The 64,247-nt window shown below is 44.3% G+C and overlaps 2 protein-coding genes and 1 long non-coding RNA gene across 24 annotated transcripts; 2 read left to right on the top strand and 1 right to left on the bottom strand.

Annotated features, from left to right (window-relative positions):
• The first annotated feature begins 3,703 nt into the window (after window positions 1–3,703).
• Window positions 3,704–37,014, top strand: LOC103719277. 22 transcript variants are annotated; one of them, XR_005507341.1, is made up of 15 exons: window positions 3,707–3,889; window positions 3,985–4,430; window positions 4,875–5,052; window positions 5,146–5,228; window positions 5,316–5,385; window positions 5,474–5,688; window positions 12,635–12,765; window positions 12,883–13,025; window positions 13,110–13,335; window positions 17,695–17,763; window positions 35,180–35,372; window positions 35,473–35,547; window positions 35,627–35,775; window positions 35,898–36,006; window positions 36,240–37,014. XR_005507341.1 is itself a non-coding variant. In XM_026809317.2 (6 exons), exons 1-6 carry the CDS (start codon window positions 3,838–3,840, stop codon window positions 5,544–5,546), a joined length of 906 nt encoding a protein of 301 aa, XP_026665118.2. In that variant the 5' UTR covers window positions 3,704–3,837; the 3' UTR covers window positions 5,547–5,870. The 22 variants fall into 22 exon arrangements, 2 of the variants coding, with proteins under 2 accessions (XP_026665118.2, XP_008806676.2); XR_005507340.1 differs by having other exon boundaries at window positions 35,895–36,006; XR_005507344.1 differs by adding an exon at window positions 6,932–12,319 and having other exon boundaries at window positions 3,704–3,889; window positions 5,146–5,232; window positions 35,180–35,547; window positions 35,627–36,006.
• Window positions 37,015–53,795: 16,781 nt separating this feature from the next.
• On the top strand, window positions 53,796–55,773 carry LOC113463538. Its single transcript, XR_003387930.2, has 2 exons — window positions 53,796–54,678; window positions 54,758–55,773. It is a non-coding gene; the product is annotated as an uncharacterized LOC113463538 (long non-coding RNA).
• Window positions 55,679–61,877, bottom strand: LOC103719279 (ABC transporter G family member 11-like). Its single transcript, XM_017845750.3, has 10 exons — window positions 60,531–61,877; window positions 59,831–60,120; window positions 59,135–59,306; window positions 58,923–59,045; window positions 58,691–58,819; window positions 58,399–58,593; window positions 57,943–58,029; window positions 57,581–57,853; window positions 56,171–56,278; window positions 55,679–56,089 (listed from the first exon to the last, which is right to left on the bottom strand). The coding sequence occupies exons 1-10, from the start codon at window positions 60,930–60,932 to the stop codon at window positions 55,736–55,738; spliced, it is 2,133 nt and encodes a 710-aa protein (XP_017701239.1). The 5' UTR covers window positions 60,933–61,877; the 3' UTR covers window positions 55,679–55,735.
• Window positions 61,878–64,247: the final 2,370 nt, after the last annotated feature.

Below are 64,247 nucleotides of genomic sequence, written 5' to 3'. Positions count from 1 at the left end.
GGCGCCGACCCGGACCACCCGGTCCCGGCGGCCTTCCTCGAGGGGAACTTCGACCACACCCTCGGCCGGCTCCCCCTGCCGCAAGGCCACCTCGTCTCTGGCATCAAGGGACTCGACGCTTAGGGCTTCTGCGGGCTTCTTCCCTTTGAGGGTCGCTAGGAAACATTGCCATGCGGTCGGTTGGTCGCCTCGGACCTCCCCGATCCCGACCGCCGTGGGGAACCGCATGAGCAAGTGGTACGTAGAGACCACCGCGCGAAGGGCGTTCAGTCCGGGTCGTTCGAGGATAGCGTTGTAGGCCGAGGGAACACGGACGACCAAGAACCCGAGTCGCACCGTGGCTTCTGCAGGTGCGACGTCCGCAGTCACAGGCAGCTCAACGACACCTTCCGCCGGGACAGCGTCATCGGTGAATCCTATGAGGGGGGTGGATATTTTGTGCAACAATTGTCTGGACAAGCCCATCTTTTGGAAGGCCTCGTAAAACAAGATATCAGCTGAGCTTCCACTATCCACAAGAACACGCCTTACATCATAGTTTGCCATAGTGAGGGAGATCACCATGGCGTCATCGTGTACATCCTCATCACAAAAGGTGATTACATTGCCGACCCTCTGCCTCTTTGCGACGGCCGTCCCTAACGCTTCCGTCGAGCCCCCTGCTTTCCTCACGGGCCGGGGGCAGCCCCCAGTGATAGTGTGGATTACGCCCGCAACGGGTCGATTCTGCTCCCGAGGCTCCGGAGGGGCCAGGTCGGCTGGACGCGGGTCTGCGGGGGGACGTCGGTCGCTCACATATCGACCGAGACGCCCCCGGCGGATGAGAGCCTCGATCTCGTCCCGAAGCTGGAAGCAGTCCTCCGTGTCGTGGCCGTGGTCTCGGTGGTACTCACAGTACGCCCGGGAGGGCCTCTTCCCAGGGATCCTCCGCATCTGTCTCGGGGCCGGGAGGTCCTCCCGCCCCTTGATCTCCATAAGGATCTGGGCCCGGGGAGTCAGGAGAGGGGTGTACCGGTGAAAACGTCGGGGCGGAGAACGAGGGCGTGGGGCGCCGTGGTTCTTCGCCGGCGACGGGCTTCTGCGCCGACGCTGAGGCGTCGGGCTCCTCCTCTGGCGTGCCTTTTTCCGCCTTTTCTTCCCAAGCTTTTGAGGGATCTCGGCGGCCTCCTTGCTCCGGTGGGCGGCCGCCTCCTCGGCGTCCGCATACTGGTTCGCCCGGGACAACAGCTCTGGGAAGCTCCGCGGCAGGCGTTTGTCCAGGGAGAAGGTGAGTCTGCCCTTTCGGAAGCCACGCTTCAGGGCTGAAAGAGCTACCTCCTGACTCAGGTTCCGGACCTCCAGCGTAGCCCTGTTGAAGCGGGTAAGATAATCCCGCAGGCTTTCTCCCTCGTTTTGCCGGACATCAAAGAGGGAGTCGGAGACCAGTCGCCGCCGGCTACTGACGGCGAAATGAGTGATGAAGAGGCGAGTGAACTGGTCGAAGGACCGGATTGAGTCAGCCTCCAGCCCGGCGAACTATGTCCTCGCCGGGCCACGGAGGATTGCCGGGAAAGCCTTGCAGAGAAGGGGATCTGATGCTCCGTGGAGGAGCATAAGGGTCCTGAAACTCTCGACGTGATCCCGCGGATCCGCCGCCCCGTCATAGGGCTCGATCGCCGGCATTTTGAACCCCGGCGGATTCGGGGTCCGCAGGATCCTCGAGGCGAGCGCCGGCTGGGAGGAGATCTCTAAGTCGGCGAAGGGATCTTTGGAATGGCCCTTCAGGACCTGGAGTTGTCGGTGGAGATCGTCCACCCGCCGGTCCAGGGAGCGCGACCGGTGGGTGGGAGACAAGGAGCGGCGAGAGGGGGACCGACTGGAGCGCGGGTTCCTCGAGGACTGGGGGGGTCTGGGAACGCGCCCGGGCCCGCCTCTCGTACCCCGCGCAGCTCCGGTGGGAAGGTCCCGGCAGAATGGAGCGTGCTCGAGAATCCTCCTCGCGCCGGCGCTCCTCCCCATGGGAGAGGAAGGAGCGCGGGTTGAGGAGGACAGGCGAACGCTCTGGCAGCGGCGGCTCCTGAGCCCGCTGCGGCGCCCGGGACATCGCACCCTGCAGATTCTGCACCGCCTCCGCGAGGGTGTGAACCTGCTGGGTTAGCTGGTCGAACTGGGCGGCTTCGACCATCTGAATGGGCGGTGGGGCGGTGGAGTGTTGCTGAGAGCGTGTTGGAGATGCAGCGGCCTCCCGGCCAGTGGCGCGAGAGGCCCCGCGACCGGAAGCATTGGAAGCTCCACGACCACCTCGCCGTGCCATTACGATCGCTCTGAGATCCGGTGCCCTCCTTCTAGCGCCAACTGTTGCTGGGGGTCCAAACCAAGAACGATTGGCACAGCGGTGTGAACGGGGTTCCCTTTGAATTGCTTTGGTTGCGCTCCACCTTCCGCCGGAAAACCTGCAAGCAAGCCTCGCACCACCACTGGGGTAGTGGGGGCCCTCCGACGATCAAGTTAGAGGGAATCGAAGGAGAAGGAGAGGTAGCAGGTAAGATGATGCTATGGAGAATCTTGCTTACCCTCCCCCTTCCCCCCCAGCCCCATATATATCAGGCTGGGGGTTTTTTTTGGGGATTGGTCATCGTGTGGCACGATGGGGTTGCCACTGACGTGGCCGTTACAGGGCGTCGTGGGGCAGCGTCGGGTACGGCCATGGCAGGGCGTAGTGGAGCTCCGCTTTGTACGGTTGTTACAGGGGATCGTGGGGCAGCGCCGGATTCGGCCGTTGCAGGGAGTAGTGGAGCAGGGGGTCGCGGCGTGCCTCAGGAGAACAGTCTGTTGTTGTCAAGAGATTGCCGACCCGAGGTCGGATTGCTGGATCAAGGGGCAACCGACTCGGGGTCGGACTGCTGGATCAAGGGGCAGCCGACTCGGGGTCGGGCTGCGGAGCCGAAGATATCCGACCCGAGGTCGGATTGCTGGATCAAGGGGCAGCCGACTCGGGGTCGGGCTGCGGAGCCGAAGATATCCGACCCGAGGTCGGATTGCTGGATCAAGGGGCAGCCGACTCGGGGTCGGGCTGCGGAGCCGAAGATATCCGACCCGAGGTCGGATTGCTGGATCAAGGGGCAACCGACTCGGGGTCGGACTGCTGGATCAAGGGGCAGCCGACTCGGGGTCGGGCTGCGGACCTAATCCATTCTCGACCAAAACTCAACCCCAAACAGCCGATGAATAGATTGGATTTGGCCCCAAGTTAGATCTATTGAAAATTTCAGGTTGAGTCTTGTTTGAGATTTTTAAACTCAGCCAAACTCGCTCCATACTAATTACTCACTTTATTTATATACATATATAGTATTAATCTTATTTATATAACCTCTAATTTTTGAACAGTTAATATATGAAAATTTTATAACTTAATGGGATAGAATAAAAACAATCACATATTAAAACATATTTGGATGCTTGCAGACGTGATGAGTCTTTGTTACCCCGAACCTAGACCCAACCCGACTTCAACATGCCGGATATGGAACAAAATGTTGACCCGAAACCCGATATCCTCCTCCACTTGTTTATTAATTGGGTTACATTAGTAAGGTTTGGATTGTATCCAATCAACTATTAGGTAAGATTTGGATTGTATTCATTAACCTATTTATTAAAGATCAGGTCCATAATTTTCCTATGTTTCTCCACCTGAGTGGGACCCGTTGCCACCCCTCCCTTCCGGAATTTAGGGAAGGTTCTTGGCCGTTTGAAATCGGGATGAAACTACAAAGGCGGGAGGTACGCCGAAGGCAAAAATCCTCTTCCCTTCCAAACAACAAACCACCACTGAAAAGTTGAAACCAAGGAGAGATGAAGTTCAAAGCTTTCCTCACCCAGGATGGCGTCAACCTCCTCGACAAGCGTATGCTTCCCGCTATCCCTTCCCGTTTCAACGCTCCTCCTGTTACTCATTTCCTCAAACACCTAACCTCCACTCTCTCCCTCTCTCGTTTCCAGGCTTCCTCCCGGCCCTTGATAAGCTCGGCCGCATCTGCCATGTCTACCTGACGCCCGATCACGCCATGTTCCTCCACAATCTCCTCGGCGGCGATGGCGTCCAGTCCGTCGCCCAGTTCAAGAAGGACGTCCTCTTCCGGGACTACCGCATCTCCAGCCAGAACGCTGACCGTATCGCCTTCGCCATCGACGCTGCCCTCCTCCACCGCGCCCTCCGCAGTGCTGTCACCATCCAGACCCAGGCCGGGGATGGCACGGCCTCTATCCAGATTAAGCTTGTCAAGAAGCTCCCTGCCGGGTCTCGCAATTCCGCGCCATACCTCACCTTTGAGACAAAAGGCCTGCGCTCTGCTGTTGTGCAGGACGTCCCCATCTCGAAGCCTCTCTCTCGGACCGATGTTCTCCAGCTTCAGTCTGCCCTTGATGCTGCCCAGGACCTCCCCCGGGTCTCCAACCTTACCTCAGTTTTTTTTCCCCTCTTAATTTGCATGTTCTTTTCAATTTGGTTTTTTGAAAAAAAATCTGTTTGTTTAATTGGCGATTTCCTGCATCTGGCTTAGCTTCTGTCTTTTATCTGGAATCAAAATCCTTTTTTGCCCTCTTTTCTCTGTGTATTGTAAGTCCCATCCAGTTGGTGTTGCTCTTCTCTTTTTTCCTTCTTTCCTGATAATCTGGGATGGATTACTAAATTCCTTTTCTCTTTATGGATTAAAATTCCATTCTTTTGGCTTGTCTGCTATCTTTTTTAGCTGTGATAGAATGCTGATAATCCTCTCCTTTTCCATCTTGGATTTTTGAACTTGAGGCAATTGGTGGAGCTCATGTCTATTTTGGCAAATAATCTGATATTCAAATCCGTTTTTCTGTAAAACGTCAACTTTTGTTGGCAGACTCTGGTTCAGGTACCGGATCTGGCCCAGATGCAGAACCTGGTTGACCGGCTCAAGAATGTTGGGGATCTGCTCGCCGTCGCCATTACACAGTACGGGGACCTCCATCTGCAAGTCTCGACCTCTCTCATCACTGTTGGTTCAGAGTTCAGGAGGCTCAGGGTCCTTGGGGTGCATGGTATGGCTTGAATCCTGTCTGTTGGTAATTGTATGCTCGAAAGAAAAAAGAACAGCTTTATGGAAGGATGACATGTTTGGTTATCAATTTCAGCCAATGCTCCAGTGGGGGACCAGAACTTGAGTGCTCCAACACGCACTGAAATGGCAATTCAAAGGGGGGAGGCACTTTCCATTGTTTGTAATCTATTTGGTTTCCTTTTCTTGCCATTTTTTCTGTATTGATAGACCTGCTTATGTGGATTGTTTTGTGTGCTTATGCAGCACGTGAGCATGAAGCACCTTGCAAGGAGTCTGCAATGCCATTTGGCCAAGCCAGATTGTGCCTTTTATGGTTGGGGTCTTTGAAGTAGTCAATTACATTATCTTTACGTGGACCGGATTGGTTGGCTTACTGCTAGTTTATTATGAGTTCTTTGCAGGTATAGCTCCACAAGGTGCTTGCTTGATGGTGATATTCCAGTTCTTCATCCCGGGAACAAGATTGACGGATAAATCCATCAGCTTCCACTGCAGACTTCCAGTCCTTGACCCAGGCTCTAGCTGAGAAAAGGCAGTGCAAGATTACATGATCTCGAGTAGATGGTTCCAAAAAGATTAGACAGCATCTCCCATATACTTCATTCCTGGAAGGAAGGTTCGTAATCTAATCTGTTAGTTGAGCCACTAGATGATTCCTATGTACTCTTATTACATTCTCTGTTAATAATTTTGTAGTGTTAGGATTTGTCTTCCTATAGTTAGATTTGACTGATGAGAGTTGCTGGTAGACAATGTACATTTGAAAAGAATACAAGAATCATCTTTTAGCGATTTCATGTTGTATAATGTGATTGTTCTCCTGGTCGTCACTGGGTTGCTGCTTCCCTTTATAGAATTATGGGAGTTAGCATCATAAGTTGTTATTGATGATGTCTTGTATTTAGAAAAGGGCAAGGGAAAGGGCCTCTCCTTGGGCCTTCAACCCACTCCTGAATTTGTTGAGTTGTTACATATGTTTTTTTGTAAGGATCTTTAGGATTTAGATGGTATCATCTTGTATTCAGGGGGTCTTGAGTGGCTGTGGGGCTAGATTTTTTATAACTTTGTGTTTGTATTCTCCACCATATTTGTACTCTCCACCATCTAGTGAAACTTTCTCCATTGTCTCCGCATATAGGCAGAGGCTGCGGTGCTGAACCATGTGTATGCTTTTTTTTTTTATTAACTCCTTGAGAACCCTAGATCAAGCTATTTGTTGCAACATGCATTCCATCAGTATAGGCCATGACTTCCAACATGGTGGTGCTTCTCCATTGCTCGAACAGAGCCATCTGGACAAATGCATAGAAGTTTTGATGAAAAATGTTGGATATCATAATTAACAATATATTTTCTGATATCGTATGTAATGTAGTTGATAAATATATTTCGTAATACTTTTTATATTGATCTAGAGGTTTATGTTAATTACTATACATGTTGAAAGGTATTCATCTGAAAGTTCTATCTATGGATCAATTTTACCATATATCTGGTACTCATGAGCTGCTGTATCTGTCTCTTTGTCGTACTGATTGCAAAGAGAAAAGATACCAGCTTGTAATTCAAGATTCCTACAACTGAATTCTGGAAGAGATAAGTATTGTTGATAATAGAAAACCATGAAAAGCTTAATTTCCTTAGAAGTTCAATATCAGCATTCACAAAAAGTTGAAACTGTTGTGAATGAGTCTTATATTTTTTGAAAGGGTCGATAGATCATTGTACATAAAGTTGGCAGTAACGATATGTATGTAGATGTCTTAGTCATACTGACTCTAATCAAGTAGTTGAACCTTAAAAGTGAGCAAATGTAGTTTCTGATACTTCACACAAGATTTCAAATACTGCTGGAACAGGACGGTACTTCTAGGCTCTAGTTGGTTTCCGGCACCAGTAAGTACTGTAACGGTACAAGATGCAGTCCCATACCATGCGTCTACCTGGTACCATACCATTCAGGCAAAAAAACTGGTACGAGTTCACAGTATTACAAAGATGGGAACTGCAGGAGGTGTATCCACATCCTCTGAATGGACAGTAGGAAACTAAATTTTTGTCTCTTCTCTTGTTTGCTGTTGCATGTCCCCTGATATCAAATACTTAATTTATAAAACAATAACCTCGGTGAGTCATTCAGTGAAATTCCCTAGAGAAATATTAGTTACATATTATTGTTGATACTTATATCATCTATAATAGTTTTTTATGCCGTTATTGCATGCCAGCTTAAAGTTATGGACTATTTCACTCGAGCCATGTGTTATATTTTTCCGTCTCTCAGCTCATCCATCTCAAATATGTCAACCAACATGATATAGGTTTGTTATTGAACATTTTTGTTTCTGCTTGTTATTGAGCTTTTGTTTTTGTTTTTTTTTGTTTTCTGCTCGTTTTGAGTCTTTTAACCTTAACCATCTTAACAATCACAGGAAATTGGACTTATATAGTTTTGAACTGTATTATTCCTTATCAGCTCGGTTTAGTCAGTATTTCATTCAGGTGTTGATAAGTTTCCAAAATAATTGACTTCAAACTTGTAAATGTGTTCCATGTAAATGTTAGACCAAGCTTGGATGCTAGCTGGTGGTTCATGTGGTATTAATAGCAGATTTTAATCAATGTTGATATTAACAACGGATTTTATCTTTTCAATCATCAATGAAGTTAGCTTCTTCATATGCAACAGAAATTTGGCTATTAAAAATTTTTATTCGATATAATTTATTATATTTCTATATTGTATTTCAAAAATAGTTAAAGAAAAAAATTGTATCGCATAAAAATTATATCACTATAATCCTTCCACCATCAACTGAAATGAACAAAAAAAAAAAAGGTGAAAAAGGAAGCAAGGGAGGAGAGGTTTGAAAGATTATTTAGAGGACAGGTTATGGTGGGTTCCCTTGATGGAGATGCACCAACTCATGTGCGGACCCAACTCAGACATACCACCACCTTTCTTTATCTCGTACTCTAGTTGTGTTAGCCCATTATTTATTGCACCACGACATGATGTATGCTTGGACGATGGCCATCAACGTCACACACGCTACAGAGATTTTTTTTTTTTAAATAAAATAAATGGTTAGAGTTTTTTCTGGTAATCAAGTTACGGTAAACTATAGCTTTGAAGGGATACGAGGTGTGTTAGTTTGGTGGTTCGGCTGAGCGATATTAGAGATAGATTTGCTCAGGCCTCATGCATAGTTGTGGTGTTGTATGGTTGTATCATTGTGGCTTGCAGATCGGTGGCACAATGGTTATGTCATGGCACAAAAGTATCCTGATAATTGAGACATCTTAGGTGAGCAGTATTTTGGCTTGAGCGGCAAAGCTTTAGAGTTGGCATAGAGGTGCTGATCTATAAAGCACTCTTAAGAAAAGTCTATATTATGGCATGGAGGTATGCATGAGCATTGCGGTAGATCTGAGGGGTCGGATTGCTTGCGGGCACTCAAGAGTGTTGCTTGTGTCCACTGTTCAGTTCGATATAATTGCATGGCAGAGGCATAGAGGTGCATGCTTGGTTATGGTGCTGGACTACTACGTCTTGGCCTGTGGCATGTCAGGGTGCTACATGGGTGTTTGAGTTAGGAAAACACTCACCCCGTGATGGTTGTGTCCGCATCACCACTGGCGTGCTGGGGATAATAAGCAGCCAAACATACCAGCAGCATCAATCCATCCTTGAGCATATGCTGTTTGACACTTTTTGTTTCTTCTTGTTGTATTCAAGTAAGAGTAATTCATATAAAGACTGCTTTCAACTTGTCGGTGACTATTTTCAATAGAATAAAAAGGTAATAGAAAGTAGATGTTTGCGTGACATATCCACATGGTTCAGAGTATGGTTATTTACAGTTCAGGCACCTAGGGCATTGCTTGCAATGAAGATTTAGACTGGAATTATTTGTGATGCAAGCTGCCATGTACACAACAAATTGCATTACGACCATCTAGAACCTATAAAGCAGGCTTGAGCGATGACAAATCAACATACACCCTCATAACGAATTTTCAGAGAACTAGAATTGGTGTTTCAAAACTTTGAAAAATGCTGTACTAATATGAATGTAGATCGAAAATCCTGAAAAATTTGGATTAAGGGTCCTCTGCAAGTAAATGGTTTCCATTCTAAATTTGATTTTTGAGTGTAATTTGTCTTGATTGATCTTTGCTTGTCATTGCTTCCATCACCTATACAAATGCCCCTAGGTTGCTAAAGAAATTAATCTTGATTTCAATATTGCCTTTAATGTCATTTTTTTATTTGCTTATTTTTGTCGCTCCCATAGAGAGTTCCGAGGAGAATTCCAATTGGTTTATTTGTTAAAGTCATTGAGAATTATTTGTTAAATTAATCGATTTGAGTTCTATTTTGACTGTAATTCATGATCTTAATGAATATTGATGTGTTTTTATCTTATTTTATAAAAATATTAAAAAGAGAGAGTTTTGAGATGCTTATGTAAAAAAACAATTTGGTGCATCCGTTATATGAATTTTTGGGCTCATTAATAATCATTAAGAACTCAATATTGAAGTATCTCATGCTTACGGATAAATTCTTGGAATATTGATTCTCTTATGCAATATAGTACAAAAAAACTCTGCTCATAGTATTAGTATTTAACAAATAATTTGCTCCCGCAAGTTGAAGGAGCATCCCCAAAGCACGAATCGGCGTCTCTTCCAGTCTTTATAGCAATTTGCAGTAGATTTAACCAATTTCGCCATAATGTTAGTGTGAGGAAATATGCGAATATGTGTTTAGTCTCCACATCGATGGATAGATCTTAAATATTTATATAGAGCAAAAAAATCTATATAATATTTTCCACCTAGTTTTTTTGGATGAGGTTATGGATTATTATAATTGACCTCTGAATACTTATTCTTTGCACTGCTATCATGGTATAGGGACAGCCAAGACTCTGTAAGCCTTAACAACACCAATCTAGCGTTAGTGTGCTTAGTGCCCCCTCCCTGTGTTTGCATGGCATGGGGCTAGATTCATCATAAGAGACTAATTTGGTTAGGCCTAAAGGCACTCCTTAATCCATCCTCATCAATGCATCATCTCCTAGTAGACCTCTTGCACGTCAGTCTTGTTTAACGTGAAACTAACTAGCCCACCAATTGGCTCACGTATCTCAATTTTTTTTTCTTTTGATAGAGTTGCTATATTATACATCCATTTGAATGTGAGTATAACATATCACAAAGCTGAGTGGGAATGGAGGAGATGGAGTTCCAGAGAATCGAACTCATATGATTTGTTACATATGACATTACCCAATCTGTAGCATCATTAGCCTCTCAATACGCAGGATGGCTTCAAAGGTTGCAAGAGATAAGGTAATCCTCAAATAGTCCAATAAAAGTGGATAAGTGTAATCACTCTAGGCTGCCGACTTGGATACCAAGTGATCATAATTTTTGAATCCCCCTCTAATACCATTGGTTGCCTCAAGAATAGTAGTGGCATAGATTAACTCTTCCATACTTCTCTTAATTTTACCAACAGAACAACAGTATCATAGAGATGACATCCCACACTGCCACGAAGAGCGGGCTAGGAATGCGAACAACAAAGCCTACTCGAACATTGGTTTAGTCATCTAGCACACTGCTATTGAAGTTGATCTTTACAAAGTAAGGATGTAGGAGCTCCTAGGTGATGTAATTCACATGAGAATGCACAAGGATTTCAAAGATGGAGTCCCAATTTTCTCTAGCTATCAAAGACCATAAGAAAGTATTTGAGTGGATGAACCCTAATGCTAGTTGTTGGACATGCGACTATTTTTAGCCAACCAAATCACAATCACATTATGAACCACCTAGCTCTTCATCTTTCATTCTTTTAAGTAGCCTAGGAATGTGAGGCGAAGAGATGGATTAAAGTTCTAAAACTCTTTTCCATTCACAGCTATTTTGTATTTAGCACTAATCCCACTTTAAATTAGGTTTTGCTGGAGTTTTATTTACTTCAAAAAATGAATTTTCTTTTCTTCCTGCACTTCAACGTTCACTTTGCTATATACTTGGACACATCTCAGCTGATTACTGGGTTATGAATTATGATGCCACCAAAGCCACTTAGTTCTTCGCATCACAGTTTTTCTTATATACTTTTATATATTTTTATTTTTTTATACGACTTTCCATCATACCTTAATTACAGGAGAAACCCTTCCACTTAAAACATGGACAGCCAAGCAAAACCCCGAGGCAAATACCCAGTACAATGGGGATGGAATTAGTTATATAAACAAAAATAATCATATAAAAAATTCGGTATTATTTAAAAATTTTTAATTTTATTTTAAATTTTAATTTAGTATAATAATATAATCGAATTTTTAAATTTGTCCAATGCAGGTTCTGATTATAAATTTCTTCTGGCTGCCGTAATGGAATTATCTCGTAATGTTATATGAGGCATCATCATCTTCTGTGATATAAGCCGATTACGTGATAATCTCGTCACGGCAGCGAGCAGATTCATAAAAGTCCAACTTAAATAAATTTAATAATTTAATATATTAATTATATTAAATTAAAATTTAGAAAAAAATAAAATTTTTAAATAATTTAATTTTTTTGCATTATTTTTTTTAAAAAACGGAGGACGGAATTATAATAGAAGAAAAAAAACCCCAGCTCCCGTCAAAGATATTGGAGGGAAAGGTGGGCAACCAAACCGAGAAGAAACGAAGAGAAGAGAGGGAAATGTCAGAAGACATGAATCTTCCTTGGAAAAAGCAAAGAAGTGGAGAAAGGTCCGGCCTTTTTAATCCAGACCCAAGAAACACTCGAAAAATAAGAACAACTCGACCTTTGGTTGCAATTTGGAACCCTTCACTTCCTTTCGGCTTCTTCTTCTCTTTGATATCTCGAGGGAAGAAGGGGAGAGAGAGAGCTCCGGAAGTGCCCACAAATCGCTGCTCTTCTACACGAAGATTCGATTTTTGTGCCTCTGGTTGGGAGTTTAGGCGGGCGGGAGCTGTGGACGGAGAGCAGCTGGTGGAGCGGTGCTGCAATGGAAGAGGGGAGGTGAGAGAGAAGGAGATATGCGGGGTTTGGCTTCTTGAGATCCGTCATGGGCTGAGGAAGCGGAATTTGAGATCGAATTTGGACCTTTTGGTTATATTTTGAGGAGAGAGGAGAAGAAGAGGAGGCTCTGTTTTGTTTGTTCCGTCCCAGCTTCATGATGACCACCAAGCGTGCCTATAAGCTACGTATCCTCTTCCCCCCCCCCCCCCCAATTTTTTTCTTAAACCTTTGCTAGGGTTTGTCCAAAATCAATCAAAAAGCCCCTTTTTTGTGTTTGAGTTTGAGATTTATGATTGCTTGATGGATCTATTTGTCCTAGCTCAGAAGTTTTTAAGAAAAGCAAGTTCTTAAATTATTTGTGGCTCATTAGATGATTTTTTGATTTTTATGAAAACTCTTTAATTTTATATGAATTGTCATTGACATTTAAGAGTATCTGTGGTTTGGTTCATTTGGGAATTCCGGGTTCTATTTGGGTATCTTAACTTGATTAAATCCAGGGGAGTTTGTAACACATGCTTCCAATGTGAATTGCCTCAAGATTGGGAGGAAGACTTCAAGGGTTCTTGTTACCGGTGGAGAAGATCACAAGGTCAATCTCTGGGCTATTGGCAAACCCAATGTCATACTGGTAGGATACTTTTTATTTGCTGCACCAGATTCCTTACATTCTTGGCAACTATATCTGGTTACTTAGATGGGTAATATGGTTTTGCCTATGTTAAATGAATCAGCTGACAATGTGCAGAGCCTGTCAGGCCATACAAGTGCAGTCGAGTTGTTAAATTTTGATTCATCAGAAGCTTTAGTGGCTGCTGGAGCTGCCAGTGGCATGATAAAGTTGTGGGAATTAGTGGAGGCAAATGCTAAGAACCAGAATTGATCCCCGTGGTATGCACAGGTTATTTTTATGATATACAAAAGTAAAACATGGGGAATTGCTTTGTGATGGTAGGTTGTTTTCTTGGCCTGCAGTTGTTTGCACTCTAACAGGGCACAGGTTCAACTGTGTATCTGTTGATTTTCATCCATTTGGGGAATTCATTGCATCTGGATCTACGGATACAAACCTAAAGATGTGGGATGCTGAAGGAAGGGATGCATCCACACATACAAAGGGCAGAGCGGAGGGGTCAATGCCATTAGATTCACCCCAGATGACCGATGGGTTGTTTCAGGTGGAGAAGATAACATTGTGAAGGTATTGCAGCAGATCTCACATTTTGGGCTGTCTCCTATCTATGAAGTTTCAAAACGAAGAGTGGGACTTTTTGGCATTTTTATATTATTGTATATTTTTCTTTCATTTTTATTTTCTCTCTCTTTTTTATAAGGTGAATGCTATAAAAACGATTTGGTAAGAATTGCTGGCCATGTTTAGTAATAGAAGGTGGCAAATAAACACATTATTTTTAATTTCTTTACCCTATATTTCACAAATTTGAGGGATCTATTGAACCCAAGACCATGTGAATTCACATTTTTCTAATTTTTTGTAAGTAAATAGAACTATTAAAAATCTCATTTCTGTAAGTCTTTTACAACACAATGTCTTCAAATTTGGAAATTCTATGAAACACAATGTGGTCATGCATATTCACATTTTGACTTGTTTCATGGAAAAATGCGAGATTGAAAATATGTAATTTCTATCATTTTATGCTAATTTGTGCCCCTTAAGTCTGGGGATTTTGTGAAAACTGATATATAATAATCTCATAACTTTTGAACAAAAATGTAGTACTTGGGCGCAAAAGTATACTACTAAGAAAAGTTGCATATTGGACTTTAGCTTTTTAAATTGAAGACCTAAGATAACAATTTTTTTTTAATTTATTTTGAGAATAGTTAAATGGGCATGGCCGAATTAAAATTTATTAAGGAAAGTTAGATAAAAAATGAGAGCAATATTATTCTTGTTATTGGTTAAATGTGACTTGAGTGAAGTACTACTGATGGCAAGTTGGTTGAAACAGGATAGCTATTGAATTAGATTCTAGGATGGAACATTATTATGTTTGGAGAAACTTCTGAGGAAGGGGTTGAGACTTGAGAAAGAACTGGGAGGGCAAGTAGTGAAAGAATGTATTTCAACTTCTTCTCATATGGTTCTTGGCAAAGGCCTTTAGTCATTAGGATACAGATATAGTATCTTATGTTCATGAGACACTATTGTAAGGAAAAACCTGAGACATTTAATCACATTTTCATGTTGGCTGTGGGTGTCATTTTGGTAGAGAACTAAGGATTGTGGAAATACTTGAAAATAGAGGTGGAAAAAAGCCGTAAGTGCTATTGTTTATTTCTAGTAAATAGAGATACATTCGTAATGATGAATTTAGAAGGTCGACATCTTTTCATGTTGTTTTCAGATTTCAATTGGTTAGAAAATTTGGAGATATTAAAAATTAGTGTGGAAAAGATTATGATCACTATCTTGCTCTAAATTAGTGGGTAAAAGATTATGATCACCATCTTGCTCTAATTGCTAATTCAGAGTATTACAAGAGAATGTAGATCTTGATGTCTACAGGTATCAAGATTCAAGCCTCTAGATGGTTATCATGATTAACCATTTATGAGGGTGGGCCTTGGTCCATTGTGACTTGGGAGTCATAGGTTTGAAACATAGAAACAACCTATCCGCATTGGGAGTAAGGCTGCATATGTTTGACCCTCCCTAGTTTCTGTAGTGGTAGGAGCCTTATGCACTGAGAGGCCTTTTTAGAGGATGAACATTGGCATAATAATAAGGTTTCTCCATTATGACCTGGAGGTCATGGGTTCAAAACAAGAAAATAGCCTCTCTGCATGTGGGGGTTAGGTTGCATACTTCTGACCCCTTACAAATCTTGCAATGCTAGGAGCCTCATGCACTGTGCTCCCCTTCTAATTGCTGCCAAAGGGATCAATGTTGACAAAAAATGGCTCTTGTCTTGTTGATGAAGTAACCTTTGGGCTTTTGCTGCCCCAAGATGACTTCATTTGGTTAGTTTTTTAGCACTGTTTTGCTAGAGCTAATTTTGTACCTAGCTAGCTGGTGATGTGGAAGCTTGGCTTTTAATGTATATTTGACATGAAAAGCATGGTGCCTTTTCCATGAAATGATTTGGTGGGAAGTGTGGAAGTAGATGCATAAATCTAGGCAAAGTTTTGTATTGATGTTTTTACAAAATGTATTTGAACCATCCAGTAATTGAAAGAACTTCTTCAAACTTGAAATTGATGCCTTAAGATGAACCTATTTGTTATATGATATTCACATTGTTCTTCTTTGGTATTCCATGTCCTTGACTAGGTTGGTCTTTTTCTTCTTTTGAATATCGTAATTGATAAGATGATTCTAGCCCTTGATACATGGATGCTTTGATAAGGATGGTTGCACCACTTAATATTTAGCCACTATAACAAATAGAGATATGTAAATAAATAATGTAAAAATAATTGGTGAATGTTTACATATGTAAATAAATAAGAGCTTATAGAAAATGTAAAAGAGAATGGGGATATGCAATGCAAATCCATTTGACCCCCCAAACACGGGATATCTGAGAGATCAAGAGCCCTATCTCCTTAAATGTGGAACTAGAAGTTCTAATGATTTAACATTCGTTCAAAATTATTGTTGCCACAATGATGTAATGGTCTTCCCCTTTTCCCTATAGCAAACTTTAATCTAGATAGTTCAGTCATTGTAAGGAGAAATAATTTAATGTTTATTTGTGGATATTAATAGCTCAATGTTTATTGTGCTATGGCTTTTTAGCAAAATGGTGGGAACCCACTTCACATTTCTTTGATAAATGAAATAAGACAAGAACTACGGACAAGACAAGAAACAAAAAAAAGCTAAAAATAAAAAAAAATATGGAGGAGAAGAAAGAAGGGATAAGGTAGGAGGACAGATCTAGTCCAATCATCAAAACCTGGCCCAACAAAAACTAGCCTCCTGAACAAAAAGACCCATTAACAATTTGGATATGCCTCAGCTAGTCATAAGATGTCTATTTGTTGTGCTAACGATCTTCAACTATCTTCTATTGTGAAACTCCATGATTGGAGTTGCCATCGTAGGGCGAACATTGCCACCTCTATATAGCCTATGCTTGTCTTCATCACCATTTCCTCTCAACTTTGGCTACCACCTGGCCATTCTCCTCAATCTCTTTCACCACAACATCACTAAGATCATGGAAGGTTGAATCTCCCATCACTTCAGCACCAGACCTCTTAGCCCATTTGGCTCAAGTTCTAACTGCCACCATCCACATTGCCTCTCATTAAGTGTTTCAATTGCACCCAAGTTTGAAATTTCCATCATACTAGATGGGTCGGTTCTAAAAGAGCTTAGAGGTGCTTCCATTCCTGAGGGTCCATCTTCACATGATGGGTTTGAGCCTACGTCCATTTCAAAAGGGCCCAAGCCTGGTCATACTGTAAATATCCAAACTCTCCTTGAATTCAAAATTCAAAAATCTCTTTGAGGATTGTGATCTAGTTGTCCCACTACCTTAACAGTTGGAGCCCACCATTCTCATCTACTGGTTGCTAGTTCTGTTAACTAATAAGCATTTCCTAACAACACTGAGCACAAGAGCCTAACAGGAACCTAGAGTTTAACAGAAACCAGGACTTATTATCTTCTCTGTTATTAGGGGGTTGTACCAATGCCGACAAGGCCAAATTTGAGGGATTGTCTCCCCATCCACTATTTAAGTAGGAGCATTGGTTGGATGGATTTCGACTTTCTTAGCCATCCCAACCAAGGGCACCTTCATTTTTTGGAGATGGAATTTCAATGCCTAGGGAAAGCAGAAGAACCTGACACCATGTATGGCCCCAAGCATCCATCTCTAGCTTCAAAACCTCAATTGAGAAGAGAGACAAGAGGGAGAGGGAGAGGAGGCGAGAGGAGAGAGAGGGGGAGAGGCAAAACAGGGTGAGGGAGAGAGGTATCCTAGGATGTGTATAGTAGAGGTGATTGGAAGGGGGTAGAAGGGAGGAGAGGAAGATGGAGAGAGGCAGAAGAGGGGTGGAGGGAGAAGAGGAGAGGAGAGGGAAAGGGAGAGAGGTGGTTGGGGTGGGTTCAGAAGAGAGGAGAGAGGGGGAAGGGGGGAGATAAGAGAGAAAGGAAGGCAAGAGGGAGAGAGGAGGGAGTTATGTGTTTTGCCTACTAATTTCCTAGCATAATAACATTAAGCTTTATTTGCTCAGTGGGATTTGTTTGGTAGTTTTGTATGTTTATTCATTATTGCCCAAATTTGACTTGTGAAATCACAGTTGCTTTATAGTTGATACTCTGCAGACAATGTTGCTGTCTTTCTATCAAACTCACATGCATATCCACTGATCTTTGAGTTGGTCTTTTGGAGTGTTTTTTTTCCGTAAAAGACTTGTAGTTTGTTCGCAAATCAAACTTCCAAGATACACAAACAAAAGCTAGGTTTTATTTTAATCAAGAATAAAAATTTTGTCTATAGATATTCGTTTCTAATTATATATGCTTTTACTTTTGCAACTAATAATTTTGTTTATTATCTTTTTGGAAAAAACTATACAGGTTTACTTGACAAAACTGTTAAATTTTGGGATCTTGAAATTTTTGAGAAGATTGTCACCAGGACCTGAGGTATCACGTATCTTTATAGCAGAATTTTGTGCATCAATTTTTGAAAATTTCTGTTGGGATTCTGGTGTGGAGATTATTGTTCTTTAGTGTTTTATTCTTGTTGTTATCGTGTCATCAATTTAAGCAACCACAGAGGTGCCTTATAAAATACAATGTTATCATATTACTATCATACTACACAAATATCATGATAGTGTGCTATTAATGTTATATAAGTCAATGTATTATATCTTTTTTTTATTATATGTCGCTATAGGTTATTAGTGAGAAAGGTCGTACCTAGTTATGGTCCAATAGCCTAGGGTCCTAAGAGGAATAGACTGAGGATAGGCCTAACCTTTGGCATTTGTTTTGCACAAAAAGGCTGCCCTAGGACTTGAACCTGCACCATTGCGCTTGTCAACCCAAGCCTTTTACTATTGGACCAAGGAATGGCCCCTTTTATAGGTTATTAATAATGTCAAATAATATCATAACATAATTAAAATGATATTAATGTAAGTATTATATTGATAACATCATAATTATATTACCATATTATTAAATTATTTAATTAGCTATAATAATATCAATGTACTGTACAAGTAACATATTTCATAATTGTATACTACAATATTATCGTGCTATTGTCCTATTTTAATTCAGAATATAATATTATTAAAGAAATAATATAAGAATTTAATAATAATATAGTTGTAAAGTTACATAGTCTGATTTTTATGTCATTTCATAATATCATATTACAATATTAAACTTACTCTTAATGCTTTGATGCACAGCCATATTGCAATAAGTCATTCTTGAAAGTTCTTCAACAATGAAAGTAAAATCTGGCAATACTTTAATTTGGACTTGGATAATTTGAATAACATGAAATGAAAGCTACAAGCTGGTACCATTTCCTTCATTGAAATAATTAATATCTATTATAACAACTATAGGAAATATTATGGAAAAATAAGTGAAATGTTTGATTCTATTATTTTTCCACCTTGATATGGATGGATTTCTCAAAAAGAAAATGATAATACAATCCTAAAAATTGGATATAAGTACCAACATTTTGCAGCTTTTTAATTCCTGAGATATCCCTAGCTAATCTCTTCCTAGACTCATGGCCCCAATGTTCTGAAACTCGGCCAGGACACTGACCCATTTTGTTGTCGAACTCATGGGTCAGTGGTCCAACCACACTCATGTGAATTTAGATTCTTTATTTTTTATTTTAATTTCAGGTGATCCAAGAAATTTAATTAAAACATGCTACAACATGATGCTTCTAAATGAGAAAACATCAATATGTTGGTTCTTGAAAGTAATTGCTAAAAATATAACCTTAAACAAGAGAACTTTGTGACAAAAATAACAATAGCTAGTTGGAGTTACCACTTCTAAATAAAATTTTCATATTCACATATCTTAAATGTAAGCTTGTACACTCTCAATCAACAAAGTCACAATTATAGAAATCCATCTTTTGTATTTGACTTGTCTTTAAATATATACTTTGAGATCTTAAATTTTGAATGCCTAGATTTCTTTATAGCTAGAAATTAATGGAAACTACTTATCAATTTATACAGCCATTTTTTTTATGTAATTGAATTTGTACAGCCATCATTCACATGCATCTTAGAAATTATATTGGATATTCATGGCATGCTGTTTATGAACTCATGCGTATAAGAACTAGCGGTATTCATATGGTGGTGTCACCAGCATGGAGTTACATGGTTCTCAGGATTGACAAAAATTCAGGTTCACCAACATGAACTCACCAAGTGACTAATCTTATGATAAATCTGTTGACTGGAATAAACTGGAATTATTTAATACCTTATATTTTACTTAGTCATTCTGTTAAACATCCCTTGCTGTTAGATTGGTGCAGTAGTCCAAGATTATCAAAACCAACAATTTATCCAACAGAAGATTTGCTCCCATTGCTATGTTACATTCAGCCTGAAAAATTTGTGAGGGCTGTTTGTTGATTTAAGACTACTTCACTAATATAATAGTAAGATGGAGAAATTTGATGGTCAGATGTCCATCGTTGGAGCAAACTCATGACCCAAAGAGGAGGTGAAGAAAGAGAGAGAGAGAGAGAGAGAGAGAGAGAGAGAGAGAGGCCAGACTGTTCTTTAATGGCACCTTAAATACTCTATCCTGAATTCACTAAACAGTTGCTGAAATCCTAATATAAGTTTCTTGGATTTGGAAGACTCCACCAAGGTTAGAAGCAAAAAACGCCCTCGCAAACATGAGAACCCATCTCTAAATCGAGGTTGTAAAGTGATAAGATTTCCAAAGTCGGTGTTGGGGGATAGTCACAACACTTGTTGATGGGGGCCATGCTATTGTTGTGCATTTGAGCACCAAGAGGTGGATGGACACTGCAAGAGGTCCCCAAAGATGGTGCTAGAAGATTGTTCCAACGCTGGTTCATAGGGCCATGCTATTATTGACCTTCAGCTGTTGGGAGGTGAAGGGCATAGCGAGTAATCATGATTGGTGGTGTTGACCCCGAGCATAGATCTTAAGGAGGCAATAAGGCACTTACTAATGAGACCAACAATGATTAGTATATGGAGTTAATGATCATGTTGTTTTGAGATTAGGATAGGATGTTTTGAGCTAAATTTAAGGGCTGTGATTGCCTCTGGACAGAAATTATCGGCACTTTATGTGTTGTGTACACATAGATATATGTGTCTATATATGCGTATGTGTACATATATTTAGTGGTACATCTATGAGTTTGCAAGTTATTTAACTGATTCACTAGGTTTATTTAGAGTTTTTTAATATATGTTTAGATACTTAATTGATAACTAACCTTGATACTTGTTACGGGGGAACTAAGCCGCCATGCCCCACGTGACCGGCACGCGCGCCCAGGAAGACTACGGCTGCCCTTTGATCCAGCGCTCCGACCCCGAGTCGGACGTCCTCGGCTCCGCAGCCCGACCCCGAGTCGGCTGCTCTTTGATCCAGCAATCCGACCCCGAGTCGGACGCCCTCGGCTCCGCAGCCCGACCCCGAGTCGGCTGTCCTTTGATCCAGCAATCCGACCCCGAGTCGGATATCCTCGGCTCCGCAGCCCGACCCCGAGTCGGCTGCCCTTTGATCCAGCGCTCCGACCCCGAGTCGGAGATCTCTTGATAACGACAGGCTATTCCCCAGAGGCACGCCGCGGCCTCCTGCTCCACTACTCCCTGCAACGGCTGTATCCGATGCTGCTCCACGATCTCCTGCATCAGCCGTACAAAGCGGAGCCCCACTATGCCCTGACGTGGCCGTACCCGGTGCTGCTCCACGACGCCCTGTAACGGCCATGTCAGTGGCCACACCATCGTGCCCCACGATAACGAACCCCCCTGAGAGACCCCCTAGCCAGGTATATATGCGGCTGGGGGGAGAAAGGGGGGAGGTGAGCAATATCTCCCAGAGCACTCTCTTACTTGCGATTATCACCTCTCCTCCTCCTCCAATCTCCTCTGACTTGACCGTCGGAGGGCCATCACCACCCTGGTGGTGGTGCAAGGCTTGTTTGCAGGTTTCTTGGCGGAAGGTGGAGCGCAACTAACACCAACCAAGACAACTCAGACGGAACCCCGTTCACACCGCAGTGCCAATCGTTCTCGGTTTGGACCACCAGCAACAGTTGGCGCTAGAGGAAGGGCACCGAATCTTAGAACGATCGTAATGGCACGGCGAGGTGGTCGTGGAGCTTCCAATGCTTCCGGTCGCGGAGCCTCTCGCGCCTCCGGCCGAGAGGCTGCTGCGTCCCCAACGCACTCTCAGCAGCACTCCACCGCCCCTTCTCCCATTCAGACGGTCGAAGCTGCTCAGTTCGACCAGCTAGCCCAGCAGGTTCGCACCCTCGCGGAGGCAGTGCAGAATCTGCAGGGTGTGATCTCTCGGGTGCCGCAACGGGCTCAGGAGCCGCTGCCCCCCGAGCACTCGCCTCTTTCTCACAACCCGCGCTCCTTCCTCTCCCATGGAGAGGAGCGCCGGCGCGAGGAGGATTCTCGAGTGCGGTCCATTCTGCCAGGACCTTCTCATCGGAGCTGTGCGGGGTACGAGAGGCGGACCCGGGCGCGTTCTCAGACACCCCAGTCCTCGAGGGGCCCGCACTCCAGTCGGTCCCCCTCGCGCCGCTCCTTGTCCCCCACCCACCGGTCGCGCTCCCTGGACCGGCGGGTGGACGATCTCCACAGACAACTCCAGGTCCTGAAGGGCCACTCCAAAGATCCCTTCGCTGACTTGGAGATCTCCTCCCAGCCGGCGCTTGCCTCGAGGATCCTGCGGACCCCGAACCCGCCGGGGTTCAAAATGCCGGCGATCGAACCCTACGACGGGGCGGCGGACCCGCGGGACCATGTGGAGAGTTTCAGGACTCTTATGCTCCTCCATGGAGCATCGGATCCGCTCCTCTGCAAGGCCTTCCCGGCGACCCTCCGTGGCCCGGCAAGGGCATGGTTCGCCGGCCTGGAGGCTAACTCCATCCAGTCCTTCGACCAGTTCACCCGCTTCTTTATCAGCCATTTCGCCGTCAGTAGCAGGCGGCGACTGGTCTCCGACTCCCTCTTTGATGTCCGGCAAAACGAGGGAGAAAGCCTGCGGGATTATCTCACCCGCTTCAACAAGGCTACACTGGAGGTCCGGAACCTGAGCCAGGAAGTGGCTCTCTCAGCCCTGAAGCGTGGCTTCCGGAAGGGCAGACTCACCTTCTCCCTGGACAAACGCCTGCCGCGGAGCTTCCCGGAGCTGTTATCTCGGGCAAACCAGTATGCAGACGCCGAGGAGGCAGCATCCCACCGGAACAAGGAGGCCGCCGAGGCCCCTCTAAAGCCCGGGAAGAAAAGGCGAAAAGAGGCACCCCAGAGGAGGAGCCCGACGCCTCAACGCCGGCGCAGAAGCCCGTCACCAGCAAGGAACCACGGCGCCACACGCCCTCGTTCTCCGCACCGACGCTTCAACCGGTACACCCCACTCCTGGCCCCCCGGGCCCAGATCCTCATGGAGGTCAAGGGGCGGGAGGACCTCCCGGTTCCGAGGCAGATGAAGAAGATCCCTGGAAGGAGGCCTTCTCGGGCGTACTGTGAGTACCACCGAGACCACGGCCACGATACCGAAGACTGCTTCCAGCTTCGGGACGAGATCGAGGCTCTCATTCGCCGAGGGCGTCTCGGTCGATATGTAAACGACCGACGTCCCCCGGCAGACCCGCGTCCGGCCGACCCGGCCCCTCAGGAGCCTCGGAAACAGAATCGACCCGTTGCGGGAGTGATCCACACCATCACTGGGGGCTGCTCTCGGCCCGTGAGGAACGCAGGGGGCTCGGCGGGAGCATCAGGAGTGGCCGTCGCGAAGAGGCAGCGGGTCGGAAATGTAATCACTTTTTGTGATGAAGATGTAAAGGGGGTTCAGACTCCCCACGATGACGCCATGGTGATCTCTCTCACTATGGCGAACTATGATGTAAGGCGTGTTCTTGTGGATAGTGGAAGCTCAGCTGATATTTTGTATTACGAGGCCTTCCGAAAGATGAGCTTGTCCCGACAATTGTTGCACAAAACATCCACCCCCCTCATAGGATTCACTGGAGACGCTATCTCGGCCGAAGGTGTCATTGAGCTGCCTGTGACTGCGGGCGTTGCACCTGCAGAAGCCACGGTGCGACTCGGGTTCTTGGTCGTCCGTGTCCCCTCGGCCTACAACGCTATCCTCGGACGACCCGGACTGAACGCCCTTCGCGCGGTGGTTTCTACCTACCATTTGCTCATGCGGTTCCCCACGGCGGCCGGGATTGGAGAGGTCCGAGGTGACCAACCAACCGCACGGCAGTGTTTCCTAGCAACTCTCAAAGGGAAGAAGCCCATGGAGGCCCTAAGCGTCGAGTCCCTTGACGCCAGAGACGAAGTGGCCTTGCGGCACGGGGAGCCGGCCGAGGGCGTAATCGAGGTTCCCCTCGAAGAAGGCCGCCCGGACCGCACGGTCCGGGTCGGTGCCAACCTCGACTCGGAAGCTCGGCTCCGGTTAGTGGAATTCCTCCGAGCCAATACTGATGTGTTTGCCTGGTCGGCGGCCGATGTACCTGGGATCGACCCGGAGGTCATTTCTCACGCCCTCAACGTCGACCCGACCCACCGACCAGTAAAGCAAAAGAAGAGACACTGTGCCCCGGATCGGATCCGGATGGTCGACCAGGAGGTAGACAAACTCTTGGAGGCAGGTTTCATAAGGGAAGTGAGCTACCCCGAGTGGCTGGCAAACGTCGTACTTGTCCGGAAGGCGAGCGGGAAGTGGAGGATGTGCGTCGACTACACCGACCTGAAAAAGGCGTGCCCCAAGGATAGCTTTCCGCTTCCGCGAATAGACCAACTGGTCGACGCGACTTCCGGATATCAGCTGCTGTCTTTCATGGACGCCTTCTCCGGCTACAACCAAATAATGATGGCTCCACAGGACGAGGAGAAAACGGCCTTCATAACAGACAGGGGGCTGTACTGTTACAAGGTAATGCCCTTCGGTCTGAAGAACGCTGGCGCTACTTACCAGCGCCTCGTCAATAAAATCTTCAAGGAGCAGATCGGGCGGAACATGGAGGTGTACGTGGACGATATGCTGGTAAAGAGCCGCCATGCGGATCAGCACATTGCGGATCTGGAGGAGACCTTCGCCACCTTGCGGAAGTTTCGTATGAAGCTAAACCCAGCGAAGTGCGCCTTTGGTGCTTCGGCCGGGAGGTTCCTCGGCTTCATTGTCAACCAGCGGGGGATCGAGGCCAACCCGGACAAAATCAAGGCCATCCAAGATATGTCCCCTCCGACCAAAGTGAAGGAGGTTCAGGAGCTCGCTGGAAGGGTCGCCGCGCTCGGACGATTTGTGGCAAAATCGGCCGAACGCTGCCAACCGTTCTTCAAGGTGTTGAAGCGCCCGAAAGACTTCCTCTGGACGGCTGAATGTCAAGTGGCGTTCGACCAGCTCAAGGAGTACATGGCGTCTCCTCCCCTGCTGTCCAAGCCGCAAAAGGGGGAGATGCTCTACCTTTACCTGGCGGTCTCCCCAACCGCAGTCAGCGCAGTACTGGTTCGGGAAGAGGCAAAACTTCAGAAGCCCGTGTACTACACCAGCCGAGTCCTCCGGGATGCCGAGACGCGGTACACGAAGGCTGAAAAGATCGCCTTCGCGCTGCTGACTGCGACCAGGAGGCTTCGCCCCTATTTCCAGGCTCATTCTGTCACCCTTTTGACCGATCAACCACTGCGGCAGATCCTCAGCAATCCTGAGAATGCGGGACGGCTGGTGAAGTGGGCAGTAGAACTTGGTGAGTTCGACATCCGCTACCAGCCCCGGCCCGCCATCAAGGCCCAGGTGCTCGCGGACTTTCTCGCTGAGTGCACTGTGCAGGAGGCGGAACCTAGGCCGCCGGAAACACCCAGCCTCGATCTCCCGATCTGGACGCTCCACATTGACGGGTCGTCGAACCCTGAAGGTGGAGGGGCTGGGCTGGTCCTTACCAATCCCGATGGAGTGATAGCCGAGTATGCCTTGAGGTTCGGATTTCCAGTGACCAACAATGAGGCGGAGTACGAGGCCCTAGTCACGGGACTCAAACTCGCCAAGGAGCTCGGCATCCGGCGTCTGAAGGTCTTCACCGACTCCCAGCTGGTGGTCGGGCAGGTTCGAGGGGAGTTCGAGGCACGGAGCCCGACCATGCAGAGCTATGTCCGGAAGGTGCAAGCACTCATTCCCGACCTCGGCAGTATTGACATTCAGCAGGTCCCAAGGAGCGAAAATGCTAGGGCCGACAGGTTGTCCCGCTTGGTGGGCGCTGAGGCACACAACTTGTCAAGGGCGATATACCTGGAGACCCTAGATGCCCCGAGCATCGGCGAGGCTGAAGCGGTAATGGCAATTGATCCGGAACCATCTTGGATGGACCCGCTTGTAGCTTACCTCGCCGAAGGGATCCTCCCCGAAGATGAAGATCAAGCTCGGCGACTTGTTATGAAGTCCGCCCACTACGTACTCTACGAAGGGAGGCTGTATCGGACCTCGTTCACCGCCCCCCTCTTAAGGTGCCTCCGCCCTTTGGAAGCGGCTTACGCCCTCAGCGAAGTCCACGAAGGCATCTGCGGATCGCACCTGGGGGCTAGGTCCCTGGCACATAAGATCATGAGGCAAGGCTACTATTGGCCGACCTTATTGGAAGACTCAAAGGATCACGTACGGAAATGCGACGCCTGCCAGCGCCACGCCAACATCCAGAGAGTCCCCTCTGTTCCCTTGGCGCCAATCACCGCCCCCTGGCCCTTTGCACAGTGGGGAATGGATATCCTCGGACCATTCCCCATCGCTTCGGCCCAGCGGAAATTTTTGATTGTCGCCATCGACTACTTCACCAAGTGGGTGAAGGCAGAGCCACTGGCCACCATCACGGAGGCGCAAGTCCGGAAGTTCGTAAAGAAGAACATCATTGTCCGATTTGGGGTACCTCGGGTCCTCATCTCGGATAACGGTCGACAGTTTGATAACAAGCATTTCCGAGACTTCTGCGAGGAGTTCGGGATCGAACATCGGTTCACGTCCGTGTCGCACCCCCAAACCAACGGCGAGGCCGAGGTCACAAATCGGACAATCCTCCAAGGTATCAAAGCGCGGATCGGACGGACGGGGCAAGCTTGGGTCGAGGAACTCGAGAATGTCCTTTGGGCGTATCGGACCACGCATCGGACTCCTACCGGGGAGATGCCTTTCAGCCTAACCTATGGCACGGAAGCCGTTGTCCCCGTAGAGCTCGGACTTCCCTCACCTCGGGTAGCCGCACACCGACCCGAGGCCAACTCGGAGCAACTCCGAGGGAACCTGGATCTCTTGGAAGAAGCAAGGGAAATGGCGCAGGTTCGGATGGCAATGTATCAGCGGAGGGTGGCCCGATATTACAACTCCAAAGTCCGACCGAAGCTTTTCAGAATTGGAGATCTGGTGCTGAGGCGAGCTAAGGCATCTCAACCTACGGAAGGTGGGAAGCTAGCGCCGAATTGGGAAGGCCCGTATAAAGTTCGTTGGGTAAACCGACCTGGCTCCTACCAGTTGGAAGCCCTAGATGGCCGAGAAATTCCAAGGGGCTGGAATTCCGCTAACCTGCGGATGTATTACCAGTAGAACAACAAGGCCAGAAAGACAATTTGGAAAGGTGCAACACTTTTCATTTCAATAATTTCTGGTTACAATGGCGTGCTCGTGTGATTACAAGGAATTCCCAGAGGGGAATTAGGGAGTAAAGAAAGCAAAGAAGAGGTGGAGAATCCGTGGAGCTGAGGACCGAGGATCCCAAACCCTCAATCCAAAGCAGCTGCAATCCCACCGGAAGTGGGTGCTTCTAACCGGAGGCGCCATCCAGCACCTCACCAAAAAGACGAGGAGCCGCCGCAGAAGAAGCTCCCGCTGCCCCCAGGGGAACGCCGCCTCCAAAGGATATTCCCATCCTCCCCAGTGATAGGAGAGAGAAGGAATTCGAGGGGGAAGAGCATATGGAGGCGCGGCCCCGGACTGAGCGTCTGGTGCAGAGCTCGATCGGGAGGCTGAACTTCAAGGAGGGGAGATGTGATCCCGGATGAAACGCCTAGAGCGGAGCTCCGCCGGGAAGACCCTCCTTGTTGATCCCAGATGAAACGGCTAGTTGGCTGAAGTCGCAAGGGGAGCGTCTCCCCTTTCCTTCAACAGGAGTCTCTCAGTCATATGCCAAGGAGGAGGTCCGCGATCCATGGCAACCTGAACAGCTCCGGCTTGGCAAACTCCATCGTACCTGCACCTGTATTTATAGCCAAACTGCGGCCCCCTGGTCGTTCCGATGCGGGTGGCTCCAATAAATGCAGGCGCATTGAAACCGGAGCCGTTCCGGCTCCCGAGGCGTATCTCCCCGCGATTTCCTAAGCGTCATTCTCCTTAAACCGCATTCTTTGTGCAGGACAATCCGGGTGTCATGTACCCCTAGGTCCACATATCTCCGCTCGCGCCCAGGCCGTATCCTCCACGAAGAACCCGCGTATCGCGGCCGCTCAACTAACACTCCTCGCAAGCAGCAGCTGGCGATCCGATTTTCCAGGTAACGCATTAATTAGCGTTTAATGCCCTTCTCGTGTTCCCCCAGGCAACGCTTAGAGAAAAGGAGAAACATGATCGCGGCTGGCCACGGAGAAACCCCGTCGGGCAGCGAGCGACAAGCGCACGACCAGCGAGCGGAATTTCCCGAGGCTCGGCCCTCGGATGCCTGGCTAGCCCGATGATCATCCCGGGAGCAGACTAGCCGGAAGCCCCGACCGGTCGCCTCGGCTTGCGCCAGCCTTGGCCGACCAACGAGTGGAATGTCCCGAGGCTCGGCCCTCGGATGCCAGGCTAACCCGATGATCATCCCGGGAGCAGACTAGCCTGAAGCCCCGACCGGTCGCTTCGGCTTGCGCCAGCCTTGGCCGACCAACGAGCGGAATTTCCCGAGGCTCGGCCCTCGGATGCCTGGCTAGCCCGATGATCATCCCGGGAGCAGACTAGCCGGAAGCCCCGACCGGTCGCCTCGGCTTGCGCCAGCCTCGGCCGACCAACGAGTGGAATGTCCCGAGGCTCGGCCCTCGGATGCCAGGCTAACCCGATGATCATCCCGGGAGCAGATTAGCCTAAAGCCCCGACCGGTCGCCTCGGCTTGCGCCAGCCTTGGCCGACCAACGAGCGGAATTTCCCGAGGCTCGGCCCTCGGATGCCTGGCTAGCCCGATGATCATCCCGGGAGCAGACTAGCCGGAAGCCCCGACCGGTCGCCTCGGCTTGCGCCAGCCTTGGCCGACCAACGAGTGGAATGTCCCGAGGCTCGGCCCTCGGATGCCAGGCTAACCCGACGATCATCCCGGGAGCAGACTAGCCTGAAGCCCCGACCGGTCGCCTCGGCTTGCGCCAGCCTTGGCCGACCAACGAGCGGAATTTCCTGAGGCTTGACAACCCTCGGATGCCAGGCTAACCCGACGATCATCCCGGGAGCAGACTAGCCTGAAGCCCCGACCGGTCGCCTCGGCTTGCGCCAGCCTTGGCCGACCAACGAGCGGAATTTCCTGAGGCTTGACAACCCTCGGATGCCAGGCTAACCCGACGATCATCCCGGGAGCAGACTAGCCTGAAGCCCCGACCGGTCGCCTCGGCTTGCGCCAGCCTTGGCCGACCAACGAGCGGAATTTCCCGAGGCTCGGCCCTCGGATGCCAGGCTAACCCGACGATCATCCCGGGAGCAGACTAGCCTGAAGCCCCGACCGGTCGCCTCGGCTTGCGCCAGCCTTGGCCGACCAACGAGCGGAATTCCCTGAGGCTTGACGGCCCTCGGACGCCTGGCTTAGCGCCGGAAGAATTTCCCGAGGCCTAACCCTCGGATGCCTGGCTTAACGCCGGAAGAATTTCCTGAGGCCTAACCCTCGGATGCCTGGCTCGGCGCCGGAAGAATTTCCTGGGGCCTAACCCTCGGATGCCTGGCTTAGCGCCGGAAGAATTTCCTGAGGCCTAACCCTCGGATGCCCGGCTTAGCGCCGGAAGAATTTCCTGAGGCCCAACCCTCGGATGCCCGGCTTAGCGCCGGAAGAATTTCCTGAGGCCCAACCCTCGGATGCCCGGCTTAGCGCCGGAAGAATTTCCTGAGGCCCAACCCTCGGATGCCTGGCTTAGCGCCGGAAGAGTTTCCTGAGGCCTAACCCTCGGATGCCTGGCTTAGCGCCGGAAGAATTTCCTGAGGCCTAACCCTCGGATGCCTGGCTTAGCGCCGGAAGAGTTTCCTGGGGCCTAACCCTCGGATGCCTGGCTTAGCGCCGGAAGAATTTCCTGGGGCCTAACCCTCGGATGCCCGGCTTAGCGCCGGAAGAATTTCCTGAGGCCTAACCCTCGGATGCCCGGCTTAGCGCCGGAAGAATTTCCTGAGGCCCAACCCTCGGATGCCTGGCTTAGCGCCGGAAGAGTTTCCTGAGGCCTAACCCTCGGATGCCTGGCTTAGCGCCGGAAGAATTTCCTGAGGCCTAACCCTCGGATGCCTGGCTTAGCGCCGGAAGAGTTTCCTGGGGCCTAACCCTCGGATGCCTGGCTTAGCGCCGGAAGAATTTCCTGAGGCCTAACCCTCGGATGCCTGGCTTAGCGCCGGAAGAATTTCCTGGGGCCTAACCCTCAGATGCCTGGCTTAGCGCCGGAAGAATTTTCCGAGGCCTAACCCTCGGATGCCTGGCTTAGCGCCGGAAGAATTTCGGAAGCCAGGAGTCAGCAAGACGCTACCGAGAGTTAAAAGAAAAAGAAGGACGAAGGCGAGATGAAGAAACATTCAACTTGCATCAATTTTCATTGTTTCAGGGCCGAGGCCCATACAATTTGGCAAAACCCCGGTATACAAAAAAAGAGAAGACAACAAAAGGTACAAGAGGTCAGCTTGGAGGAACTCCCGGGTCGGGAACGTCGGGCTCGTCCGCAGGAGGTAGGGAAGCAGCAGGAGAACCAGCAGGCAATGGCGCCGGAGAGGAGTCGAGAAGGGAAATCTCGCTCAGGTCAACTTCGGGGTACTTAGCCGACACCCTTGCCAGGCCCTCCTCGAAGCCTAAGATAAAGGCTTCGGCCCCCGCGTCCGACGCGTCACGGACAAACTCGTCGGACTGACGATAGGTCTGTACTGCCTCCGACATATCATGAGCGAACTCGGCGGACTGGCGATAAGCCTCTACCGCCTGACGCCCGATTTCCGCACTCCTCTCGGCCAGCGCCGCCTCTGCCCGCTCCATAATCTGGGCTTTCGCCTCCAAGACCTTCGCCACAATCCGGCCTTCCGCCTCGGTGGAGACCCTTAGCAGCTCAGCCCGAGCCTCCTTGTGCTTCGCTTCGGCAGCAATGCGAGCAGCCTCAGCCTCCGTCAGGCGCGAATGAAGCTCCTGATCGCTCGCACGGGACTTCTCCAAGGCCGACTCCAATTCGCCCAGCTTAGCTTTAAGAGACCGGATTCGGTTGCGGGCGTTGTCGGCTGACCGCTGGGCCTTCTCCCACCTCTCCCGGTAGTCGGCAGCCTTCCGGGACTGCTTCTCGGCCCGCTCATCCGCCTTCTTGACCTCGCCCTCGAGACCCGAGGCAAGCTCCTGAGCCTCCAACAGTTGCTTCTCGAGGGCAGCAAAGCCGAGTGCCCGCTCCTCGGCCTCCCGGAGCCTCGCCTCGAAGTCCCCGGTTGTTCTGCCTGCCACAGCCTGGCCTCCCTTTTCCACTGCTTTCAGCCGGTCCTCGGCCTTCGCCAGAAGCCCCGCCTGTTCCTTGTAGCACTCCTCCAGACGGATCATGTACTGGGCGAGCTAAGAAATAGGAAAAATAAGGGAGTCAGGCGGAGAACAACAGAGCCAATAAATGGTGAAAAGCGGCCAGAAGAATACTCACCGACATGAGACAGACACAGCTGGCAGCCCCAACGTCAGAGACCTCCAACTCCCGGACCCGCCGACGGTCCTTCTCCAGCAGCACTGTTTCGATGAGATTTCGGGCGCCATCGGTAGTGAAGGCAGACCCCGATTTCTCCCCAGAGCCGGACGGTGGTTCTGCAGCCTTACCCCTATCCATCGCCTGGGGAAGAGTCCGGCCGATCGCGCTCGGGGCGGGGGTCACCCCAGGAATTGATAGGGTCCCGCTCGGTCGGGGCCTCGGCGTGTCCCTCCTCGAGTCATCAGGAGCCGACCGAGTCGAAGGCCGGGTCGGGGACCGATCACGTCCGACCCGTCCGTCTCGGGCAGGCTCGGATGATACCTCCGGAGTAGCGGCAATCTTACCACCGGAGGGCTGATACAGCGTCAGCTGCCGGTCCGTGCCCACGACGTCTCCCTGATCGGTGGGCCCGGACTCGTCGGTCGGCGTCGGAGGCACCTCCTTACGGGACTTCTTCGCCGGTGGGGCCCCGCTCGGAAGAGCTCGTTTTCTCCTCTGGGCTGCTTCCAGCAGGGACGCCCTACCAACAGCCTTTGTCTTCACCGACCGCATGACGTCGTCGATCTCTGCAAAAAGGACGGGATAGTCAGAGACGGAGAAACCAAAGGAAAGAACGGGACGAAAGAAGGAAAAAAAGTCAAGAAAGAATCGGTGGCGGACTCACGGTCGGTGGGGACCGAGCTCAGACCGACATTCACCAAAGTATCCTCGGAAATAAGGCGGGCCACCGGGGGGAGCTGGCCCTCGGCAACCAACCCCTTCAAGGCGGCCAAGCCATCGGACTCCTCCCTTGACAGTCTCGATAGGCCGATCGGAGACTTCATCGGGGTCTCCCAGGTCGCCCTGATTTCCCAAGAGGGATCTGCATCAACAAAAAAGAAGCGCTCCTTCCATTTGTGAATGGAGGTAGGAACCTCCTTGACAAGGCCGCATCCTCGCCGCGCTGCGAAGCACCACCACCCTTTGTCCTGGGGGTGGCCGCTCAGGCTGTAGAACTCCCAAAAAATATTCAGGGTGGCGGAGATCTCGTGCATACGGCAGAGAACCTGGAAGACCGTCAGGGCCCGCCACGAGTTCGGCACCAGTTGCGTCGGTGCCACTCTTAAACCCCGTAGCACCTGCATGACCAAGTCCGAAGGGGGAAAGCGGAACCCGGCCTGGAGAATGCCCTCATTGATGGCGATCTTCCCTGGAGGAGGATGGGACATCCTCTCCTCAGGCCCCGGGAGCGTGGCGTTGCAGGCCTCGGGAAGGTGGTACCGAGCCACGAGTCTGTCTAAATCTGTGGCGACCAGCTCCGACTTAATTTGGTCTGCTCTCACTTCGCCCATTCCTAATGGCCAATAAACCTACGGTTAGGACGGGGACCGGAAGGGGGGAAAGACCGGAGCGACTGGAGTACACTAGTATAAGAGGGGAAAGTATGGAGAGCCCTAAGCAGAAGAATGGGGAAAACTCACCGGAAAAGAGGTAAGAACGGCTCCGAGAGCGCCAAAGGAGAAACGAGTGAACAGTCCGACGGCAGCAACAGCAGCGCAAAGGGGAAACTTGAAAATATCTGTAAAGAAGAAGACGGACGGGGAAAGGCCCCCGATTAAATAGGCGGAAAGGCAAGTGACGCCTCAATGACGCCAGAGGACGCCTGGCTGCCGAAGGGTCGCTCGCGCCCCAAAGGCGAATCGACACCATTAGGGAAGGATGTCCGCCGAAATTCTCAGACTGCCAGGTCAGCAATAACCGCCATACGCCATAAAAAGGGCGGGGAGCTCGAAGCGCGCGCGCCTCTCCGAGGAACGGCGGCAATCCCGAAACATCACTCCCTTCACCTGTTCCCCTTCTGGTTCCAGGCTCGGAAGTGGGGGGCTACTGTTACGGGGGAACTAAGCCGCCATGCCCCACGTGACCGGCACGCGCGCCCAGGAAGACTACGGCTGCCCTTTGATCCAGCGCTCCGACCCCGAGTCGGACGTCCTCGGCTCCGCAGCCCGACCCCGAGTCGGCTGCTCTTTGATCCAGCAATCCGACCCCGAGTCGGACGCCCTCGGCTCCGCAGCCCGACCCCGAGTCGGCTGTCCTTTGATCCAGCAATCCGACCCCGAGTCGAATATCCTCGGCTCCGCAGCCCGACCCCGAGTCGGCTGCCCTTTAATCCAGCGCTCCGACCCCGAGTCGGAGATCTCTTGATAACGACAGGCTATTCCCCAGAGGCACGCCGCGGCCTCCTGCTCCACTACTCCCTGCAACGGCTGTATCCGATGCTGCTCCACGATCTCCTGCATCAGCCGTACAAAGCGGAGCCCCACTATGCCCTGACGTGGCCGTACCCGGTGCTGCTCCACGACGCCCTGTAACGGCCATGTCAGTGGCCACACCATCGTGCCCCACGATAACGAACCCCCCTGAGAGACCCCCTAGCCAGGTATATATGCGGCTGGGGGGAGAAAGGGGGGAGGTGAGCAATATCTCCCAGAGCACTCTCTTACTTGCGATTATCACCTCTCCTCCTCCTCCAATCTCCTCTGACTTGACCGTCGGAGGGCCATCACCACCCTGGTGGTGGTGCAAGGCTTGTTTGCAGGTTTCTTGGCGGAAGGTGGAGCGCAACTAACACCAACCAAGACAACTCAGACGGAACCCCGTTCACACCGCAGTGCCAATCGTTCTCGGTTTGGACCACCAGCAACAATACTAAATTAAGCATAATGACATTTTGCGTAAAGTCTACATACAACAATGATAACTTTATATCAAAAATATAATGACACTTTAGTTAAAGTGTCCATATACTTGATAACTTTATATTAAAAATGACAAGGGGCTTTCGTTAAACTTTCATGAGCCTCCACTGAAATTGTCCAACACACAAAACTAAGAGTCCCTAGCATGACAACCAAGAAAATAGGGCTAAGTGTCAAGATTCACCAACCAGTACCAAGGGTCATATTCGCATGCTACCGGTTTGGTATGATACCAATAAGTGCCATACTGAGTTGAGGTGTGCCGGAGAGGAATGATTAGGAGAGGAGGGGAGAGAGGGAGAAACCCTAACACTAACCTAAAAGGAGGAGAACCGGGGGAGAGAGAGAAGACAAAGGGGAGAAAGAGGGAGAGGGAGAGAGGGAGAAGGAGAGGGAGGGAGGGAGAGAGAGGCGCACGGATTCGGATGCTCGAAGGGGGATGACATTACTACTGGTGTTGGTGTCGATCGAGAGAGACAACATGGGCTAGGGTTCGAAGAAGAGGAGGGAGAGAGAGATCCCAACACAGTTGGATGGTCGAGGTCGGGGTGTTTTAATTTATAATGAGCCGAACCGTCCTTGTTCTTGGCTGATTCGATTTGGTGCATCTGGTTCAGGATAGTTCAACATACCCTATATCTGGCATTTCTTGTTGACATCAGCAGAACAGTTGTATCATATTGTGTGGTGCGAGGTCCAAGTGCCAAAAGTGTCTACACTTCTAGACAACTTAAAAATAGAGTATCCAAGACCCAAGAGCCAGATCCAATCTCTCTCTAGAATGGTAGGATATTGCCTATGAAGACGAAGATTAACTGGATCCACTATTTTCTTCAAATTATATGGAAATTAACACTGAATAAAATATCAAAATTTCATCGATCAGTTAGTATCCTCCTTTTGCTTTGTTTTCTGTTATTGGTCATATCTAATTCTGATGTTTTGATAGCTCTTCCATTATTCTTTTTCAGTTGGACCATTATATAACAGCCATGGACATAGCACTTGCTAGTTTAGTGTTTAAGCAATGATTTCTGTGTGTTTTGATAGAAAACACTGAAAGTAAATTGGGCTAGAACATTATTCATGATGTCTGCAATCAGGATCTCAGCTTGTTGCTTAGACATTGTGATTTCTAAATAGTATGAACTTCAAAGATTATTGACCCTTCTCTCACCCCCTCTTGCATGACATTAGGAGGAGCTCGAGGAAGTGCACATCCTTCATAGCTAGGCACATCTACCATGAGGTGATTAGAGCGGTAGATTGGGTCGCCTCCTATGTAGTGGAGCACTCTGGAGAGTTTTTGTGGACTGCCACGTCAACTGTCCCAACCGTGCTTCGTGACATTTTATTTTCGGATTTTCTTAGAAATATTTATACCAGGATTGTATGAGCCGTCTGCCCCACCGAACAAAAAGAAAGAAAGATTTTTTTTCTTTACGAACAAAAAGAAAGAAAGATTATTGACCTTCTTTCTTCAATTACAGACCAACAGTGTGCATTCCATGACTTCTAACCCTGATGGGAGAACTCTATTTTGTGGATTGCATGAAAGCCTGAAGGTGAGTTTCCTTGCATTGAGTTTGTTATTAAGTGGAAATTCTACTCTTTGTCAAATAAAGAAACTAATTTTGCTTCCAGGTTTTATCTTGGGAGCCAATAAGATGTCATGATGTAGTGGAGGTGGGATGGTCTAGATTGTCAGATCAAAACGCCCATGAGTATAAACTTCTTGGATGCTCTTATAACCAATATTGTGTTGGAGTATGGGTTGCTGACATCTCAATATGGTCCAGATATGTTCTTTATAAAAATTTGTACATGTTCTGGATTTTGTTATGCTGAAGAATATATATTTAATCTTAAAAAGTAACTTATGATGTATGATAGCTGATATTATGAATTGCAGCAGGTTGAGCCTTATGCAGGGACCAGTGCTGCTAGATTAAATGGCCTTTCAGAATCAAGATCCAATACCTGTGGTAATCAGTTCCTGATAATTGACAACAATATAAAGACCGGTAAGCGAAGGTTAATCCATTTCACAAAATTCAGAAAACAGTATCATGACTAGTATGAGAAGGTTATCAGTTTCACAAAATTCAGAAACTGTAGCTAAGAAGACTAAACTTTTAATATGTAGGTTTGGTTCTTTGCTCTTTTACTTTGGTTTTGTTTTAAAATCTATTTAAATCCTTTAAGCATGATGTTTTTTGATGATTCATTTCTTTTGTTTAATTTTCTGAACTTTCAGCTCCTGGAATTGTCCCTGGTGCTCCCCGAAGAACTGGATTAAGCTCTGCGCTGAATGACTGCAGCAAATTCAGCTACGCCACCAGGTGCTACAGCGTTAAAGACAAGTTCATCGAAGTTCGATGGAACAACCAATTTTCACAATGTTACAAGTCTGATGTGGTACCCGTCGTTGACCCAGAACTACCTCAAGAGCTGATATGGCTGTTGACTCTAGAAAAGAAATGGATGATGTGGTACCTGTTGTCTCAAAACCAACTCAAGTGTGGCTTTGGCTCCTGATCCTGGAAAACAAGCCAGCAATGCGGTGCCTGCTGTTGTCACCAGAACTACTCTAGTCAAAGGTGACTGATTTGCATAAACTGTCAAATAACAGAGTTGGTTCAGAGAGAGCAAATGTAAGATTTCAATATAGATCCATGGGCAGCAAGAGCACCGAAACAAATGAAAATATTGACTGCACTGTCCTTCCCGCTGTCAATGGCTTTGATCAAACATCCGCTGGAAAAAAGAACCTGGAAAATGCTTGAATAATTAAGGCTGGGAAGGCTGAAGAAAACCTATCACTGGAGCCAAAGCTGAGTTACTCATTTCAAAATAGGGAGTCAAGATTCTCAGAATGACAAAAATATGTTTTCTGATTGTAAATATTTCTTTCAATAGATCCTTGCTCGACTATTTACCTGGCCTCCTATCATAATACCTGCTTTCTTTTTAGTTTGTGCTTCTATTGATGGGTTTAAGGCCACAAATTGGAGCTGCAAATATTATCTTAGCAAAATTTTCAGGATGCTCATAGATTACTTTTTTCGGTCTTTATATATCTATGTCTCGTACATCCCTCATATGAATGTCCCTTTTAATGCTGCATTAAGGTTGGCTTTCTTACAGCTATGGGTTAAATAATTTTTGCCTGTACTGTGGTTTTAACATGTCATTCCTAACTGTGGCTTTTGTCAACTTTTGTTCTATTTGATGCCACGCTCATGTACAGTATATTGTCAAATCCGTTCTGGGGAGAACTCTACTTTGGTCTTTGAAATCGTGCAATTTTTTAAAAATTGTATGCTAGAAATCCTCATCTGATAACTGTCACGTCCTTTTTTCCCCCATTAAATCACTTCTTAAACCCTTCAACAGAGATCTCAACCTTTGCTTTTAACATCATATATGCATTGTTTGTGCATGGTGTTACCATTCTAGTATTCTCTGCTTTCAGCAACTCATGTAATATTGTTCAGTAATGCCATCACTTTCACTGATTTTCTTTGTACTTAGTAGAAAATCCTTACCATATATTTTGATTTCCAGAGTCCCTCTTCACCTATTTAATATTTCCAACACAAGCGCCTTACATGTTACATTTTGATGAGAGGTCATGATCGTCCGGTAAAATTACTGAAGTATTAAAGAATTTCCTCCCATTTTAATCATACAGAAGTTCCAATTCCATTTTGCTTTAGGTTGTCTCTTTTCTATCTTGCAAGCTCATAATTGCTCGAGTATAGTTTACTACTTGATGTATTTTTCAGATTGCATGATTTGCATAGCCAAAAAGTCAAAACTGATTAATATTTTCTTTATGGCAAAAACCTAATTGATGTGTACATTTGATTGCTCTGTCTTTGCTAATTTATATATTTGATTTTAATCAGCTCATGGGAGATAGTCCAATAGGGTATTTAGGCAAAATCGACCCAAATTTTTTTATTTGTAGGAGCAGCCATTTCCACTTTTCTTTGGACCAAAATGCGTCTTGTCTCAAAATGCGTCTTGTCTCATCAGTTTCGAACATTCGAAGAAGAGAGAGGGAGTGGAATGAAAATAGAATAAAGAAGAAAAGGATAGCGACAAAAAAGAACCCCTTTCTCTCTAGCTAACACACAACCCACCACCACCTCCCACCATCATCCATCATCATCCGGTGTACCCAATCTCCATCCACCATCATTCATCACCGCTTTTGGTTTTCATAATTGTCCACCATTATTGAGGATCTTCAACACCATCCACCGCTTGCAACAATCTCTACCACTAACCACCACCATCAATGATACATAATCGATCTCTAGAACCACTAGCCATGAAACATCAAAAATCTCCATAATTAGCCACCAATTGATGACCTCCATCATCGTTCGCTACTGCTAACGATATCTATCACCAGCCACAACTAATGATCTGCACATCACTGCCCACCATTTCCAAAGAAATTAACATAATAATATAGGAGATTGGATATCTGTCATCATAATGCTAAGAAGAATTGCTCATGTTCTTATTCAGTCTGGAACGCTAAATTTCTAAATGGTTGCAGAAGCAGTGGATACATCAGTTATTTGATGCTACTGGCAAAAAACTAATGGTGCTGAGGCAAGACGATGAATGAAATGATTCTTTCTAGTGGTTTAATTTTCAGAAGAAAAGACAGGCCATGGGAAGAATGCTCGCCTTTAAAGTCTCAAGCAACAGTTATTGTTTCCGCAGGACTACTGTGGCTAGATGGAAACATCTAACCAATCTACAGTATTATTTTTTTTTTGTGTGGATATCACATGCAGCATTGTCACTTTCAGAGAAAGAGCCTACGTGAGGTGCCGGGCCATGTATAACATCAGATTCCCTGCATTTTTCTCACGGTTTTTTGTAGCTGTGTTCTAGAAGCAAGAAACTCGTCCAAAAGGAAAAGAGAGAGCAAAATTGATGTCTCCTTCATCTTGCCTTCAAAATAAATTCTTCCACCGTCCATGCTTTGGACCTATTGCTTTAGCATTATCTTGGCCTTTTGAGTTGCGATGATAAAGTTGAATACGATATATAGCTGAACCATGCATGCTTGAAGAATCTTACAAACCTGGCTTCAGCTAACCATTTGTACCTCCAGTAAGAACTCTACGACCCAAGGCCCAGTAAACACCATTGCCAACTTATCTGTCTTTATATATACATAATATAAACAACATGAATGGTTTGTGTGGGGATGGTGGTGAACTTATGCTCATGTTTACAGAATGACTCCGAACAGGCGAAAAGGAAAACTAGTATCAGGAAGGGGGAGAATTTTGAGGTGTGAAGGGAATGAAGCCCCACTAAGAGTGTCTATCAGTTTTATGATTTTGGATAAGCATCTGTTTCGATTTTTAATTTCATTCACCACGTACTGCTTGGGTGGTTGTCTTGGTGTGGAACCGAATAGGCTGACGATGTGAGTTGGTTAGAAGTCACGACTGATGCCCGCATGATTTGAAGGGCAAAAGGATGAATTTAAATGCGAGTAGGTCTGGTGGACACGGTTTCTTTGATGGAATGATAACCTCAAAGCATTTCTTCATGGGTGTATGGTCTGACAAGTATTTGTCAGATCAGTTCTTTGGTATGACTCGTAATCCTAACCAGTTTTGCAGGCCCCACTGGAAGACCACGGATTCCGACCAACTCCAAATTTTTCCTTCGTATTAGTCTTACCACTGTAATGACAGAAGGCTTCAGAGTTTAAGTAAATCTGGCAACTATGTTACCTATTGTGAGGAACATCCCAAGTAAATAATTTTATGCAGCGATAATATTGATGATGTGTACCTCCAGCCGTTCTTGTTTAAGTAGTAGATCAAAGTTTATCCACAAGAATACTTTAAGAATAAGGAGTTTTCTAACCTATGCTTGCGTAAAAACCATAAAACCGATGGAATATCACATGCTTAAAAATAAGCTAGGCTGGAGACCCTTATCCAATAACCAAAATCTTGTCAGTTTTCTTCTATTAAGAAAACTTCTTTGACTATACCTAGAGATAGTGGATAGTTATCTATCACCCATAATTATCCGGCAACTAAACTATAAGTATGTTGGCCATATTACGTCTCATAGAGACGTATTCAATCTTCTCTCACTTGGCCCACATGATGCAACCAGACGATCCTCATAAGTGACAGTTAACATAATAATATGGTTATAATCACTTTATTGCCACTCAACTAATCAGCTAATTATGTAACTATTATCCAAATAGAAATTCTCTATGCATGAATCATGACAGTCATGCTTTATAGACAAGCACTTTCTTCTATATATTACAATGTATCATGGTTTCTAATTGAGTACCTCACGATACTTTATAAATGACCTTCTTAAAAATTATTTAGGGTCCAATTTTGCTTATCCAAATGGATCACGATCTTGTACATGACAAATTACCTAATGTGCACAATAAACATCATGTAATTAATTAACCAAATATATTTATAAACATATATAATAGTCAAAGAATTAAAAGAAATACTCAAAATGAGCCAACAAGCCCCATATCGCAAATATGATCCCTGAACAACTTAGTTGACAAACCTTTAGTCATAGGATCATAGCCATTTCTTGTTTTTAACTTTTTCTCTGATAACCAAATATTTTATGTCGATATGCTTACTTTGGCTTCCACTTTTGTTCTTTTTAGAGAAGAAAAATACAACCAAAATATTATAGAAAGTCTCAACGGCCTAACAATGAAATCGACAAACTTTAGGGCAGATATAAAATTCTACAACCATAATGCTTGTGATATAGCCTCATAGCATGCAATGAATTCCGCCTCCATAGTGGATGATGCATCAATAGTTTGCTTTTGCTTTATGCTTTATGCAACAAGAAAGATGTATCCTGAAGTAGACTTCCTTGTATTTTTGTATCCAGCAAAATCTGAGTCTGAATATCTAACCATATCCAGATAGTCAAAATGTCTATATGTATGCTTGAAGTCTTTAGTTCCTTGCAAGTACCTCATTACCCATTTGCAGCTTTCCAATGCTCTACATCTGGGCTACTTTGGTATTTATCTAACATTCCTACTATATATGCAATATTAGATCTAGTGCAGACCTATGCATACATAAGGCTCCGTACTATAGAAGCATGAGGGATATTTTTCATTTGCTCTTGTTCCAATGTAATCTGAGAACATTGATTCAAACTAAATTTTCCCCTTTAATAATGGTGCCACAATAGGTGAATAATCCTTCATCCTAAACCTTTTTCGAACTTTTTTAATGTAGGCCTCCTGGGATAGTCCTAATGTTCTCTGGGCTCTATCTCCAGGAATCTCTATACCAATGATATAAGAAGCTTTACCTATATCCTTCATTTGAAAGTTCTAGGTGAGAAATTACTCGAACTTATGCAATAAGCCCAAATCTTTGCTTGCAAGTAAAATATTATCTACATATAAGACAAAGAAGATGATTTGCTCCCATTGATCTTAAGATATATACATTGATTTACAATATTCTTTGTAAAAAACTATATGAAAAAACATCATTGTGGAACTTCATATACTATTGACAAAAAGCCTGTTTTAGTCTATATATCATTCTTTAGCATGCAAACTAAGTAACTACCCTTCTCATTATGAAAATCTTCAAGCTGACACATATATACTTCTTCTTCAAGATCCCCATTAAAAATATTATTTTTACGTTCATTTGATGTAGCTCTAGATCAAAATGAGCTACTAGTGCCATGATTTTTTTAAATGAATCCTTCTTTGATACTAGAGAGAAGGTTTCATAGTAATAAATATCTTCATTTTGAGTGAAATCCTTAGCTACAAGTATAGCCTTATGTCATTTGATATTACCAATTGAGGCTTTTGATCTTATATACCCATTTATATCCGATGACTGCGACTCATTTTGAAAATTCAATAAGATCTCAAACTTTATTTTTAGCCATAGATTCCATCTCTTCCTTCATGGCATCTTAAAAACGTATAGAATTTTCTCCACTCATAGCTTGTAAATATGAAATTGGATCATCCTTAGGTCCAACATCATAGTTAGACTCTCGAAAGTATATAATATAATCACTAGAAATTGCTAACCTTCTAATTCTTGAGGATCATCTTACTCCCATTGTTTCATGTGCATCTTGAATAGTAGCTTCCATATTACTAGTCTTTTCATGGGGTTGTTCCTCATGAGGTGGTTGTTGTTGAATTGGTTGTTGTTCAATGACATTCGAAGGATTACATTGAAAAGCTACCAACTCTAATGTATTTAAGGGTACCACAAGTGGTTCCCTTACTTCCTTAAATTCCAACTTGTGAGAAAATTCACTCCTACTAAATTCATGATCCTTAAGAAATTTTGCATTTCTAGCTGATGGAAAAAATATTGCACCTCGACCTCGGATCAAATCGACCTCCCTGACCTCGGACGTAAACTGAGGCAAACAACTTTGGTCTCAGATGAAGAGCAGACTAGCGAGGAGCCGCTAGCTGAGGAGAACAATCAGCATATGTCGACAAAGACTGATAGCCCCAACAACTGATAGAATTGGCAGCCTGCAATCATGGCGGCACTACGCCTTGCGATAGGCCTGTGCTGCATGCTGCCTGTGCAGACTAACCTTGCATCACGACCATACCACTGGTCGTTGCTTGACCATAATTGTGCGCCACATCGGTCTAGGTAAAGACAAAATTGGCTTTCCTATATAATTGGAGAAACCTTGGGGATCTGAGGTACGCATTCAATATTACTCACAGAGACCATACTCGGTTGAAATCCTCTCTTTTGTATATTGTTGCCCTGTTATTCTGACTTACGCTTCGGAGGGTCCTCCATTAGAAACTCTTCGACGAGTAGACTTCTTGCAAGCCACCCAATGAAGGAGACTAGCGCCTGACGCCTCAACCAACTTGCTTAGCTCATCTCCAGCCGATCTTAGGGTCATCCAAGCTACACTCTCACTTCAGTCTAGATTCGGTGGCAATAGATTGGCGTTAGAAGGAGGGCCACCCTTCAGCAACATCAACATCAATCGAAGAAAGAGACAACCAACATGAAGTTGTGAAAAACCCATGGCACATTGCGTGCTTCATAGCATCGCGCTTTGACCTCTCGAGGGTCATTTTAGAACCTCAAACTCTACGTGAACAACTCTTCACGCTTGCAGACAATGAACAATTCAGCCTACTTACTCAATAAGTGTAGGCATCGACCACGACAGTCTAGAGCCTACAGCAAATAATGGTGCGACCAAAATCGGTCTATCTGAAATTCGGCTAGCCCAACCTCCACTCTCAGTCGCCGGCACACCACACGCGCCTAGTCAGCTACCACTCTTAGGACCAAGATCTCAAGCGGTCGTGTCAGAGTCGGCACACCTGATAGAGTGGCCCCAGTCGGAATAGAAAACAGCACACTCCAAGTTCCCATTTTGATGGGGACTCCATCTAGAGCCTCTCGCTTGTTCGTCTTGTGGAGCTCCTACCCCAATGAGTTGTTGACCTTGATAGGAGAATTGAGGAAATGGGTTGGTAGATTCAAGCCCTTAAAGATAGGCTCTGAGGGCGAGCAACGATCTCAACTTCTCCTTCAAGCCCTCTTCTCTCGATAAATCATGAAGGAATTGATCCCACCCAGTTCAAGATGTAGCAAGTAAAGTCGTACAACGGCACCTTGAATCTCCTAAATCACCTTGAGAGCTTCAAGGCTTTCATGTTGCTGCATGGAGCCACCGACGTCATTCTTTGCAAGGGGTTCCCCATGACCCTTTGTAAAGCGGCTCATTTTAGCTAGAGTCCATCCACTCCTTCGAGTAACATGTCTGCCTCTTCATGGCACATTTCTTGTCCAGCCGAAGACGACGGCGCAACTTGAATGCGCTGCTTGACATCAAGCAGACGGAGAGACAATTCCTCAAAGAATATGTCAGCCACTTCAATGCAGCAATGCTGGAGGTCTATAATCTGGATCAGTTAGCTGTAATGTCGGCGATGAAGAGCAGTCTGCAACTATAGAAAAGCACTTCTCCATCGACTTTCTTGAAATATTGGCGCGTGCCGATAAGTACGCCAACGTGGAGGAAGCCATGGCCTCCCGTTGTAAGGCTATAGGAAGGAGACCTCTCCAAGGGGACAAGAGGGATCATGAGGAGTGAAGGGATCCCTAGGTGTCTTGTCTTGGCATGAGAAGGCTCACAACAGCCTAAGGGCCCTTCTCAGAAGTTTGAGAGGTATACCTCTCTCATTGCCCCAAGGACCAAGATCCTTATGGAGATTGAGGGTCAAGGCTACCTTCGCTCTCCGCATCCGATGAAGGGCCTGACGACCAAAAGGGGCTAGAAGAAGTATTGTCGCTTTCTCTAGGACTGCAACCACGATACTAAGGAGTGTGCTCAGCTCAAGGACGAAATCAAGGCACTCAATCGACATAGGCAGTTGGGTAGATACGTCCATACTCAGCATGACCGAGAAGTGCCTGCCTCCTCCTCTGGTCCGCCAGCCCTGGAACAAATCAACAATTATCCGACAACCAACGTCATTAACACCATTGTTGGTAGATCTGCCGAGACCTCAAGTGCCTTGGGTAGTCAAGCTCCTAAAAAAAAAAAAAGACCACAGAGCAGCCATGAATCTCGCACGTGGATGCACCGTTGGGCTCGGAGGCAGCAAGTTCGATCCCGTGCTTTCTAGCCCTGACAGAGTATGCTCTCTAGTTCAGATTCTCTACCTTGAATAATGAACTAAGTATGAGGCATTCGTCATCTAATTCAAGTTTAGAATCCAGCAACTAAAAGTATTTGGCATATGGGTTGAGGTAGCTCAACGATGCCTCGATTCCACAGGCTCAGAACTCCAATAACTCTCACGCATGATATTGGTAAGGATCACTAAAGTCTAAATTTATTCCTAATGAAAAATCTTCTTGTTATATTCTATCTACAGAGATAATTATGGAAAGTGTATTCGACTTGGGACACCCGAGGGACGCCTGGGCCCTAATAAAGGAGACACTCCGGGGACGGTCGAGGCCTCCTTAACCTGAGCTCGCTTGGGATCCCTCCGAGACACTAGTCTGGAGAAAAAGAAGACCGAGCCCACTCAAATTTTTTTCGGTGCCAACCCCAGAGATGCTTCTAGAAGCACACTCCAGAGATGAGAAGGTCGGCCCCCATATTGAAGGTATGGTGAGTCAACCGACCTCTTCAGATGGCTCGAGCAGAAGGCTTGGCAAGTCAATCGACCTCTTTAGGTTAATAATAGCCCAAGCAGAAGATTGGCTGCCACACCGAAGGCTTGGCGTGTCAACGAACCTCATCAGATCGAAAATGGCTAGAGCACGATAATCGACCGCCATGCCGAAAGTTTGGCATATCAATCGACCTCCTCAGGTTGAAAATGGTCTGAGAAGAAGACCTAGTCCACTCGAATTTTCTCTGAAAGCCAACTCCAGACATGCCTCAAGGAGCATACTCTGGAGATGCCCCTGGCGCAAGATTCCAAGGATGACGAGCAAAAAAGGTATCGACCTAATTCTGCCGAGCTCACTCAGAATTTCTCGAGAGTTGAACTCCAGAAAGATTGGTCGAGGAGCCAAGACAAGCTAAAGCTCTATAAGAAAAAGAGTTCAGTGAGGCATCCTAAACTCAAATAAAGAAACATCACAACAACTAGTAAAGAACGAAGTCAGGTACTTTGATTTTTTTTTTTTATTTTCATTATGTTCTAGTACATACATTGATCTCTACAGAAGCCCAGCCAGAAAAACCTACAATAGAGGGTCGAATCTCGGTGCAACAACCTGACTCAGGCGAAGAATAAACAACAAAATAACGAAAGCAAGGGCTAAAATTAGGTACTTGAGAAACTTTTTGCTTTTATTAAAGGTGTAAGCTTTTACATTGACCTTGACAGAGGCCGAACAAAGAAAAAAATACATTGAGCCTAGTCTACCAAAGCAAAAAATAAAAAAGAAAAAATGGCGAAGTAAAGGACTACATTCCTCGCCTTCATCGCTCTCGCTGTTGCCAAGGTACTCAATTTCATGTAGTTGAAAAGATGCAGATCCTCATGAAGATCGCCACTGGAAAGGCCATTGCCCGGGGTGTCGAGTCCTTGGATGCGATCCACAATGTCAAGGCCAAGATTCAGGACGAGAAGGGAATCCACCCAAATTAGCTCCTTTGCCCCTCCTCCTTTGTGCCTTCATCGTTGCCGCCATCGCTTCTGACCTCGATGTCTTCATGGACTCTGGGGTCGTCGCCTTCATCGTCTCCCTCACCGTCATCATCATCATCGTCAAGACTGAAGAAGTCTATCCCCGAGAAGAGTCGCTGAGCTCGAGTTTGGTCTTTTATCGAAGACATCAGTTGTAGTCTCCAAAGCCTTCTTTTTGAACTTTTCAGAGCTGCAGTATTCTTTAACCGCCTCCGCAACCTTTGCCTTAGCACCGACGGCCTCCTTCCTTGCCTCGGTGACCTTTTGCTCAGCAGCATAGTAGGCCACCCTAGCTGTGGTCAATTTTCTCTCCATGATCATGGCTTGGGTCTACACGACTGAGGCATGGGTCTCTGTCGACTCAACTTTGTCTTTGACTACCTTCTCCCTTAGTTCAACTTGCTGGGCCCGCTCCTCGACAGCCTTCGCCCTCAGTTTGGCTTTTTGGGCTCACTCCTCTGCAACCTTTGCCCCACCTTGGCTAGACGGGCGTGCTCCTCGATAGTCTCCGCCCTTGCCTTGTACCCTAAGATGTTTCTTGAGTTGATCCTCTCGTGCATGCAGCCGACCTTGAGGGCGTGCTGAAAAAGAAAAGGAGAATTAGTTCCCAAGGAAAGTGAGAAAAGATTTATGGAACTTAACCAAATGACCATGGCGTAGGCCCTGTCGAAGAACTTAGTGGGGTCGAGGGAGAGTATAAGCTCTCTATTGGCTCAGAGTTATATGGCTTAGACCAGCTCCCTCGCCACCTCAGAAGTCTCTAGTGTCAAATCAGACTCTTCAACTGCCCAATCTGGGAAGTAGATCCTAAAGGCATCAGAGGTTGAAGGTTCCTCCTTGGCCAGAGAAAACAAGCATCGGTCTGATCAAGCCAACGCACGAACCTCGGAAGATGGTTGGCACAGAGGCTTGACACCTAAGCAGGGTCCAATGGAGATGACCTCCTTTGGGGTAGCTGACCCAGTCGGCTGAACAACCTCGATTGTGGAGTTGGGCTCTACAATCTCCCCCCAAGGTATGGGTAACTCTGGGAGAACTTTAGGATCTGAGACCTCAGTGGCGACCTCGATGGTAGGCTCGACAGCACGAGTCAAGGAAAACTCCCCCCCACCCCTACTGACTTCTTTTTTTGAGGAGCCACGCCCTCGGCAGCCGCGACCGACCTCTTCTTCACCTTCCTTCTCTCATGAATCAGCAAAGAGATCGAACTTCATGGCAGCAAGAGCTGCAAAACCGAAGACACAGTTACTCTACAATGTTGAGGTGAAAAGATAGAAAAAAATACCAGGAGAAGCTTACCCTAGGGGTTGGCCAGGCTCAGACTGGCCTTAATTAGAGCCTCCTCGAACAACAACTCCTAAAGGGCAAAAATCTCGGAGCAAGATTCTAGAATCCTGTATAAGGCCCTTTGTCATTATGGACAACCTCAGGGGCCGATTCAAACATTCCAAGGCACCCTCCGCTCGGTCTCAAACCTCCATGACTGCTTAGGGTGGATAAAGAAAAATCTTCCTTACCATTCGTGAAAGGAAGAGAGAGTATCTCAGAGCAATTGGTGGTCTTTTCTAAGAGAGAAATATCATCGGTTGCTATCTCGATGATACCTCTTCAAGGGGAAGCACCCTCGAAAGAGAGAAATTGAGGCTAGAATGCCCCAAAGAAAACAAAGAGAAGAAAAAGCGACTAAGATTCGCTAGGAGTTCGGCACCAACTAGATCAGAACAAGTCCGTAAGACCTCATTAGTTGCACAAAGAATGGGTGGACAGGAAGCCTCAAACTGGCTCATAGAATTTTCTCATATAAGTTGAGTCAAGAAGGATGTGGGTTCATCATCTGGTCACCTAGACTAGCAAGCTCAAAGGTTAACTTTAAGGGTACAAAGTATTGAGCTCGGATGAGGTTCGTTTTTCCCTGAGTAAAGATGGATATCTCATAACCTAGGCCCGACCGGACCTTAGACTCAGTCTCGCTCGGAGGTGATGACTGTCGACCTCGAGAAGAGTGGTCAGACAACCGACTCCCCTTTGAGGCACTGACCTCAGCATGGAGGCAAAAAGAAGATGAAAAGAAAGACTAAGAAAAAGGTCAAGAAAGAGACGAAGAAGAAGAAGACAAAAATGGGCTGAGCAGTCAAGGAGTAAAAATCCACCGAAAATAGAGAGGCACAACGGATATACCAGAGCCAAAGACGAAGGGCTTCGTCGGAGCACCACTCGGGGCCTAGACGCTCGAGCACTCGGGTGAGGGAGTAGATGGAGAAAAGGTAGCGCCTGAAGGTTAGGAACGCCATTATATAAGGGCACGGATGACCCTGATTGAATTGCTAGTCCATTTACTCAAGTAGATTGAGCCATATGTTAGCCCGGGGTACCGCATGGGCGATTCACTAGATTGCTGTATTTATAATGTTTAAGAGTCGCCTCGCAATGATGACATCTCGGGATGGCCCAGATCATGCGATGCTTCGGGAAGACTAATTGGCACACTTAATTTTTCTGACAAAAATCTCACCCTTGATCGAGGTAACTGCTCGACTTCCATCACCTGAACTGGAGTGCACCTCGGCCTTGGAAGTGGGGGAAAGTGATGGAAGAAATATTGCATCTCGACCTCAGACGAGACCGATCTCCTTGACCTCAGGCATGAACTGAGGCCAACGACAAGGGCTGGTAGTTGAGGAGTACAATTAGCATGTGTCGACAAGGATTGACTGCCCCAACAACTGACAATTTTGGCAGCCCACAATCGCTGCAGCATCAAGCCCTGTGACAGGCCTGCGCCACACACTGCCCATGGGGACTGAATCTTGCGCCGTGGCCGTACCACCGGCCGTTGCCCAACCATCATTGTGCACTAGGTTGGCCTAGGTAACGACAAAACTAGCTTTTCTATATAAAGAGGGCAACCCGGAAGATTTGAGCTACACATATAATATTACTCACAAAGACCATACTTTGCTGAAATCCTCTCCTTTTCATACTATTGCTCTGTAGTTCTGACTTAGACATCGAAGGGTTTCACCAAAAACTCTACGACAAGTGGACTTCTTGCAGGACCAGTGGAGGAGACTAGTGTCCAGCGCCTCAACTTGTCTGCTCAGCTCATCTCCAGCCAACCTAAGAGTCGTCCGAGCTGCACTTCCATCTCAGTCCGAATTTGGTAGCAACACTAGCTTCAACAATTCTTGGAGTTTGTGAGGGACAATAATACCAAAATTATTTCTAATTAATTGCATAGCCACTGAGATAACCACTTATTTTTTTTTGTATTCAATTTTTTTAGATGTGGATTATAAATCCTTCCTTCAATTGGACAACTCGTTACGTGTAAATATTGTAAACTTAGTTTGCATCCATTCTATATTTCAAAATCTATTTTAGGAATAACCTTAGATGGAACTCTGTCTAAGATATACACATTGGTTTTTAAGGCTTTACTTCATAAGGATAAAGGTAAAATTGAATTGATTATCATTCTCCTAACTATATCCATAAGTGTATGGTTTCTTCTTTCATCCACACCATTTGTTGTGGTATGCCTAAGATTGAGTATTGGGCAATAATACCCTCCTTTTCATGGAACTTTGTAGATGGACTCGGCACCATATCCATAAGTGTGTGGTTCCTTCTTTCAGCCACACTATTTTGTTATGGTATAGCTAGGATTGAGTATTGGACAATAATACCCTCTTTTTCTTGAAACTTTGTTGATGGACTCAGCACTTGTTTCTTTTCTATGCATATTCCATAACATTCGTCACCCCTGTCTCATCTTACAATATTTATTTATCTTTTTCCTTTTGTTTCTCTACCACTACTTTGAAAATCTTAAAGACGTCAAGTGCTTCTCCTTTATTAGATAAGAGATAGAGATACATGTGTCTTGAATGGCCATCAATAAATAAAATAAAATATTTCTAACCATTTAGATATGGAGTAGGAAATGATCTATATAAATCCATGTGTATGATCTCTAGAAGCTTGGTACTCCTTTTGGTACTCTTAACTGTTTTGTTGGTATATTTTTTTTATTTAGTCTATACAAATACTAAAGCCAGCAAAGTTAAGAACCTTTAGGTCTCTATCATCTATTAACCACTTCATTCTATCCGTGGAAGTATGTCTCAATCTCCTGTATCAAAGTTTAGAGGAGTGTTCATTAGTAATACCATGTTTAGCGCCAACTTCATTGTCATGAAAGGTTAAAAGACTAAACTCATAAGTAGGATGTAATACAAATTTAAATAAATTATCAGCTAAAAATCTAGAACCAATAAGTTTCTTATCTTTCAAAAGATATAAACCATGAAAATTAAATTCAAATCCAATACAAGTTAATCTTGAAATAGAAACCAAATTTCTAGAAAATGATGGAACATAAAATATGTTTATAGGGGTGATTAAAAAACAAATTTTAAGACTAATCTTTAAGTCCCCACCACTTTCATAAGTGAATGCATCCTATTTTCTGAAGAGGTGCCTTATTTACTTTCCACTAGTTTACTCAGGTTTAAAAAAGCTCCGCATATTATTAGCAATATAAATATAGAAGCTAAATCTATCCACCAAGCAATATTATCAGGAGCTTGAATAAAATAAGATTCATAGCACACAAATATGAAATTACCTTTCTGATCGAGCTATTTCATATACTTAGCAAAGTCCTTAAAGTATCCTTTTTTCTTATAAAAGTGGCATTTATAACCCACTTTGGTTGTCCACTTGCTTCTTTTTCCAAAGAACACCCTTGCCTTTGTTAGCAATTCTTTTAGCATGATTCCCATAGGTGTCTCATGCTTCAACCTCTCCTCTTCTTCACACACATACATAAGTTTGTCAATTAATGATTTTTCTTATGTGTATTATAAGATATTTTAAATGGTTCATATTTTACAAGGAGAGAGAGAGTTGTGAACGAAATGTACTAGAAATGACTCAAAAATCTTAACCTCTAGGGACCTTAATTGAGCAGCGATATCCCTGATTTCTATAATGTGCTCTCGCACACTCCTGCATTTATCATGTGTCATGCTTAAAAACTTCTAAACCAAGGTGTTGGTTGATGCCTTGTCAGAGCTTACAAGTTAATGTGCTCTCGCACACTTCTGCATTTATCATGTGTCATGCCTAAAAACTTCTTCACCAAGGTGCTGGCTGATGCCTTGTCAGAACTTACAAGTTATTCCTTAATAGCTTTTATGGAGTCTCTGACCTTATTGTATTTTAAGATTGAACCCCTAATGCTCTTACTCCCATGAAACTTAATGAGCATAAGACTTGAGCGATTAGATTGCTTCTACCGCTCCTAAGTAGCCCTCTCATTTGGCATACTTGATTCTTGGGGAATGGGTGGTACATTTACACGAAGAGCCAAATCCATACATCCTAGAGTCAGGAGAATATTATCATTTCAGCCAAAATTAATTAACAACATTGTAATACGAGAAGAATCATGAATAAAAGTAGTAGTAAGAATAATTGCAATAACCAAAGACAATCATACATCAATGCTATGAAATATAAACTTAATTTGAAATAACAAATTATTAAATTTAATAGTAAATTCTAAACTTTAATGTTGGTAGAGATTGGAAACATGCATAGAATTTATTTAATTCCTTCATGAACAAGACTAGCAAATATAACACCAAAACAGAATATTTCATACCTATGGGCCTTAGAAAAAAATCTATTTTAATTTCTAGTTTACAATCTTATTCCAATTAATACACCAAAATGGTTATCTCCTTGTACAGTTAGGTAACCATGCCATTAAATAATCACTTATCCAAATGTAACTAAAATTCATCATACATAATAATGACTTAAGATGTTGTAGCTCCTCCTAAGCCTAGAGTGTCTCAAAGAATTATAATGGCATCTCTAGATATTATAAATAAATTATCAACTCATCCAAATGTTGATAAAATAAAATATACAAATTAGTCATATAATGTGCAAAACAAATGTGTCGTTACATGTTGGTCCTTGTTGTCTGTAATTGTAAACAGAAAATTATAAATAGATCCCTAGAAAATTATTCATAGGTTGCTATCTTTTTTTATTCGGTTACAGATTAATCCCTCCTGGTTCAAATAAACCTGAACCAGACTGGTTCATATGAATCATATCCAAATTAAATCCATAATATGTCTGGTTCATGCTAATCAAAGATTATTAACTAGATATTATTATAAACAAGCATTAATTAAATCAAAACATAGTCTTAAAATAAATTAATTTTATTTTAGTTTAAATAATTATAGGTGAACCCCTATGAACCAAACTAGACCAGTTCAAATTAAGTTGGTTCAGTCATTTAATTAAAAGGGCTAAAGGATTATTGGGTCGAATCTGAAAATAAGATGATCTATCATTACGTATACAGATCTAGGTTTATGGTTCAAAATCCGAATCTTGAAACCTAGTTCAAAAGCCGAACCCACTGGAACCCACTAGAACCAATGACTCCTTCCCTTGATTCGCACTAGCGATCCACCGGGGCTTCTGATTGATGGGCTGCGAGCCTAGATTGTGCCCCTACTGCTACTACCACCGGCAATTGAAGGAGATTCACCAGTGAAATTGAGGGTGTGGGTTCCAGTGGGTTCGGCTGAAAACGACAGCCTCTTCTTACTAATCTCCATTGGTGATCCACCATCCGACCCAAATAGGTGGGCCGCTGGAATGATTCGACATGAAGACGGTGACCAAAAACCCCCATGAAGAGAATAGAGACCGATCTGCCTCCGTGTCTTCGAAGAGGGGATGCTGTTGGCTAATCTACCCCTCGAGCAACCGACGCAACCAACCATGAGATTCCAACCAATAGATCAAAGAGTGGACACATTCTCATAGGAGATCCACCAGTGGTGGCTCCTGCATCGTCCGTCATCCTCATTTTTTTAATTTTTCTATAACCAAGCAAAACATGGATATTCCACAATATAGTTTGCCAAATCTCTATCATGCTGGAGTAAGCATACGAGTATGGCATATAAAAATTAACGATGTAATGTCAAGATCATATATAATTAAGATGTAAATATTAAACAATAAGGTTAGAGGAGGGCATTCATACCACAATGTGAGCAAATATCACAAGTAAATAATTTTATATAATGGTAACATTGGTGATGCATATCTCCAACCATCCTTGTTCAAGTATTTGATCAAAGACTATCCATAAGAATATTGTAAGAATAAGGAGTCTTCTATCCTATTCTTCCGCAAATGTAATAAAACTGACGGACCATCACAAGCTTAAAAATAGGCTAGGCTGGAGACCCTTAGCACACAATCAAAACCTTGTCAGTTTTCTTCTATCAAGAAAATTACCTTAGCCACAATTAGAGATGGTGTGTAGCTACCTACCACCTATAATTATCGGACAACTCAATCATATATATATATGGGCCATATTACATCTTATAGAGAACTGTCCAGGAACTATATATATGTTATGAGAGTCTTTGTATGATGAATTATGGAGGTCTCAGAACAAGCAGAAAGAAGGATCTAAATGCAGAAAGTGCTATCTTGCATTAAAGAAGGATCTGAATGGAAATATGTCGGCATATTATTGGACAAATCCCTTGATGCAACGATATTAAGCCCTTGGTAATCCGAACTATGTGGATAATGGACCTGTTTATGGACAAAACATCCATTGATGGATAGAAGATAAGGTTTTGCAGGATATCAGTCCATCAGGAGATTGACTATGTCTTCTAAATGAGTTATTTGCAACTAGGCAATTGTTCAGATCTTAAATCTTAGGACTAGCGTGGAAGTAGGATAAGAAATGGTGCAAGTTGTTCTTATCCATGATGGGTCTGGGTGTAATCAATTCCAGGATAAGATAGGATAAGATTGGACCCTTTTTTTTTTATTTGTTTGCTCAGATAAGCAATTTTCTTCCCTTATGTCAATGATAAGATACTAACAGCAGTAGACCCTTAAAACAGGTACTGGATAGTACACCGGTCCTACAGCCTGAGTGTTGTGCATGCAACACAAGGAGATTACTTATCGTCTGCTGCTGCTTGCCCGTATGCTCCGTTTCTATGGAGTCATTTCCTTCTCTCTCCTTGCTCCCGGTCTTTTTCTCCATACATTTCATTATCCTAGCGAATTCAGTTGAGCGTTGCTCAACTTTCTCTCCATTTCTTCTCTTCTCCTTTAAATTTGAAGAGAAATTAGTGGAGAAAATTTCGGATCCAGAGAGAAACCTCATCATTGGTAGATGAAGGTTGCTGTCCAGGGGCCTCAGGTAAGCACAGTACAATAAAGCTACTCAACCGTCCGGAAGTTTGCCCTGCCATTACAGAAGGATAAATGTCTCAGATAAGGGGACTTGCCATGGCTGTAGACATTGGGAGTTAAGACCCCGGAGAGCCATAGAGCTGCAACGAGAAAATTATCATCAGATTTCTGGCTTTCCACCATATCGGTAGGTCGTAATTCCCGAAATTCAAACCCATGAAGCTCCCATGCATTAACTCCCATGTGACTCATTTATATGGTTTCAGCTTACACCACCTTCAATGGCTTTCACCAACTATGGGTTGAAAAAGGATGCTGCACGTGTCTCTCTTTATATCCTCTTGCACCTCCCTCCATGCGCATCTTCAAAGAAACTTTGTGTAATTTTCTTTTCTTTTCTCTTAGCTCTGCAAGAAGGCTAGATATGAACGCCTTCTACTTACTATGAAGAAAATTTTTCCACTAGTACTGGTTCCAACTGGTATGAGCTGTGTAAGTCGTGTTATTTGGGATTGACAAAAGAATTCATTGGTCGAGCACAACCAAGAATTTTTTGGAGCAACTGTTTTTTAGTATAATGCATCCATTTGCCACTTTTGTTTCTCATTCATGCTTTCTTTCATCCTTTCTCATCCTGATAACCTATGCCCTGGCAACCTCATTCTTCCTAGGACCCTTTCACTTTCTAGCTGCCACCAGCTAAAGAAAGATCAGTACTGCATATTAGAGAGAAAAGATAGGAACTCATCTGATATTCATAAAGAAACCCCTCCAAAGGGGTACCCCTTTTTTTTAACCTTTTGGAGGGAAATGTTAGGCTCAAGGGAGCCTAAAAACCACTCTTGCAGCTTCAAAGGAACATACCTCTATGGAATTCCTATGACCTCTATATGAGTAACATTGCCATGAGCCGGAGCTATATAAGAAAAATGAACATGTCCCACTTACAATCAACAGCACCTTCAGCTTTCACCTATCGAGTCTATGAATTTTACTTTTTCTACAATGTCAACAAAATGTAAAAGAAGTTTGTATACTGGCATACTATGAATGCAATTGAACTATAAACTTAGATGAATGTTACCTCTTACAGAGGTCGAACATCTCTCTCTCTCTCTCTCTCTTGTGATATATATTAGTGCAAACTAAACTTTAATCTCACATGGACATGCATGTATCGCCTTCGGTTAGAATGAAACATTAAGTATCACATATAACCTCTGCTGAAATTTAAATTAGGTTTTCTAACTTGTTCCAGTGGAACTTGCTTCTGCTTCAACTACGTAGGCCCTGAGTGAAGGTGTCCTGTTGGCGAGATCCGCAGAACCATGCTTCTTGCTGTTTTTCTTGTGCTGCAGCCGCCTTCTTGCAATGTAGCCTCTAATCCATGGAGTCATGTCTTCGCTTACCTTGATCATGATGAAGAACAAGATCCGGTAGATGGCGATCATGCTCAGGAGAACCAACAAGTCCAACCATTTTGATCGGTTCACGTCAATCTGGAATACATTCTCGAGTATGAACTCTCCAGAAATCTTTGGGAGGTCAGGTGACTGGTTATCAAATAAAAGACCTCTCAGGTCATTTTGGTATTGGCCCTGTTGGATGGAAACACAATTATGATTACATCAATAGAAGGATGAATAGATGCTTTTTTCTTAAATGGATTATCATTTTACCTGCAGTGCCCAGAAATGGAAGCTGATGTAAGACATCGGGTATCGCCAAAATGGTTTTGGAATGTCATTTGGGAGTCTAAAATACCCAGAAACCAGCATGAATATTCCCTGTTCAATGTTCCAAGTGTAAGATAATTTTCAACCAAGGCATGCTGGTTAATTTCACAAAGTATAGTAAAATGACTACTTCAATTCATGGGGGCAAATTTAGATGCATGACTAGTCTGTAGATTACAGATTGAAACTTTTTTTTTCTTTTTTCTTTCTTTTCTAAAAGATGGGAGCCTCGTCGTTCTTGCATAAAAAAACTATCGTTTCACAAAATATGGCAAGATTTGGAAAAAGACTGATAATTATATTGGAATTGTATATGAAAGAAAATCGGAAGAAAAATCAAAGGAATTTACCATTGTTCTCCATCAATTATTTTTTTAAATTTAGAAACAATTACTCACTTGATATATTACATATAATTTCTCAATATCATTTGTTGCTTGGTATTTACCATGTTTCACTCTGAATTGAGATAATAAGAAACAATACTCCATTGCAGGCATTCCAAGAGAATCCACTGTTCAGATCCTATTCAACTTCCTTTGAAATTGTTGATTCTTTATTCAGTTTCAGAATCTAAACTTTAAAAAAAAAAAGACTCTTGCTTTCGAGATTAATATACATAGTTCTGATAATTAAGGAAGCAAATTTCGATATTAATATACATAGTTCTGATAATTAAGGATGCAAGCTCATTCAAAGTTACTGGAAAACTACACGTAACCTCACTAACTTACCATGATCTTATGTTTGAAAGTGATAACTTACAATTTATATGTTGCCTTGTCTAGTGAGATCTGGTCAGCTAGATTGGAATGGCATGAAATCATCAATATAATGAAAAATTAGTATTTTGGAATGTTTAAATGTTGAACTTTGCAGGCTTGGTTAGACCATGTATTATTAATGAGGCTTTTACACTACCCTTTCTTGCATGTAATGCTTTATCATGACAGTATTATCTTGGATTTCATGATTGCAGATGGATTCATCATCAACTAGAAGAGTTTCCGTACAAAGTTTTATGCAATTTCTCATTCTGTGCTATTGTAAAAATTCAGGAAGTCTCTTATTCATGTCTAAATCATGCTGTACTGAATTTTGACCCCATGAAATAATCATGAAATTGATGTTATTCTTTATGACTTAAAAAGTTCTATACCATGATAAATCTTTTAATTTACAGAATGCTTTAATCACTTCTGAAATTCTCATAATGTAAGTTAAGAAGTTTACTAAATGATAAGCAACATGTTTATTATTATTATTATTATTATTTTGGAGTCAATCATCCTGTACATCCAGGGAACTAGAAAGGAAAAAACAAACTAAATCACAGGTCCAGATGTTGCTCACCTGAATTCCAGCACCTATGATGATTCCCATGAGGAAATTGGGAACTACACTGGCTATAGCCATCATCAAGCTCTCAACGACGGTAACGCTAGCATAGAGGCATATGACGAAGAACACGTAATGCAAGAAACCTGGGTGAAGGCGTACCATAAAATAGCATATGGTCCCCGAGGAAAAGGTTATCAAGACCAGAAATGGCATCGCAGAAAGCGTATTGCTAATGACAAAGGCTGACACGCCATAGTGTCCATTAAGCCGCTCTCTTTGAAAAACCTACATGAAGAGGCAATGCAAATGATTCATTCAGGTTTACACCAATATTAATGTTTAAATTGAACGACGCTATAAGAACTGGAACAGACCTTCATATCTTCCACGAACGAAGGGAATCCTCCAATAGACATAAAGGTGACAAAGCCAAAAACAAAAGAAGCACATGCACCCCTAGCCTGCATTAGAATAATTAGGACTTAGATGGTTGGTGGCAGCACAAAGTTTTTTCTAGCCATCTCAACTCAAATCAGAAGTTTTCCATCCATTCATTAATTATGTTGCACTGGGAATGGTATACTCTTTCAGCTGGGAGAATTTGCTAATTTCTTTCATATTTTCAAAATGTACAACATAATCTCGGTTCTGAATTGATCTTGCTGCACAACTGTAATATATATATGTATATATTTTTAAGGAGGTATTCAGATGACATGTAATGTTTAGTATTGGCACTCTTGAACTCCATTTCAAGTTCTCATAACTGGAAATGAGTCGATGGAAGTTAGCACATGTATCTAATAATTGTAAAAAGGTGGACAGAATACCAGAATGGAGCTGTAACTGGTTCCAACATTCAAGTAAATGGTTCCAATGCAAATGGTCACAACAAGGTAAATCACAAGCCTCAACCAGTAATAACCAAAGTCCCTAGACATGTTCAGGAATGAGCGCTTGGTTAAAGTGAAAGCCTGCATGAAGAAGCTAGCCTGACTGCCTCCTGAATCTAAAACTGTTCCTTTCTGCATCAAATTAGTATCAATACTTAGTCCTCTTTACTGGATTCATTTAGCCAAAAGACTGAACAGGATAAAAGAGATTGCATAATATGATACATACAACTCGAGCGATTTCATCCACTTTCTCTACTGCTGAGAAGTAATATTGGGAATGACTGTAAAATTCAGTTAGTCTTCGGATAGCTTCTGAAGTAGTCATTTTCTCTAGTGGATCATCAGTTCTCTCAAACTGAAAAGCATAAAATAAACAAATAATAAAAGATTACCGAACTTTAGTCTTGAATATGAAAATAAAGATAATATATTGTATTACACATTTTAAGCCCTCATACCCTTGTTTTCATCGATCCCTTTAGAGTAGCTTTCACCTTATCAAAGTCTGAGTTTATGCACCTTAGGAAATGATCTGAAGGATTTCTTAGAGGTGGGCAGGGGAATCCGGCTTGGGCAAAGTACTACAAGTAAGCAGAAGGTCAGAGCTCTTGATCAAACCATTGGATGTTATCAGAATTTTCTTCTCTCTTTTACGTCTCGGAACACTTACCTCACATGCCTCCGAAGCCTTTCCAAAGTAAACAGTTTTGCCCCCTGAGAGCAAGTACAGGCGATCGAATAACTCAAAAACTTCACTGCTTGGTTGGTGAATTGAGGCTATGACAGTCCTTCCACCTCTTGATAGACCCCGCAGAGTATGTGTCACAAAGAAAGCTGAAGCACTGCACAATAGAAACACTTAATAGTAATCACAAATCCATAACAAAATTTCTGCTCGCATGAAAGAGAAATGGCTGCATGCGAATCTTGAATTCATATGCTAAAACAGATAAAAGACAATGCTCTGTATCTTGCCAATCTCAAGTAAGAGAAAAACCAAAAAGCTACTAGATAGATCAGATGAAATTTCTTAGGATCCCTGTATAGAAATCATTCCATTTTCACCGAAGTGATAAATAGGCTAAAGACAATCGAAGGCTTACGTTGTGATTAAATTTGCCGAAACAAATCAAATAGCAATGATTCAAAGCACTTCATTTTACATTACACTATTTCAGAAACCTAAGGACTCCATCATATGGATATTAAGGTACCCAATTTAAAGTGAGAACAGAGTTTCGATTCTATTGTAGGAACAAGAGCAAAAAAACGAACGATCTTCCTAGGTCCTTCTCCATTCTTTCTCAATGAACAAACAGAAGCAACAAATGGTAGCTCACAAGCTTGCATGCAATTCAGACCGTACCTATCAAGACCGCTCGTGGGCTCATCGAGAAAGAGCAATCTGGGTCTCATGAGGATCTCAAGAGCAATGCTGACCCTCCTCTTCTCCCCACCACTTACCCCGCGCAGATGCCAGTTACCAATCACAGTGTCAGCACAATCTTGGAGGCCCATTTCAACTATGGTGCCCTCCACCAAGGCTCGTTTCTCCTCCTGAGGCATCTTATCTGGGAGCCGGAGGCTAGCAGAGTATGATATTGTCTCCCTCACTGTTAAAGTACCAATCAAGTTGTCATCTTGGGTAACATATGCCTGAGATAGAATGGAGAGAACACCACACAATGAGATGATGAATGAAAATAGAACTCTGAATAATCTCCTAAATATAATGAAAATAAGAAACGAACACAACTAGATTTGTCTGAGCAAGACAGAGAAGTCAAATTAATTCTTCAGAAGAATCTTTATTTTTTCCACTACCAACCAAACTAAACTTGGAAGTCAAAAAGCCTCAAAGAGCACACTGTGTCTGCAAGTAAAGACAGAAGCGAAAGGCTAATCTATATTCCAAATCCTATCAGAAACACACCCACACACACACACAAAAAAAAAAAAGGAAAAAAAAAAAAACAATTACCTGTTAAGATTAAAGAAGCAAGTTTACTAGAACCTCTAACTGAAGAACAAATATGGTAGAAAGAAGATGGACCGAAAAGGCTCACCGCAGTCCCAAAAGACAACTTCGTCTTCCTTCCATTAAGGAGGATGGTTCCTGAGAGGAAAGCATTGGTGGCAAGACGGCTGGAGAGTGCATCGAGGAGCGTCGACTTCCCCGACCCCGACGGGCCCATCAGGGCTGTAATAGTCCCTGGCTCAGCGTACCCGGTGAGCCCTTCCAAGACCTCCTGTGTCTCTCCATTGCCCAGAGTCACTGTCACCGTTAAGTCTTTCCAGGTGAGCCTCGCCGACATGTCGCCGATGAATTCTGTAATTGTCTTCTCCTTCCACAGAGTCTCACTCAGTGGGCTGAGCCCCGCCACCACAATTCCGTTCTCTGACGGCTTGTTCGACTCTATCTCCATCATCACCTGACCTGCTGAGCTCCTCACCTCCCCTCCCTTCATGTTGTTGCTGAGTAAGAAAGGAAGATATGATACAAACTTAGGGAAAAATATGTGTGTGTGTGTGTGTGTGTGTGTATAGATTGTGTGCTTATGCTTGGAAGCAAGGAAGGCTCAAGGTGTGAGGACTTGGAGCCAAATCAGGAACTGGGAGATATAAAGAAGAAGAGATCCCCATATAGTTATATGAATGGGATAGGAGTAGTTAAGACAGAGGAGAACAAAAGAGATGGGAGGAAGTTAGGCGGGGGGGAGGGGTTTGGTGCTGTTTGACCAGAGTAGGCATGCAGAAAAAGCCTCTCTGGGTTGGCTTTTGGTGTGACTTTGTGAAGGGAAGAAGATTACAGCTGCTTCACCTCCCTTTGTATTCCTTCACTCCCTCAGCAATGCTATGAAGAAGTGATAACCAACAGCCTGAGGTCTGAGGCTTGTTAAATTAGTGGGGGAAGATGATGTCCTAATCACTATTGTTATTGCAGGGATGCCCTTTGCTATCTCATGGGTTCTGATGGATAGATTTATTCATAAATGTGGGCTGGTGGATGTTGGTGGTGCAATTAATGCAACAGCAGCTTCAGTCCCACCTTCATATCCTAAATGCTGTAATTCTAAACAACTAGCAATCTTAAATGAAAAGAAAAAACCCATACTTACACTGATCTTGATACTTAACAAGAAAATGAACTTTTAGGACATGGTAGGATTCCAATTTTCTTTCTGGGAGACATTTAAAGGACTAATTTGTTGGTTGAACGCAATTGCTCTCCTTGAAAACCTGCCATGTGTGTGCTTCGCAATGAACACATGTGGAATGTATTTTGCAACAGTTTTGTCAAAGTCCTCAAAATCATTTTGGATTTTTCCTTATTGAAAGCCTTTGTTATGTGAATAGAGATCAAGATGAGCTTTGCATGGCACTGAAAGTTGAATTCATCAACCTATAAGCATTGCAAAGTGGACTGCTCCACAGGAGTTTTGCATGATGATTCGCTGGACCTTGCCCTCATAAATGCATTCTTTATTCATAAGCATCCTCTTGCTTGTCTCTTTAAGAAGCAGAGATAAAGGAAGCATATCAGGCAAAGGTGAATATGTATATATCGAGGAACAGAAAAAATATCACATTTATATTTTTATTGGTTGATGGGATAACAAACATCCACCAAACTCTTCTTTCTACAAGTAAAATTAAATGTATAAAATTAACATCATTACTTTAATTTATTTTTCGATAACCACATGTTTAGCAAATCCTGTATTTTCAGAACCATATCAACATGCATTAAAATTATATAACACTTAAACGATGTCACAAACTAAAACCAATATCATGCTAATAAGCATTTGTTCGTGATTAGATGCTGTTTGTTGTAGTTGTTATTGCATATATTGTATCTTGCTCTAAAAATTATTTATAATTCTATGATAAGTTACTGCTCAACACATGTTATATAATGTTGATTGTTATTTTCAGATGGTGAAAAAGATATTCAAAAGTATGAAATCTAAATCTTTTTATTTGTTTTTTTTATTTATAAGAGAATCTAATGAATTGAAATGATACTATGTAATTTCATCAAATATGTTATTGTACAAAATAAATTTACTATAAAACTATTCCATTTGCCATTGTTGCCACGTCCTTACTACCATTCTAGAACTTAGAATAGTTATAAAGAACCATTTTAAAGCTTAAAAATACAAAATTATTTTACCACTAAAACAACTACGTAGCAGAAGCCAATTTTAGCCATTACAACGGAATCTAACAGTGTATAATGATGGTATAATAGAACTACTCATCTGAGGCAAGAAATTATTAACTCTATTGTTTCGATATAGTCTGTTATAATGGGTAAAATATGCTCTATTTTCTCAAAAAACAGAGTTACTAATTTGTTGTGTTAAAAAAATAAATCGAAGTTATGCTTCAATAATAACAGTGTTAAAAGTTACATTAGAATTTTTGATCAATGTTAATAAAGTGACTCTATTCTCAAAAATGAAATAAAATAAAATAGCAACTGCTAATTCTCTGTTTAAAATCATTGAATAAAACAATTTTGCATCTGGAACCATGATTTCCAGGAATTTGTAACTTTCATTAACATGTCAATGTGTCATTTTACATCCAGATCCATTTACCGCATGCTGCTAGAAACGATAACAGCAGCATTTCTGACTTCAGCTTTCCCTGTTTACGGCCATACTCTCACCTTTGAATCTGAGTTTAGTTTTGCACTGTAGAAATTAATATAACTGCACTTACATCGCTTCTTCTTTTCTACCTTTTTATTCATCAGCTACAAATAATAAATGAAATTGCTGAGGGTCTGCCCAACCAACAACAACCCCTCCTAACCTCACACAAAATGCACCTCCAATCTGTCAAGGGAGCAACCTGAGCAAACCAAACAACCTCCTTTAATAATACTACTGACTTTTAGCTTAGTTTGGGCCTTACAAGGAAAGGTTGGGGTGCGGATTATCTACAGGCATTGTATACATTATCTAAAGCAAATCAAACAGTTACTTGAAGTTGATATTGCTACAACAAAAGGGGCATGAATTAAATTTTTAGAAAAAAAATAGGTTGTTGATGGGCCATAAATGCCGGGATAATATCGGTTTGTAGGGCTGGCCACAAGGGTATGTGAGGTTGACCTAGGTTCAAATTGGACTGACACTCTTTACCTATAATTCAAGCTCATTTGAGCATCAAAATTTTAGACCCTAGTAGGTGTAGGAGTTTTAATTTTAAAAAAAATAAATATTTTTTTTCTAAATTTTAGTTGTTTTAAATATTTTAAAATATCTTATTGTCAAACATCTATTTCAGAAGAGTTGTGACTCTTTGTAAAAGAATGTTGATTTCTTACAAGATACGGTGTTTTCGGAATATTACTTGTCTTTGGAATCATCGCGTATCCTTGGTCATCTGAATAGAGTCTATAAATAGACTCCTCCAAGATTAATCCAACACAATCTGATCTCTCTCTCTCACTGGTGTTCTATCTTCCAAGAGTTTAGATAGAGAGTTCTTTCACTCTTCAACTTTCTATTTTCTATCTTTTTTTATTTCTACGTATCTAAAGGAGTCGGTTGGGAAAAACCCATCTAACGATCGAGCTCGTTAGAGCAGAATCAAACTGAGCCGGGTTGTTAAACCTTGGAGACGAGATCGCCGCAAATTTGGATATAGGAGACAAATCCCATTCTTAGGGTAGTGTGTATTACACGTCTCAATCCAGGCAAGGTCTTTCAATCTTCTGAATTTATTTTAGTATATTATTCTTTTATAACACTATCTTATAATAA

The sequence above is a fragment of the Phoenix dactylifera genome, unplaced genomic scaffold (genome assembly GCF_009389715.1).
Source record: "Phoenix dactylifera cultivar Barhee BC4 unplaced genomic scaffold, palm_55x_up_171113_PBpolish2nd_filt_p 000144F, whole genome shotgun sequence".
In the NCBI taxonomy this organism is placed as follows: Eukaryota; Viridiplantae; Streptophyta; class Magnoliopsida; order Arecales; family Arecaceae; genus Phoenix; species Phoenix dactylifera.
The sequence above is the reverse complement of the archived record's forward strand: the minus strand, read 5'-3'. Positions and strand labels throughout refer to the sequence as shown.

What these genes read in the sequence shown, in the direction of transcription:
- LOC103719277 (XM_008808454.4), top strand. Translation starts at nt 3,838, where the DNA reads ATGAAGTTCAAAGCTTTCCTCACCCAGGATGGCGTCAACCTCCTCGAC. An exon ending in CGTCAACCTCCTCGACAAGC is followed by an intron (nt 3,890 to 3,984) that starts GTATGCTTCCCG and finishes TCTCGTTTCCAG; the next exon opens with GCTTCCTCCCGGCCCTTGAT. An exon ending in CAGGGTCCTTGGGGTGCATG is followed by an intron (nt 5,053 to 5,145) that starts GTATGGCTTGAA and finishes TATCAATTTCAG; the next exon opens with CCAATGCTCCAGTGGGGGAC.
- LOC103719279 (XM_017845750.3), bottom strand. Translation starts at nt 60,932, where the DNA reads ATGAAGGGAGGGGAGGTGAGGAGCTCAGCAGGTCAGGTGATGATGGAG. An exon ending in AGGCTTCGGAGGCATGTGAG is followed by an intron (nt 59,046 to 59,134) that starts GTAAGTGTTCCG and finishes GCTTACTTGTAG; the next exon opens with TACTTTGCCCAAGCCGGATT. An exon ending in AGGGATCGATGAAAACAAGG is followed by an intron (nt 58,820 to 58,922) that starts GTATGAGGGCTT and finishes TATGCTTTTCAG; the next exon opens with TTTGAGAGAACTGATGATCC.